The sequence below is a fragment of the Alnus glutinosa genome, chromosome 4, assembly GCF_958979055.1.
Source record: "Alnus glutinosa chromosome 4, dhAlnGlut1.1, whole genome shotgun sequence".
NCBI lineage: Eukaryota > Viridiplantae > Streptophyta > Magnoliopsida > Fagales > Betulaceae > Alnus > Alnus glutinosa.
This window is the reverse complement of record NC_084889.1, coordinates 3,296,519-3,367,547: the sequence shown is the minus strand read 5'-3', so window position 1 is coordinate 3,367,547 and position 71,029 is coordinate 3,296,519. Positions and strand designations below refer to the sequence as shown.

The window sequence follows — 71,029 nt, the reverse complement described above, 5'->3', positions numbered from 1 at the left end:
GCAGACTATTTTCAAAAAATGAAAGAATTTGCCGATACCTTGGTTACTATTAATAAACCACTCATTGATTGTGAAGTGGCTTTTTACATTTTGGCTGGACTAATTAAGTTCGTATAATGAATCATTTGTCACCATTGTGACCACACGCCTCGATCCCATATTACTTGATGAACTTTGTGGTCAACTTTGTCGCGCTTGGAACAGCACACTCCAGCTGTTGACATTGTCTTCCCTTCTGCAAATTTTATCACAAAGACAAACATCAACCGCGGCTTAGGATCCTCCAACTCCATCTCTGGTAGAGGAAATTCCTATTCTTCGATCACGCTCCAAAGGCAAGGGGTGTGGCCGTGGATCTCCCCAAAATCAGCAACCTTACTCCTCAAATACAGGCTTTATGTGTTAAATATGTGGCAGAAATGGACACATTGCTCTGAAGTGGTATCGTAGGTTTGATCACTCATTTCAAGGGGATGAATCTTCATTTATGGCTGCTTACATGTTGGCAGTCAACCCGATCTATCTCTCTTGGTACCCTGATACCGCTGCCACAAATCACATGACTGCTGATCTCAACAATCTGAACCTACAAGCCGATGAATACATAGGCAAACAGCAAGTTCAATTAAGTTAGTAATGGGCACGGTTTGAAAATCGCACATTATGGTGCATCTAATATACTTTCTAAACACCATATTCGTTTACCCAATATGCTTCATGTCCATTCCCTCACAAAAAAATTATTATTTGTTCGTAAACTTGCCCATGACATGCAATAATGCTATTGTGGAAGCCAAATTAAGTGTTGTGGTATAATTTGTTTCTTTATGTTATGAGAGCATAGGTACGGTCATTATAGCAAAATGGATAAAAACACCTTATATTTTGAAGTATTTTTTGGAGGAGTAAAATAGCTTATAATAGCTAAATAAAACTATTATGAGCTATTTGAAAAACCCGTTGGAGATGCTCTAATAAAGGTGTAATTGATTGCTTTTTGTTGATTTGTGAGTTAATGGATTTTTTTTTTTTTTTTTTTTTGTGGGGTTGGTATTTGATGCATAGAAATAGAGGTTTGATGTCAAGGACTCAATGGAGCATGAAAAGCGATTCAAAATGGAATGATGCACAAGACGGTCTTTGATTTTTCTTTTTTCATTTCTTTGCATGTATGTTGTTAGGGATCCCCTAGGCAAATGAGCCTATATCCGAACTAGGGCCCAGTTGATCTTGCTGGCCCAACTTAACCCGCTCAGTCACTAGGATTTAACGGAATCTTATAACACATTGAAGGTTATATTTGGAACACATGGGATAAGATACATGATTCAAATATCCTATGAAGAGTAACTCTCCCACTCTCCCACTCAACCTCTATCTCATCCAACTATGGGTGCCACTCAGCCATGACATAAAGGTGGAACAATGTGGTTGATAATATGTGCCTATAAATAGGTTGCTACCCCAGGTACAAAAGACATTCTGAATATAGACTGAAAATATATTAAACTCTCGACTCTCAATGCTCTCTAAAATGGCTCACTTACTTAGGCATCGGATAGGGGATGTCGGGAGACCCCCCCTCTGACGCATTGTTTGTTCTTCTTTACAAATTACGAAGAACTAGACAAAAAACCATTCTAACTTATGTTAACTTTCAAGCAATAAATTGAAGTTTTGACACACATTATAGAGGTATGCGCGCGCCTTAAGCTTATAGCATTCCTAATGGTATATATGTTGAAAATGAATTTGTTTGAAAGAGAGAGGCATGCGCCTTATAGCATGACATATATCCATTTAATGAAGCATTAACTGTGAGCTGTATATGTTGAAAATGGATCAACATACGACCTACCAAAATCAAAAAGACAAAACGAATCCCCTTGATCAATCGAGATTCCATCGGTCGTACGAGAATCTTTTTCCCAATTTTTTTGCCATATAATTCAAAGGAAATAATACATGCACTATAAGTGCATAACAAATATACAACTCCAAAGCACATTGGAGTGGGTCTCACACATGTAGATCTCCTCAGTCCCCTCACACATGCCTTAGAGTTGTACACTTGTTGTAATTCTATCGATGATTATTGAATTATATATGGCAAAATAAAAACCACAAAATTATCAATTGGGGTTTAATGTTTATGGTTTTGAACGTCCGTAGATCTCCTCCAATTCCCTCTTGACTTAAGGAGAGCCATTGTTTTGGACTTTTCAGCACATTGAATCGGAATCCTCCCATCTGAAACTAAGGCAGAGTCCCATCACATTTACGTTGAAAAACTGGCTATACATTCTGCAGTTGCGGTTTGACTAATTCACCTTCTTCCCCATTTAGGCCTTCTGCATGCTGGCTGCATCTGTTCTTCATGCCTAAAATGACTACTTTGTCACACCCAGCTAACACCTTTCATATTGGGCTCAGTATATTTGTTCTCTACTTGTTAATACCTTCTCTCTCTTTTGTTCTTTATACCAAAAATGTCAGGCCGGACATTAATAAACAATTTTTAACTCCACAAAAAAAAAAAAAAATTCTTATGACTTGTTTGAGTGTGCGATTTTTTGAAAAATTATTTTTTCAACCAAAATACAATAAATACCTTTATATTTTTCTATTTTATATATTTACCAACTTTTTCCGAACTACTTACATATATCCGACTCTCGTTTAGTTGTTCACTTCTACTATTCCATTTAGTAATTATTTTTCAATGATTTTAATATTATTTTTTTATTTTTTATTGAGATGCGAGAGAATGATAGAGATTAAAAAAATACTTTATTTTTACATTTGGTGAGTATTTGTAAGCATATTAGCAGGTCAACAAATGTTTTTTCCAAATTGATGAGTCAAATACAGTTCAGTCTACTCTCATGTTAGCATGTCGGCTAGCCAAATGAGAATGTTCTTAGATTTAAGAAATGGTCCGTTCTTTCTTTTCTCGCCCTAAAATGTACGTGTATCAATAATGTACAGAAGATATCTTATTTCGAAACAGGTATGTCAAATTTAATCTTTTACATTTTACTTAAAATAAAAATGATTTACTAACATCCTGTTTGGTACCATGGACCTGATAAATAAATTTCGAACCACTTTAAAAATGTTTTATATATGTTTCATTATTTGGTTACCTTATTTTGTGCAAACATTTCTAAAAGAGAAATACTAAATGCATTTTCAAGCTATGACGTTGATTATGTAAAGAATTTAACATGGGTAGGCACATCAAAACAACCTACAGGGAACAGAGGCAACGTCAGAAATGGACAGGTCGGTCCATCGTCGTATCCTACAAAAACGGGTCTAAATTCTCTCGCGTTCACACCACTTGCGTTGAAAGCGACAATAAACAGAGAATCTGGGACTGTGTGTCTGATTTCTACGGGTAGTTGTTGCGGGAGGCTTGACTCTGGAGCCCCGCGTGACCGGGCTAATTCCGAGTAGGACCCGTCGTAGTTGGCCACGTGGTTATCTGGTCAAACTTTCAGAACTGGGACCCCACTTCTCTGTGTACTGATAGCCATGTCAGCTCAGTCAGATCCATGAGTAGGACAAGTCTGTGGGCCGTGGGGGGCATGCAGAATGACGGATTGTGGACTCGGCACTCTTGACACACCAATAAGCTTTTAAAAACGATATTAAGAGCATTTTCAGCAGTTTTTTAACCCTTTTTTTTTAAATATAAGAAATAAAATTATTTTTTACTTTTTTATAAAAAAAAAAAAGAAAAAAAGAAAAAGAAAACTTCATAGTAGCTTTTTTTTTTTTTTTCTTATATCATTAAAATATTATTTTTATATTTTTACTTTAATTAAAAAAAATAAAATATGAGAGATAATATATTTTTAAAATAAACAAATGAATAGGAAGTTAGAAAGTACTATTCACTTCATATGAAATGAAAATTTTAAGAAATATGTTGTGAAAGAGTTTTTAAACTTTCTTGTAATTTTCTTTAAAGTTTAGAGAACAAATTCTCTTTAGAAAAATTGCTGTAAATGCTCTTAATAACTGTTTGAGGGCATTCACATTCGTTTTAACATATTTTTTATTTTTTATTTTTAATGTAAGTACATTTTATTTCAGGTAAATATATAATAAATTTTTGAGCCAGAGAAAGATTTAAAAATGATCTCTCAGTTTTTATTTTTTAATATTGACTCTTTAACTTTTTCGTGTTTTTGATTTGAACTTTCAGTCACTTTTTCCTCCAATTTTACAAGAAAAATGTTAGATTTACAACTCTGTTATTTGTCACTGTCCCTTTTTGCCGCATCATCTTGCAATATTATTTTTTAAAATTTTATTTAAAAAAAAATTACAAAAGAAAAGGAGGTTGGGCTGGCCATCCCCTTGGGAGGGAGGTGGCTAGCAGCCCACCCCATGACGCCGGAGATGCAGGAAACTGCATACTCTCAGTTGAATGTGGAGACAAGATTCCCCTGCAACATGGAAGGACCTTAATCATCAAGTCCCTCATTCGCAGATGTAGATGGAATCAGAACCTCATGTTCCTATGTTGAAATCAACACTGTCATCCATCGGACACTCATGCAACAGCTAGCGCCTAGTCCAGACCAGACACTAGCTAGTAGTACTGTTGTTTCGACATTTTCTAATCTTGAATTTCCTCAATGTGAACACTTCCCTTCTTTTGAAATTTGCAAGGGCTTCCAAGATTCCCCTGCTTTCAGTGAAGATCGTCGAGTGATTTGAGGGCAAAATCCACACAAGTTGTGGAAAACCAAAACCAGGAATCCGACAATTGTGGTCGACCTGTAACGGCTGAGCTTGGAAGGAAAGTGCTTCAGGTGGATTCTGATTGCAGGGATGACAGCCGAGCGATTCCGAGCAAAAGTTTTGATACTGTAATATGGTTGGAAAAGAAATAGGGTTGCAATTGAGGAAATTGACCAAGGGGGATATTTGGGATTTAGCGGCTTCTTATAACACACACTGTGGGGATTTAGGGCAGAGGAGTTGGCACAAAACCAATTGAAAAATCGCACAAGGATGAAGATTGAAGGGTAGCCACACTAGGAGGAAGATAAACCTCAGTCATGTTGCAGGGGAATTTTGGCTCCATATTCAACTCAGAGTATGCACTTTCCTGCATCTCCGGCGTCATGGGGTGGGCTGCTAGCCACCCCCAACCCCATTTTCTTTTTTTAAAAAAAAAAAAATTAAATGAGATTATTAAAAAATAATATTTTAAGTTGATGTGACGAAAATAAACATGTGTCACTAATTGAATTTTCTTTTTTTATTTTATTTTAACTATATATTTTTATTATTTACTTTAAAGACTTTTTTATTATTTAATGATAGAATTTTTTATTTATTTACAATAGGTAACTGTACAATACTGATCGAGCCAGTAAGCATTGTGGCAGTTGGATGTAATCATGTAAATGATGTTTCGTTTGTTAAAATAGCTTGTTGGATGGAGATAATTTTTCATTTAAATTTACATTCCTATCGGTTAAAATAACCTTTGGTTAATTAGCTAAGTGTGAATGCTTTTTAATAGGAAGAATAATCTACGGTTTAGATGTGGTGCATGCAATACAAAAATTTCGGTCAAATTAAATTAGACAAAAATAAGATAGAATACCTTAGTTATTTGTTAAAATTTTTGTTTTTATTTGTAAAATAAATATATTAACAAATAATTTGAAGCACAAATTACTCATACATGAATACTTTTTACCATTACTTATATATTTCAAAATATATTAACAACCATACTCCAATATTTCCTATTAGATAATTCTTTTTAAAAAAAAAAACATTTAGAAGAGCATGCATGGAGCAGAGAGCTCAATCAAAGGAGCAGAGATCACGGCAGCCGAGAAATCCGGCACAGGCAACTCGAGAGAGAGAGAGAGAGAGAGATGGTGGAATCTTTGATGCAGAGGAGATGTTGGCCACTGAGGCATAGAAGCAGCAGGCAAATCCAATTATTGCTTCCCACGCTGCCCAACATCCATGATGTTGTCGGCCCTCTTCTACCCAAATTCACAACTGAACCTATCGTCCATGTTTGCCGACTCAAGAGAAGGTTACTAAAACATTTCACCTTCTTTTTCTTATTTTTTATTTTCAGTACATGAAATCATGAAATTCATTGCATCCATTCCACCTCCTTTCAAACCATCCATCTCCATCAATTTGCTTTTTTAGACTTTTTCTCAATTTTTTTCTCCGTTTAAGAAACCAAACCAATTTTTATTTTATTTTTAGATGTAATATACAATATCTTTCTTTATCATTTTTTTTATATTATTTAAATACTCTTTTAATTAAATACAATGAGAAAGAAAAAAAAATCATTTTAGAAAATTAAACTCAGAGCATTTACATTGGGCTACCCAAAATAGTCAAAAACTCAATCGGTTGAATACTACGCCTCATGTAACGAAGGTTACTAATTTGAAACCCCCATCCCCCTCTTGTGTTGACATGTCAAAAAAAAAATACATAAATTAAATTAATAATTAATAGAAAAATCAATCCTCTATCCTCTTTATGAATAGTAAGAATATATAAAGATTACTTTTTTGAATAAAATAATAAAAGTAGATAGTTAAAATATTAAGCCGAATGTAAGTTCTTAAAAAAAAATGGTTATTAAAATTTATATATATATATATATATATATTTGTAGAACTAAATGTGAATAACTCTTATGAAGTTTATCTACTCAAACAGGTATGTGGACTTCTCAAAATGAGTATTGCTAGAAGTTCATTTTGTGTTATTTAAAAAATAAGGTGACTTTTAAAATTATCATTGAAAGTAATTATAAAAGTTCGTCTTGTGTTGCTCTTGTGTACATCCAAAAATGAGGTGGCTTTTAAAATTACTACTGGGCGTGTGATTTGATCACTATTAAATTTTGATTAAATAGCAATTTTAAAGCCATCTAATTTTTTAAGGGACACAAAAGTGACACATGATGGACATTTAGAATTACTCTTGTGATTGATTACTATTAATTTTTAATCAAATTGTGATTTTAAAAGCCAACTCATTTTTTAAGGAACACAAAAATAATATATGAGAACTTCTAGAATTACTATCTCAAATATGTTCAGACAAATTAATAAACCCCATAAAAATTACAAAACAACAAGAAAAATGCTAGAGCATCTTTTGATATTTTTCTAAAATGGCATGGATGTAATTTTTTTAATTACATCTATGTCATTTTGGATGGCATAGATGTAATTTTTTTGATTAAAAAATTACATTTATACCATTTCAAGAGAACGCCAAAAAATACTCTAACATTCCTGAAACAACAATTCGAAATAAGAAAATTAAAGTGCATTATCTGTCACGCATTTTAAGCTTCCATTGCGGAGGGGATGTAGAATAATGACTTGAAAAGGTTATCTTATTTAACTTGTTTGACTAAAATAATGACTTTCATTATCTAGGTAAAAGACATTTTAGTCTTTAATGATAATGAGTCCATGTTTGATAGTTAATTATGATATCTACAACTTATTTTTAAAACTTTTACTAAAATATCATATTGAACCCATTAGCGTGTATTGGTCATCATTCATTCACACTTACTAGGGAGCCTGTTTATGTGCGATTGGGTTTATATATTCAACTTATATAGGTTGTTATAGGCAGCGGTCGAACCACACCTTGAGCTACTAAGAGTGGCTCATCCGCTCTCAATGACCAATTTGGTGGCTCGTAGATCTCTCTTAATTTGCAAATTACTTTTTTTTTATTATTATTATTATTTTTTTGTATTGTGATTTGGCCGTACGCACATGTCTTATAGTATATATAAAAGAGTATAGACATGGGTCTTTCAATTTTTTTTATTTATTTATTTTTTGTTTAATAATAATAATAGGACTATAGGAGTGCTTGTTACTGATCTAAAAATTCTGGAGGCATAAACATCAAAACATGTGTGGAATGTTTTATCTTAGACGAGAAGACTCTAGTAGTCCAAAGCATCAGTAGGACACTGTATGACATGGGTCCGGCTGCTGAGAATTGTTGAGGTTGTTTTGTGTTTTATTTATTTTTATTTTTGTGTTTTTAGTTGTTTAGTCTTGCAGTTGTTTTTTAATATTTTTATTTAAAGAAAAAAAAAATTAACAAACGGAATAAACATTTTTTCCTAATACATATCCAATACAAAATTCATCATAGGATTGCGGAACATAGATGCATAGCACAAACTCGGCAACATCGCCTTTCTCATGTTAGAACATCCATGGTAGCTTATGCATTTTGAATTTATATGTAAAATCGCAAACGAAATTCTTAAGAAAGCATGATTTTGTGTTTGGTTCGAATAATATTTTATTTTTTAAAAAAATAAATTATATTTTATTTAATTTTTTTAAATTTTATCTTACACAGTTAAATTTCGTAATTCGTACAATAAATTCAAATAATATTCAGATTGAACACCCAAACGGACCATACATTTAGTTTTCTAAATCAAATGTATTTTACATTTTACCTATAATGCTTACTCAAATGTAAAAAAAGTAATGTAAATGAATGTATGGGTTTTTTTTTTTTTTTTTATGATTCTCTATTTCTCTTTCATCAGAGAACAAGCATAAGTTTGAAAAATAAAATATAAAAAATAATAACGAATAAATATTAAAAAAAAAAAAAAACATTAGAAACTTGGTAGCCAAGTATTAAAGTGTCTATCTAATAAATCAAAAGAAAATGATTATCCATCTTATCTTTAAATTCATTGACTTACATTGAGTGTATAAAAAAAATCTAATAAATTTAATGATAAATTTAAAAATTATTGTATGTCGATGAGTCTGTACAGCCACAGAAGCCACGTCTTGTCAGTTGTGACCGTCCGAGCCATGGGTCGGAGCGTTTGAAGACTGCACAGGATTTTCTCAAAAAATTCACACGCTGTTGGCCTCAGCAGCCTGTAACCCGCACGTATAACCCTCTCTTCACGTTTTAAGACTTAGCACATACGCTGTCTGTGCGGATATAAAACCCCACCCACTACTTCCAACACATCTCCTCGCCATTTGTTTGTGCTCTCTCAGTCTAGACTCTAGAGTCTTCTATCTCTACCCACCCTTTGTCTTATTCTTCAACATTCTTCGCAATTCCTTTACCAATCCCCAGAGAACAACACGCCCAGACATGCCTACGGAGACCGCGGAGGGCAAGGCTGTGAGGGTGCAGCAGAGCTTGGGCCACCCTCATCCGCAGCAGACCCAGCCACTCCCTTGCCCGCGCTGCGACTCCACCTCCACCAAGTTCTGCTACTACAACAACTACAATCTCTCCCAGCCACGCCACTTCTGCAAGTCCTGCCGCCGCTACTGGACCCAGGGTGGCACCCTCCGCAACGTGCCCTTCGGCGGCGGCACCCGCAAGAACGCGACCGCCAAGCGCACTCGCGGTACCACGTCTTCGTCTTCCTCGTCCTCTTCTTCTTCCTCCACCGTTACCAACGAGGCCGCACCCACCGACCCCTTTCCGGTTTTTCCTCCCGGGGTCAAGCCCGAGTTGGTCTCGCATGATGTGGGTCTGAATGAGAATGTCGGGGGCTTCAACTTCATGCTGAGCTCGCAGCCGCACGGTCAGGGGTTCTTGGGGCTGAGCGGGTACGGATTGGGGACCATACCCGGGTTCGACGAGATGGGCGGGTTTGGGTTGGGCAGGGGGGTCTGGACATTCCCTGAAGTCGGTGACTTTGCCGGTGGGAGTGCCGGCAATGGTGGTGCTCCGGTGCCTTCTTCAGGGTACGACACGTGGCAGCTGAGCGGTGCTGATGGTGGTGGGGATTCCTTTGCTTCCACGGACCTTGCAATTTCAACCCCTGCTCAGGGTTTGGAGTGATGATGGTTTTGGTTACTCTCTGTTATGGTTTTGGTTGTTGGTGGTTTTTGGAAGTTCTGTGTCAAAGTTGCCTTCTTTTGTGGGTCAGTGTTGGGTGGGGTATAAACTGGTATAGGTTACATAGACATGACTAGGTTGAAAGCGAACCTCAGGTAGGGTGCTTTTCTTTGATGGCCCTGTAAATCTTTACTTCTGTCTTGGACAAATCGTTTGAACAAAAAACATGGACAAGGACATCATCTTTTTGGGGGATTCTTAGTACTACATAGTATCTAGTTTGATAAATAAAAACAAATCCTTTGGTCGGTTTTTTCCATTGGTAAAATTGCATCCTTTCGAACAATTCAGTCCACAGAACAGTTTTGGTAATAATGCATGAAATCTGAGCATCCAGTCTCAAAAAAAAAAAAAAAAAAAAAAAAATGTCATGGTTCTGAATGCAATATATCAAACATTTGGAGAACAATTTGCGGAATATGAATCTGAGAGAATGTGTCGGATTATGTATAATTTGTTCACTGATTAATCAATTAGACAGTTCAAAAATAAGCCCCGCCTGCAGATCGATTTCACCGAGTAATGCAATACATCACTCCATCCCCCAAGTCTCCCAACATATAACCAGATGTTCGTCGAGGTGAACAGTTGTCCAGCGTGTAATTAACAAAGGTAATTAGCAACAAAGTAATAATGCAATTTTGTCGTAGAAATGTGCTCGGAATGGTGCGCGAAGTTTCTTAAAAAAAGGTTCGTTGTGGTCAAGTCTTCGTTGACAACATTAGTTGTTGTCACGAAGAAAAAGGTGATCATGGCTGACAGGCCACCGACCATGAGACAGTTTGATGGATCGTGCTGTGCTAATTATACAATTACTATGCATAATGCATGCATGTTCATGGATGTTAAGTTACCGCCTGCTTTATCCTCAACTTCTCAATTAAAGACAAAAGAGGGTGTCGGCTGCTCAACGAAATACTAACAATAATAATTAACCAGAAAACAAGAATTACAAAAGGTATTTTTAATTAACTCTATTAAATTGACATTTATTTTTAGAGTGTGTTCATTAAAACGGCAAATAAGAATTACATATTCTAAAAAAAAAGTGACAATTTAATAAATTATTTTTTTTTCCAATATAGTTTTGCTAAATCGCTCTATTTATCAAGAGTTATGAGCTACTGTGCTGTGGATGATATTTTGGAATGCGAATATTGACTAATCTTATGTCTCATTGTTTAGAGAAGTTACACATCAAATGACACGTGTTAACAAAAACGTCGGTTCTTTTTCAATCATTCTTTCTTCAACGTTTAAATTTTTTTTTAACCTTTTTACTGGAGTTAAGACAAAACTCCTGAGATGAAGTCGTCATCATTTATGAAGGGATGTTGGTCCCCCCCACCCCCCCCCATGCCACCAAACACGCACTTATTCCAAAAGAGGATGATTTCCACGAAGCATCCATTATCACTGCAGCCCCAGCTTATTCAAATTTATTACATACAGAGTTGAATGTACTGCTTATTTTTCAGCCCCAGCTAAATTTTTGTCAAAGCCTACTTTTCTAGAAAGGATGGATTTGATAAGTGCAAGGGGATTGATCTTGGGCAATAAGAAAGTGTACAATTTGTGCACGACTACTTACATAGGTCCACTAATGTGAGTGGAAGGACCATTTATACAGATCATTGGTAATGTGAGTGGTTGTGCACAAATTGTGCACAATTTTGTTATGTAGAAAGCTTTTCCCCAAGCGTTGGGAGTGATTTTTCTACTACTCTTTTTACACAACCAAAATACATTGGTGGGACTTATACGTGTAGGTCTCACTAATGTGTCTTGGCTGTGTGAAAATTATGCAAAAGAGTTGGGAAATAATCATTTTTCTAATTGCAAACCCCACTCTTGTACAGTAGTTAAAAGGATTATGACACAGAACTGTGACTAGGTTGTCCAAATTGTAGTTTCAACCCAAGTGCTTGCAAAGACAAAAGCTACCTTTGGAAGACAGTTTTTAAGGGTGTGTTTTTTGTCCAAAAAGGTGTTCTGAAAATTGTTTGTTAAAGCAAAATGCTTTCTCAAAAAGTAGTCCATAAGCCGGTGGAGCTCAATGTGATATATACATGATTCTTTTTAAACATATTGAAAGCCTCACCACTACCTTAGAGTTGGAGTCGTCACTCCACATATCGATTTCTTCATTATTTTATAATGGATATTGGGCCAAGCCAGCAGAGAAAGGAACCAGATTGAGCACCAAGACTAATATTATATGGGAAGATTGAGACTTAAGAAAGAATTCAACATGACACCAGTTTACTACTATATATAAGCCACAGGGAAGAGGTTCTTACATGACAGTTACTGTATATAAAACAACATAATATGATTCCAACATTAACTCTGCAGAAATCCAAAGCCCCATTAAGCTTTCTTTGCCTAAATCTCAGTTAGGCTTGAAGAATTTCAACTTAAGTCCATCGTTAACCATGCTCCAGATACCTCCAATGGAAAAGGCCAAGCTAAAAGCAATCCCTAACCAGCCAAGGATCCAATTGAAGTACCAATTGAAGCTGTATTTTGTAGGCTTCTTTATGAGAACCCACATGAAGCAAGGGTAAGCAAATGTGACTGGAAGAGTGAGTCCTCCTAACAGACCAGCAAGACTGGAGAGGAAAGGGAGGGCCACCCCTATGAAGAAGTTGACAAATCCGTAAAATACACGAAAACCAGACCTGACCCAAATCGAGCAGGGGCGGTTGGTTCGGCTTGTGTAGCTGGCTTCAAAGCTGTCAAAAACAGGCATGGAGTATATCTGGAAACTGCTCAAACAGTTGAACACAACTAGCAGAAAAGTCATTGCAAGAAGTCCTCTTGGAATGTCGTGACTGTGAAATGCATACAAGGCATTAAGCATCCCTCCTGAAGGCATCTGCAACAAAAAACAGAGTGTTAATGTCTGCTTGATGCAATGACATCCATATAAATGATTCTGAACAATGTTACACAAAATAAAGGCCTGGTGAATTTGGTGGGAAGGGACAAGATCACAACTCTGCAATTATATGGTGAAGTTTATAGAAAGCCATAGCCTTGATCCAGTATCAAATTGACAAGGAACATCTAATGAAAACCAAAGTCCATGAAAGCAATGACTTGGCTACAAGAGGGACGAACACCAACCGCTAACCGTACGAGAATTTTGGAATAAGAGAAAATTCACCTTCTGAGATCAGGTTCTTCTCTACTTACGAATAATGATTTTTTTTTTAAAAAAAAAAAAAGAAAAAATAAATAAAGAGAAGAAGCTATCAGAAAATCTATCTTTTAAACTTACACAAATTGCTTAAAAGCTGTTTTCCTTTAGCATGTCACTCACCAGATTGGTTCCTTTACGAGCTTTCGCCTAAAATAAACTACCACTTGTTCCAAAAGCCAAAATTGATGAAAAAGTTAACAATTTAATTATTTAATTATTATTCAAAATTCCCCCTCATGTCTGGACCAAAACTCCTCAATGAGTGACGTCCAACATATAGAATTTTTAATTTTCAATCACACAGGTATAAAGTAAAGGCATGGTTCAAACTCATGCCCCCTATTCTACTACTATGATAAATCATCACATATCCGAAAATCTTAAGTTGATAGCAAAATGATGAATTTAATCATTATCTAGAACATCTGATGACACACTAGAATCTTCTTTTAAATGGAGTTTTTCCATGGACCTGCACTGTATGCATAGTTTTGAAGATATTTGCTTACGACACCTGTAAATCATCATGATTTTATGAATGGATGAGAACCAAGAGTAGTGCCAGTTAGTACACTTACAAGATTTCCGTAAGCCCAATAGCCTCCAATGGCAACAGGGAACAGGCACATGGCAATAAAGAAGTAGGCAACTTTGGCTCCTCTCCACATAGGAACATGAGCTGGGTGCTTAAATGTCGATGGCATAGTTGCCTGAAAAGAGGCCAAATGAACTCCATTAGAATATTAGATGACCAAAGTGACACAACTTCAGCTAATGATTAGGGATGTTGCCCCTACAGTAAGAGTAAACTTTTATCGCTTCCGAACTCCCAATGTGCATACCTGGATCTCTAAAACCAAATTGTGTCCTCTAAATGCAAAGGCTACAATTCCAAGCGCGTTCAAGACTGAAAAGACAGAAGCGTTGAAGGATGGCATTGAACGGGGTTCGTAAGATATTGTTGATGGCCTTTGTTGGCTTACGGAGAGGACCCACACCATGGTGGAGTAAGTGATGGCCGTTACAGCCCCTATGAGAGAAAGTCCAGCAATTGAATTGAGGTTTGGGAGCTGAGATAGAACAATGCATAGAGAGGTAAACACCAGGTACCACTCTACAGTTGTAAGGGGATTCGATGAACAGAGGGGCCCGCAAACTATCTGGAAAAATAGTTTCATGGTCTCCCCTCCTATAAGAATCAAAGCTGTTGCCGTTCCAGCTGATAAATAAACAGTCGGGAAGAGAGCAAGCCAGACGCCCAACCTTTCCCCTGCAAAAGGAAGAATAACAGCAATAGATGTCATGTAAGGAAAGAACTGGTAAACGTCTTGTATACTAATTACCATTCTCATATTCACTACTAAAAATTAGCTGCATTAAGAAATATAGTAAGATCATGGTTCCAAATAATTTGAAAGTTACAATCCTCATCAACTCCTCTTGTAATTTAGTTTCTGACGCACTCAAAGGGGTACAACATAGAAGCAATGAACAGTGGTTCAGAAGCAGACAGCTAGAACCAACAGTATGAGTGCATTAGGGTTTGTTTGACAGAATAATACAGAGTAGTGGGTTGTTAGTTTTGAAATTAGTAAAAGTAATGATGTGATATAAAGTAAAAAGAATTTGTATAGAAAAGTAAAAAAAATTTGTATTGTAGTGAATTTTTTTATTTAAATAATAAAAAAAAAATTTATTGATGTGATATAAAAAGTGAAAAAAGTGAGAATATTTTGATGTGAATTGTTATTGAAAAATGTGAAAAAAAAAATAATGGGAATAGTGTTCTCCACTACCGTGTAATGTTTTGTTGTTTAATTATTGCAAATGCCAAATTTGAGAAAACAAAAGATGGGATGACCAACATATTTTTCACATGAGAGTGTATTATGCACTTCAGCCATTTATCATATATGCAACGAGTTAATTCAGCAGTACTCATCTCACTATCCCGGAAAATTCAATGAGTTCAAGGGTTAATTCAGCAGTTCATGGAGTTAGACATTAAGGTTTTTTAACTAAAAAAAAAATGTCATGTTGGAATGCATCCTCACCAAATGCTGCTTCTGCCAGCTCCACATATCTGTTGTACCGCTTTCCTGGAACTGCCTCGTGTAGCTGAACTAGAACCCACAGAGTATAGAGTTGCCAACAGTAGGCTATGGTTAAAGAAAGTATTCCCCAACTCCTATGGAAATAGTAAAGAAAACAATCCAAGTCAAATCGAGATATATTTCTTCCTTTGAGCACCGTGATAAACACTTAATTTAATGTTCATAAATTTTTCAAGAAAGCACACCAGATACATAACAGCAAGCTATCTGCAAATTTTACCCGAACAGATATTTCTTTTTTTCACTTAGTAGTCTTCCCCTTTCCCCACTATCAAAAGACTTATAAATAAGACTTATAAACGAGTACAGCTTTTCAGCTAGATTGGCCTCACCAATCTATAGAGGCTCAATAACCATACAGAATTAGTAGAAAATCAGGCATACCAGTAAAGGCTGCACAATATACCTAAGCAAAGTGATATACTTTACTGTTTGCAGTGATTTGAAATGGATATTATGAAAAAGAAAAAGCAATAATCAAGTATAAAGGGCCCTCTGTCATAATCACAAAAGGAGTAACACAATTATGAGTGGCCCCGCTAGGAGAGGTGGCTTTTTCTCTCTAGAATAATTTCACAAGTGAAAAAGCAAAAGATAAAGGACCTAGAAATGACTTGCCTCAAGGATGTTTCATTCTTCTTCTTCTGTGGAAACCAAATCTATCAGGAACTTTAAAAAAAAAAAAGAAAAAAAAAGAAAAAAAAAAAAGCTTACCCAGTACCTTTAGTCAAATTCATGTGACTAAAGGAATAACACATTTGACTATTTGGGAATGAAACTTGTATATACGGTACAAATCCAATGTAAAGCGTAAGAAACCGAAAGAGACCCCCTTTTTGGAAATTAAATGCATGAAGTAGATTCATAGAAGATAGAGAAAATAGCATTAGTAAAGGAACTGAGAATTCATAAATGCGTATCTCAGTGAGACGTGCAATGGCAGGCACTTCAGAAATCAGAATGATAAACGCAAGCTAAATAACAGTAACCATTAAACCGAGGGTCTAACTAAGCACGATTAAGCATACCAGCCGAGGAAAGCAAAGGCAACGGGCAAAACCAGGGCCTGGAAGCCAACCCCGGCATTGAGGTTGTGAAACGCAGCGTAGTGAGCGTTCCCGTTGCGGGACTCTGTAATGGGAAGCCAAGCGTCCTGAGGGTTGAGCTTCGTGAGATGACCCATCTCCTCCAAGTAACCCTTCATGTTGATCAGCACCCTCTTCATCGGCGTCCCAATGGGACTCAGAAACCGAGGAGATATAAACGACGTCGGAGTCCACGCCGTAGAGGCCTTCCCCTCCCGGTTCGACGCCGGCCTCGGCGACCTCTGCCCCGTCGGCGTCTGTATCTCCGGCGTCGACGCTCTCGGCGTCGCCGGTATCGATATCAACTCCGTCTCTGGCCTCTCCTCCATTCTCCACTCTACTTCTCAGCTTCCAAAACCCACCAAAGCCTCTGTGCCTCTGCTGGTGAACCCAAACTCCGTTTATAAATATCTCCAATCTCTACCTCTTGCTCTGCTACTTCACTCTGTTACAAAGTGTGAAGTGTCTGAAAAAAGATTGAGTACGAGAAGTAATAATGCAGATTTTTTTTTGTTTTTTTGTTTTCTAAATTCACTGTATTTATTTTGATGCTTTTCAGCGTGTCGGAAGAAGTGTCAGTTACGAATCAGAGCGTGGGGTCTTACTGGGTAGTGGAAAGAGAAAACTGGAACCATGAAAGTTTGCACATTTATGATTTTGACCCTTTATTTTATGCATGAGGTGGACCCTTCATTTGGACGGTGGTGATCGGTTCTATTTGGAATAAAGATCTCTATATATCAATTAACTTTCTCAATTAGGGAGTAATTTCTGAAAATTTTAATATCAAACCATCTATTTAAAAAAAAAAAAAAAATTAAATCAATTATCCGATTACTTATTCGAATAGATAGATTTCATATAATCTCTCTTGAATGTCTTGACTCAACAATTTGAATGATTAATTACCCGCGAATCTTATCATGTTACTTGGACGCCAACACAGCTTGTCAAACAGTAAACTGGGCACCAAATGAACAATGCTATGGGTTGGTCTAAGTTAGTGATATTAAAATCGTAAGATTTAAAAATAAAACTTGAAAAGTAATTTTTAAAAATATAGTTAAGTGTGTAGTAAAAAATTACAGTTTAACTTTTATAATTACAAGTTAACCTTTAAAATTATACGTTTTAAAAAAAAATACTAAATTGCCTACGATTTGAAAAAAATTAATTTTTACGTTTTCAAATCGCAATTTTTAAAAAGGATAATTATATCATTGATCCTTGGAGTTGGAGTTGGAGTTGGAGTTGGCCTAAATTACAAATTACTCCATGTTGTACAAAAAGTTCGTGGAGGGTATCTGTGGTAAATTATAATTATGAATCACTTCCTTAACCTGTTTTCGTCCACCAAGTTAATAGATTCTGTTAGTTTGTCATGTCATATCCAAAAAGAAATCGACACGTGTCCATTACAAAAAGAATATATATATATAAACTTAAATTTTATTTTATTTAAAAAAAAATAGAAAAAAGCAAAGAGGTGGTTGTCGGGGGTGGACCGGCCACGTCTGGGGGGTAACGCACTGCCTCCCCCAGGCCTGGGGTAGCCACGTGTTGATTTCATGTTATGTATAATGTCACAAACTAACGAAATCTGTTAACTTGATAGACGGAAAACAAATTTATGGAGTGATTCGTAATTATAGTTCATCACGGAAATCATCCATTAACTTTTTTGTACTACATAGAGTGATTTGTAATTTAGATCAACTTCAAATATTAATAATGCAATTTTTCCTTTTTAAAAACGTAATTTTTAAACAATTCAGTTTCTATAATTTAATTGAAAATCTCTTTCTTTTTTTTTTTTTTACGAAATCTCAAATTCAAAAGAAACCCAATATATCATACTATTATTTATTCAGTATCTCAATGTGTTGAAATCCTACTGTCAATCACTTTAACAATTATTTTTTTTATAAAAAATATATATATATATATATAAAAAAAAAAATTTTTAAAAAAAAAAAAAAAAAAGAAAAAAAAAAAAAAGCATGTATTTGGTAATGTCATGCAGGATAGTGACATAGTACTGAAAAGACGACGTGATGTTTGACTGTGTTTGATTTTGATTGATGGAGCAGAAAGGGTGGTGATCCAATGCGTCCATTCACGTAGATCGAATTTGATAACCACAGAGGAAATTCTTTAAACTCGTATTCGAGGAAAATCTTTGTGATAACTAATAGGATTTTAGTATGAGGTGTGCTCTTGATTTTCGTTTGATTATCGCTTAATTAATTGAAATCGTAAGGCAGACAATCCATCTCTTCTCTCGGATTGATGTTAATCCATCATCAAGATCAGTGGTCGTTAATTGTCATGACCTATCGGGAGCTAATGGGTGGCTCAAATGAGGCACACACTCTTTAAATTTGATTGTTCGATTATTTATTTGAATAAATAAATTCTATCAAACCCTCTTTTATGAGGTGTTCACAATTCGCATTACATGCAATATAGTAAATGCATTGTACCCAATTTATATAATGCGGGCAATTCATTGCACATTTGTAATCCGATTGGGTCAAATCGAGTATCAAGCATTCAAAATTCAAGTTTTTTTTTTTTTTTTATTAGAACATGAGTCAAGTTCGAACTTATTATCAAACTAGATAATATGTACAAACTTAGTTTATTTATTTTTCAAACAAACTCGAGCTTGTTTACTGGTTACTCAATTAACATATTTTAATGCTATATTTCACAACCATTTATCAAACTGATGTCACACCGATAGACATGATTCGTTTTAAATTGCTTAAACTTTTGTTTTTTAAGTGGTTGACATTGTAAGCCACTTAAAACAAGTCATGTCGACCGGTGTAATAAATAAGTGTGAATAATAATATTGTGCATTAACTTATTTATTGCATATATAAAGTAAATGACATGATTTTTATTTTTATTTTTCGTAAATTCATACTAATTATTGTTAAGATATTATTATTTGAGTTTATTAGATAAATTAATTTGAATCTTGGGCAATTTACTCTCAAATCTATATGTTTGTCCCACAATATGTATATATACATACACACAAACCTACTTATATATACACATACACATATTTATATCAAAATTTACGATTATAATAATTCAAATTATACTTGCTATATTATGAAAAGATTTTCATTTTATTTTTTTAAAATACTTTAGATATTATCCCCCTAAAAATAATGTCATGCCACTTTGGAGGAATCAATCCAAATTTATAATAAGAGTTTGGCTCGATCCCAAACCAACGGCTCTCTTTATTTACAACCCTAAACAATATCTAAATTCCAATGGTACAATGCCCATGTATTTCGAACGAAATTATCTACCTTGATTTTTTTTTTAAAAAAATTTTTAATGTGTATATATAAAATTTATCCTTGATTGATGGGATTTTACTTGGTAGGGTTGGAAGAAGGAGTGGTTGTGTACGGAAGGGAACATCAGTGGTTACGGTGGGGGATGGACAAGCGTGACGTGGTGGATAAAAGAGTCAATCAATCAGAACGTATGACAGTGTATTTTGATGAACGATCATTTCGTGTTGGGACCCGCTCCGGACCCGGAGTTTCCGTTTTGTCTGAGGGAGCGTGGGAAAGAGAGGCACGCTGCACGCGCGTCATGATGGGCGCGTCTGGATGAAAATAATTCCGTGTTTTTTATCTCGTGCTATGTTCGCCGTTGGCGTGCAAATCAATTTTTGGGTTTCACACTTCGAACCGAATCAAACGTACCCAAAGCACGACCATTGACTGTAATTCTCAACCACCCACTCACAGTTAAAAACTTTAAATATCAAGTAAATCATAGGCTCTGATTAATATTTGTCTTTTTTAATCATGGGTTCAATAGTATCCAAATTTTTATATTCAGAAAAGTTCCCTAATTTCATTAAATTTACTATGCAATTATGAAAAGCAAATTGGACAAAATTTTCTATGATTCGATTTGTTAAATTGATATATTTGTTTATAATATGTAATTTTTATATCATTTTAAAAAATATATACCAGAATCACATGCGGCATTAATATTATATATATCCTACCCTCTCCCTTCTATTTTAATTTTTTCTTTTCTTTGTACGTATTCTCCTACCAGATCATAAATTTTGGCATCTCCGCAATGCATCCGTTCATCTACCTCTATGCTGTGCCATTCATCTTATCTCTGGCCACTGCTGCAGTTTGTTGGTTGTGTTTTTACTTTGAATAAGAGTTTTATTTTCTTTATATCTACCATCATTGACGATCTACGGAATAAATGTTAGTCAGGTGTGAGAGATTATCTCTCACGACCTGGATAGTTTGGTATGAGCAGTTATCTCTCACGGCCGGTTTAAATACATTTTTCTACAATATTTGACTACCCTTGTCTTAGATCTAGTCTACTGGAGCAAATCTGTTCTTTAACTATTTTTGTACATGGGTTAGCGGAAAATAAAAGCCATGTATAGCAGTTTATTCTAAAAAATTTATTCGTACCTCATAGCATATGGCTATGATTTTGCATAGTTTTATACTTTGTGATATAAGAGCTCTATGCACGTGATCTTTGATCAATAAAATACTCAGATCTTTCGTTCAAACAAAATGAATTAAAAGAATTTATTTCAATTTAACTTAATATGGACAAAGTTTTTCTCAAATTCAATTTATTAAACATGTGTCCTTAAAACATGAAATTTTTACATGTATTTTTAAAAATACATCGTGTCAAAAAAAAAAAAAAAAAAACATAACATGTGAGAATCACATGATATGTCAATCTTAATAAAAATGCATCTTAAAATTACATGTTTAAATAATACATATGAGTTTAATAAACTGTATTATATAATTTTTTTTTCCAAACGCAATTTAAAAGGAAAGTTTATCCTTAATAGTATATTTTGGATCTCTTGAACTTATCTCATAATTGCTAGTATTTTTTTTATGTATTATTTTCCTCTTTCGGTTACATAGCCCAAATTTATATTCAGAAAAATTCTATTAATGCCACTAAAATATACACTATGCAATTATGAAAAGCATTCTGGTACAATATATTTATGTATACCTTTGGAACTTTTCTCATAATTGCGAAGTATTTTAATATTACTTTTCCTTTTTCGGTTACATGTTTTACTTTTCTTTTCTGACGAAGTAATGCTGCATTTCTTAAACATATGTAGATGAAGGAAAGAAAGGCGAGAATTGTTTTATTCTTTTTAAGCCCAAAAGAAAGCAGGTTAAGCCTTACAAAAATAATAATAAAAATAAAGATTCTTTTTTTTTGGGTGGGGGGAAGAAAAATAAAATGAGATTAAGGATGCGTTTGAGATTGTTATTTCGTGAACAAAAAGTATGTTATGAACTAAATCGTATAAAATAAACTGTTTGAAAATTGCGATTTGAAAATATAAAAAAATATTTTTTCAAATTGCATGTAATGGGGTGCTTTTTTTAAAGACACAATTTTACCAAACGTTTAACTATATTTTTTAAAAAATATTTTTTCACATTGTACATTTTTAAATTACATTTTTTAAAATCTCAAATCCAAACATACCCTAACTGTTTCCAAATAGACAAATCTTAAAAACTTTGATCCTAAAATGATGAAAGCGATTTTATATGTAAATTGTTTTGATATAGAATTTGAGAGAAACACCGGGTGGGCCTACTTTTGAAAAAGGTAAGAATTTTGAATTGATTTGGTGGGGTTTCAAGAACTTGAAAGGAGTGTTGTATTATGTATGTGATGTGGGGTCATAAAAGTGAAATTATGAATTTATTTTTTTAAAAAAACAAAATACTAAATAGATTGAAAGAGATTGTAAAAGAAAATCTGCCCCAATTTTTGTGGTGGTGCTTTGGGGGCTGCACTGTGGACCCCATATATTTCAAGCGGCCATAAAGTAGGTGTAAAATTAATTGTGTATATACGAGCGGATATTAATCCTCTTCATAAGTGTTATTATTCGTTATCCGCATATGCAGAAGTGAATAGTAATTTTTTTTTTTGAAACAATACCTTATTCATTACTGAAAATGATCCCAAAGGAGTTACACTTGACCAAAAGGCCAATACAAATACAAAGCACATAAGCAAACAATAAAGCCCGAAGGTGAAACAACACTGCTCGAAGGCAAAGAACATTGCCCGAAGGCCGTCGTAGTGACTAGAGATAAAGAAACTCTACTCATTACGCTAGAAAAAACCCAACTTGAAGCAACTACCAATCGGTAGACTGTGACCTAAGACAATAATATACTGCTAAATACAAACATAAAACCCTCGGAAAAAAAAAAGCACTAGAAAAACCGCTACTGGAGCCAGCGCTTGTATAGCACGCACCTTCTCCGGGAACTTCCCTTACGTCAGACGACCTTCAGGAGTCCATATAGTCACCATCCGATACCGGAGAAACAAACGATGACCCACACGTGCAAAACTAGGAAAAGAAAACCCTCGACGCGTGCTGGTCACGCGCCGAACAGGAGCAAACCACAAAGACATGTCGAGTAACAACCATGACCGAAGAAGGCCGGCAACAGCAACAAGAAGGTCCTTGTCAATGAAATTACAGCCGAGTCTTGTAGATCTGGCTTTGATAACATCTCCCCCGAAAACCACCAACACTCACCGTTCTCCACGGACCTGAATCAGAAAATCTCCCATTTGCACCAACACATAACAACAAAACAAAGAAAAACCCAACAACCTCCACTGGATCTAGCTCCGGGAGGACCAAAAGCTCTACAGCCTAAATGGCTGGGAGAGAAAATAGCTACCACTGGACACAAGCCAGGGGGAACAAAAGCAACCCTAGCCAGTGATTTTAAAGCATGCATTTGCAAACCCTTTATATATAATATATATTTATATATAAGCTATGTTTACATTAGTCTGGTTGATTGTGTTGCTTTCTCGTGTAATACGGACAAAAATGCAAAAGTAATGTGAAATCAATATATTTTCAAAAGATCAAGGTTTAAAAAAAATTAAAACAAGCCAAAAATACTAAAAATCAGCCTAAATTATTATGGCGGCATCACCCCAATATTTTTTTTTCCCCATTTTAATTTGCTATACTTGTAATCAGAATTCCTATATCTAAAAAATGTACATGAACAACTTTCTCCCTTGAAAATATAATATTTCTTTAAAAAAAATTGTGTTTTATTTTTTTAAACAGTGTTTTGTAGTCTTTTAAAATAGTTTTGTAGTTTATTTTGAAAAATGTGTTAGTAGTGTGGGTCACATTTGAAAATCTATTTGGTTAATAAATAGTTGAAAAAAATAATTTTTAACGTTTAAAAATGAAAAATAGATTTTTTAAATTTTTTTACCAAATTAGCCCTCGACATTTGGCCAAATCGCTTTATAAGGTTTAAAACGCATCATTTTCTTCTTTTAGGTATGCACTATTATTAAATCACTAATTCCGTGAAATTTTCCAACTTTGAACAATAACACATAGGTTGATCGCCATCTTTAATGACTTATGAGATGATTCGGCCACCTTCCTAAGTCAAGGTAAGGGTGGTTAAAGCCATCCGTTTTAGCCACTATAATGGTCAAATCTACCTTCGGTAACTGTTAGGGAAGGTTTGGACACCTCGAAAGGCAAAGTGATGGAACTTTTAACCCTTGAAAGTAGTTTGAACATTCCAAATAAACTATTAAAAATAACATATAAAATGTACATGCAACTAAAAAAATAGATACTTCTTATATTAAAAAAAAAAAAAAAAAAAATCATGTCAGTATTGAAAATTAACTTATAAGAAATTTTCTACCCATCAATTTGTAAAAAAATTTTGTATCCAAATACTAACGTTAGAGCACTAATAGCAGTTACCCTATAATGGTTCCCTTCCCTATATATAAGGAAAATTTCAGAAAAAACCACAAAATAGCTCCCACAACAGGTACCCTAAATATACATGAGAGCCTTGGGAAGCTACAGTAATTCCCTATGTATTGGGTAGCACTGTAGCTACCCAATAGATTATTATAATCCTAAAAATTCATTCTCTCTCCTCTCGCGTCTCTCAATACACGCAGATCGCAATTCCTATCTCCTCCTCCTTTTCTTCTTCGTTCAAGCATCTCCCCTCCTCACTGGTTCAAGCACCATCGCCTCACCTCTTCACACAAATTCTCTATTTTTCACACAAAAATCTCATTCTCTCTTTGTCTCCATCGATCTCTCTCTGGGTTACCTCATTCTCGCCTCGATCTCTCTCCACGTCATCTCCCGCGAACCCAAAGGAGCCGATCGTGGGTGGGTCGCCACCGGTGAACCCAAGTGAGGCGATTTTCGGCGAAGTAGAGGGTGATTTCCGGTGGGTCTTCAGTTGATCGACCGGTGGGTGGTATTAGATTTAATAATTGTGAGGATTTGGCTGGTTTTTGTTTTGCTTCTACTCTGTTTGTGGGTTTTGGGAATTTGTTGGCATTCTTCTGCAAGTGGAACCAGATTTGTTGGTTTTCATTTCGTTTTCATCCAGGATTAGCCGGAGAAGACGAGAGCAAGAGAGTCTAGAGAGAGAAGACGAGTGGGAGAAGAAAAGAAAGTGATAAAAAAATAAAAGTTGGAAAGAGAAAAAATAATAAAATAAGAGTAAAAAATAATATTTAATTGATATAAGGAAAATTAAGAAAATCTATTGTGGGATTTTTTTTTTAGGGAAACAAAAAATGGTTTTGTTCCCTAAATATAAAGAAAATGGTTGAAAAGCTGCTGCTAGTGCTCTTAGAGGTGATCCAACCTTCCACATCATTCAATTTCCACCGTTTAATTTTTTACAAAAGATTTTCAATGATTTTTTTTTTTTTTTTTTACTGCTGTAAAGCCAAACTTATTTATTCTAAAAATTAAGATGACGCATGCGTGACAAGTCCGGCAGTTGGTCCCACCGTTATCGATTTCCACGCGGCGGTTACTTTGAAAAAGTTATATTATTATAAGATACAAAGGAGAAAATGTCAGTGTTTTCCGACACAACCACGTGCGCTCGTTTCGCATGGGTTGCCACCTGCGACAGTGCGATTATTGGGTAAAGCTGGCTACCCATGCTCCCCACTGAAAAATGCCAAATTGCTGCAAGTCTCGTCGTACGGTGGCGATGACGGTAAAATCTGGTTAAGATTTTATTATATACATATTTATTAGCATTTTTAGGTATATTAGAATTCTTAAAGCTGAGTTTTATCATAGAATTAATTAAATACTGTATAAAAATTCCTAATAATTTAATTTAAACTTGATAAGTGAAATTTAAAAAAATCTATATGATAGAATACTTTAAAGATTATTAAGAGTCCTGGTTAATTAAAATTGATCCTCCTTATTACTATAATGTGTTGGAAATTTTTGCTGTGTGAGAAATTGAGGATTAGCATCCATGTCTACACGGAAATTACTATATTATAAAATCTAATTATTTTCATAGAGTCAAAAAATTTCATTTAAATGAAGTAAAGAGTGAGAAGATTTTTGTTGTGAAGGACAACTGGACAAGTGGCATGAATCACGGAAGCAAAACCCATGTTGTAGTGGGTCGGTCTAATATGGGCCGTAGATGCTAGTCGTTATTGGGTTACGGATGGCCCATGTTGAGACTGATGAGAAGTCCACAACCGCGGGCCCCATTTTGAACTTATTATGTTCCGACGTTGATGCCGACGCGGAAAATAAAACTTGTGGATGGAATTTATTAAAGCCAATTATGTTCATGTGTTCAGATTAATTCTAGTAGGAGAAATTTTATTAATTTAGTCTATTAAATTATTATATGTTTAAAATTTATGTAAAATAAAGAGTAATGCTAAAAATTACATCTTTATTTTACTATGCTGATGTAACAATGCCAATCAAAATACGTTTTAGACACGTGTGATCAAGTTAATGGATTAAGTAATGAGATTAGTAAGATCAAGTTAATGGATTAAGTAATGAGATTAGTAAGTGTAATTTCAAGGTCACTTCAAAAGGACTGCTAAACTAAGTAGCTAAATGTATTAGTCATAAACTATTATACTCACTATCTCCTTAGCAATGTGGGATTTTTGTCTATCGGAATCAAATGTCTAGAGAAGTAATTTGAAGAAAAAGGAGTAAGGATAATTTATAATGTAAGTGTGCTATATAACTTAAAGTTGGATCGGGATACTCTATAATATCTAGGATATTGTGTTGTGTATAAAATCCCTTAAACCCTTAACATTGTCTTCAAATTAATAATTAGGATTGTTTTTTCAAATTAACATTTATCACTTTTACCAACCCAACATTTAATTACCACCTAATGTTTATCACATTAATTATACCATATTTTGGGAGCTAATTAAGAGTACTCTTCCTCAATGTTGGAGGGTGCTTATAGACCTCATCTACGTACAGCTCTTTATTATTATTTTTTTTCCTTGATTCATTGTATTTAATTCCTTTGGTATGCTAATGTGGTAAAATCTGTAAAACTAATGATTAAAATTTTAACCTAAAAAATCTAAAGGATATTCCTCATCCTCACATTTGCTTAGCATGCTTACCAACCCAATACGTACGCTTGGAATTTTTCATCAAAATAAAAGGTGGAAGTCTGCATTGCTTAGGCGGAATATTGTTATAATTAAGTACTTTCACTAGATCGATCGAAAGCCATTTACAAAATGACGTGGGTGTTTATAATTGGTGAAATCATAAATTATTTCACTAATTATAGACTTATATTAATTTGTAAATAATTTTTTTTAATAAAAGTTGTAGAACCCCAAACTTTTTTTATTTTTTATTTTCCGGTAAATAATCAAAAAGTCATGTCAAAATAAGTTTTCTTTTGAAAATTCCTCTTTTCAGTGCTTCCCTAAATAATATTTTTGACAAAAGCCCTTTAATTACTTACAATGAAATAATAAGAGCGGTGTAATTCAATATCATTTGTTGATTTTGCATTCTCCCACATGAATCCCTAAAGAGATTTAAATAGAAAAGTATATCGAAATTGGACCTAAATTTACAATAAACCTGTTTATAACTTTGTAGCTAGGCGCTTACAAATTAGTCTTTAAAAATAACATATATTATTTAGAGAAATGATAAAGCTTATTCTAGTGTTCTTTTAGATTTTTTTTTTTATGCCGACACGAGGCTTTATTTTTTTTAATAAAAACAGGAAAAAAAAATTAAACTGTAATTTTTTTTTTAAAAAAATAAAAATAGAATGGAAGACTCAAAAACACACTAGAAACTTAGAAAGAGTTCTATTTTAAGCTATTTAATATATATTCACATGTTAAGAATACGTCACTTGCAAAGGCTGGCTGTTCCTACAAGTCAGCTGGTAGAAAATTTGTGTCCACCCGAATTATAGCAGTTCAAGTTCAACGTTTTCGCGGCATGTGACTTAATTGGCATAATCTACAACTATAGAAATCCAGAGTGCATGGAATCTGGGGAAACAACTCAAAGATTTTTTTGTCATTAATGGCTTTGAGACCTACTCCCCATTACAAAAGCAAACATACATGACAGAGTAGATTCGTCAAGTGAAGCATAAAATATCAAACGAAGGAAAAGGTGCATATATGGAAAACGCTCTAGTGCTGATCGTAGGAGCTGGGCCTTCTGGGCTGGCAATGGCAGGATGCCTAACTCAACACTCCATTCCCTACGTGATTCTCGAAAGAGAAGATTGTTATGCTTCTCTTTGGAAGAAAAGAACTTACGATCGATTGGGTCTCCATTTAGCAAAAGAGTTTTGTTTTTTACCGCACAGGACTCTCCCTCCCGACGCACCAACCTTCATGCCCAAAGACTATTTTCTTCGGTACGTCGATGGGTATGTCTCAGAGTTTAAGATAAACCCTCGTTACCATCGATCTGTTCAATCCGCATTTTTCGATGAAGTTGGAAAGAAATGGCGGATTGAAGCTAAGAACACCTTAGAAGGAAGTATGGAAGTTTACAGTGCAGACTTCTTAGTGGTGGCTACTGGTGAGAACAGTGAGGGTTTTATTCCTTCTCTGCATGGGTTGGATGGTTTTCCAGGAGATATTCTCCATTCCAACCATTACAAATCGGGTTCAAAATATAAGTCAAAGGATGTTTTGGTAGTTGGGTGTGGTAATTCTGGTATGGAGATTGCCTATGACCTCTTTGACCATGGAGCTCGCACTTCAATCGTCATTAGAAGTCCGGTAATATTATTCTCCCTCTTTCTCTTTCTCTTTCGCTTTTTCTCTCCCTTTTTATTTTCTTATCTGCCTATCTCATGATTTCTTGGAGTCAAAGGTCTCGGGACGAATTGCAAGCCTGCCCGATTTTCTGTTGAGAGCTAGAGAGGGTTTTATTGGGACTTATCTGCCCCGAGACAGTTCAAAACTTATTCGGGCAATAAACTGCTAGAATAAACATATTCGGATAAATTGACTACAATTGGAACAATGATCACTTACAAGAAATCCGGATCGTGTGGTCAAAACCATTAGTTTGTTTAACTTAATATATATTTGTAAAGAGCAATACTAATAGCCTCATTTAGGAAGTAGAGATCTAATTAATTAACATGATTAAAACGAAATGATTCATTCATCGTGACATGCATGCATGGAAAAGCTGTTTGAAATTGATATTTACCTGTTTTTTAATATGTAGTTATCTAACTATTGATCATATATGCGCATGTGGGTGTGATTGTATGTAGTTTCATGTGCTGACCAAAGAATTGGTTCACCGGGGGATGTGTTTGTTGAAATATCTGCCGTTTTGCATGGTGGATGCTATAATCACAATGCTTGCAAGACTCGAATATGGCGATCTTACCAAGTATGGGATTCGTAGACCAAGGAGAGGCCCATTCGCTCACAAAACAGCAACCGGAAGATCTCCTGTTATTGATGTTGGAACCATAAAAAAGATCCAAGACGGAGAGATTGAGGCATAAATCTTCACAACTAAAATTATGTTTTTCTTTTCTTTTCTTTTCTTTTTTTCTTCACGCAATATCTAACGTGCAAGTTTCCTCTTGCTCTCTTTCGTACTATTGATCATAGGTTGTCTCCGACATTTTCAGCATCAACAAGAACAATGTAGTGTTCAAAAATGGCACTGAGAAAAAGTTTGATGCAATTGTTTTTGCAACTGGTTATAGAAGCGCTGCTAATAAATGGCTGAAGGTATATATATATATATTCTTGCTCTAATTTCTTTTTTTCTTCTTTTTGGGTTTCCTTTTTCTTTTTGGATATATATATATATATATATATCTCATTTCCATTGGGAGACAAAGCTAAGCTTAGTCTTGTGCATGCAGGACTACAAGTATGGTCTTAATGGAGAAGGAATGCCAAAAAACAGTTTCCCGGGTCATTGGAAGGGAGAAAAGGGCTTATATTGTGCTGGATTGTCAAGAAGAGGACTGCTCGGGGTATCAATGGACGCACAGGCCATAGCCAATGACATTAACAAGGTCATAAATGGCAAAAAGTAGAGCTTCTTTTTTTTCTTTTATTATTATTATTATTATTTTAATCCTTCTCCCCTTTTCATTTTCCTAAGAGGAAGGGAGCGCTCTTTAATATTGTCTGTGTTTCCTTTTGCGTTTTCTCTTTTCCATTTATTTTTTGTTTAATTGCTGCACCCAGCAAATAAAAAAGGTGGCCGAAAATAAAAGATCCGCTTGTAATGGCCCGATGATCATTGATTTGTTGATGTTGTTATTTTCAATTTATTTTTCATTTTAATTAAAATAGCTATTTATAATTAAAATAGTAATTAAATAATTAAATTTATTTTTTTATTAGTTTAAATTTTTGAAATGAACGACAATTAAATATGGTATGAATACAAAAGTCATTGGTTGAAACTTTTACTTTACAATTTGAGTATTAAAATATTAATTAAAATGATTAAATTTATTATTAAGTTTTTTTTTTAAAGATAAATAGTGAATTAAGATAACGAAGTGTATTTTTCTTTCTTTCCTTTTCATTTTAGCGGCAGGGGATAATTGGGCCTTGGGGTTCTTCGATGCCCAAAATTCAGCACAATTCCGAAATATACAATAAAGTTTTCAAAGATATAAAGGTGAGAAATTATTTTTTTACATTTATTGTACATCTTTCATGCATCTTTTTTTTTAAATTAACCGTTGGATTTTTAGAATCCACAAAGACTCACATATAAGTCCTACAAATCCAATAATTGATTAAAAAAAAATGTACAAAAAATGTATGTGTAATATGTCTCAAAAGATGTATTGTTCAAATTTAAAATTTGGTATCCAAACATGTATATAATGTTAATATTGACATTTTTTTAAAAAAAAATTAAAAAAAATACTTGTATAAAAACCTGAAAACGATCATTGTATTAAAAAAAAAAAAAAAAAAAAAAAAAAAAAACTATTAAATACATCTTTTTTTTTAATTATTTTTTATTTTTAAAAGGCCGGTCTCTCTTAAGCATTTTCCTTCTTAACTTTAGGTTTTTATTCAAATGAGAGCAATTCATTAAATTATAACTTTTTTTTGAACACAAGAGAAAGAACCTTTCATTACTGAAAAGAGCCTCAAAGGAGAATACACTTGGCCAAAAGTCATACTTATATAGGCACAGAAGATTAATACAATGCCCGAATGCGAAATCTCATATACCTGAAGGCCATCACAGTGACTAGAGATTAGGAATCTCCACCCACTCAATTAAGGAAATCTTGATTTAAAAGCAACTACCAACGGGAGACTGTGATAAGGATCACGAATATACAAAAACAACAGCTACCCATATCATAAACAAACATCACAAAGAGCACACAACAGATCCCCATAATGTCTGAAAATTACAAAGGTGCACTGTTTAAAAACATAAGCAGAAACACAACTTCGAACCGGCAAAGACGGAAAAAACCACCCCGGCACCGGCGTGTGTAAAACATGCGCCGCCTCGGGAGTCCCCTTCTATAGCCGAAACTCCAGCCGATCCGAAAACACCCACAACCCGGCCAGAAAAATTGGATCATGGGCCTCACACATAGCCCCAACCAAGACGCATGCAAGCCACGCTTCGAGCATTGAGGTCCAATACCATTGATAGTTGAGGCGGTGGAATCAGAGGCTGGCGACGAGCAACAAAATGGGGGACGTGTCGCAATATTTCCGGTGTATCAGTTCAAATCTACTAAAAAAATGGCCGAAGAAAAAAAGAAAACGCTTTCAAAAACACATATCAGGTTTCTCTCTTGAACTTCTTTTCTCTCTCATCCAGAAACTCTCCAGAAAGTGTGTGTGGTCGCCATGAGGGGAGGCTCTCCCGGCGTTGGTTTTCCGCCTAGTCTTTATGGGCTAATGTGGCTTTTGTTCACCTCACTGGTTCCAGTGGTAGGTGTTGTTTGTTCTCCCAACCTCTGGGTTATGGAGTTTTTGGTCCTCCCGATTAGATCCAGTGAAAGTTGATGGTCTCGTAATATTTTAGGGCTATGAAATTTGGTTATTTGCTTTGTATTTGTGTTTTGTTGCGGAACATATCTTTCATTAAATTATAACTATTAAGTTCGTCATTGGATTCATAATTAGCACATTATTATATTGCTTCTTCGCCTGTTTGACATCCTTTCGTTCAAAGTACAATTACGTTTTTATTTTTAAGATAAAGTATAATTATGTTGATGTGGCTGATGCATGCACTTCCGTCATTAAATGCGTCAATAGCAACTTCTCATTCTTTCTTCAGTTTTGGCCAACAAGCAGGCATGCGTTGGACCTGGATTGTCCATCATTATTTGTTGAAATTTCAGATATGATTATGAAAAATTATTTGTAAAATTTATCTGACTAAATAAAACTGAGGTACTTAATTATTTAATCAGTTAAATGAGTTTTATAAATAATATCTCATAATTATCTATCGAAATTATCTATAATTCATGTAAATAATTATAGACGTTATTAATCTTCTTATACACGATAGATAATTACTTTCAAATTTGACGAAAAAGTGAATTAAAAATCTGTTTGATAACGTTTAGAAATTAAAAGGGTAAATCGATAAAATTTAAACTCTAAAAGAAGTAATTTGATATGGAATTAGGACTCCCACGTATCCTGAATTTGCGTTGAAGATCATAATTAACGCATTATTATATTGTTACAGCTTAATTAGCATTCTTGACGGTTGACATCCTTTTTTTTTTTTTTATTCAAAAATAAATATATGTGGCTGATGTGTGCACTTCCGTCATTGAATGCGTCTACAGCAAAATTGTCACTCTTTTAATCTTTTTTAGTTTTGGTAAACAAGCAGTCGTCTCTTGCACGTCACCTCTAAATCTTGGTTATTTATGGTCCGTTTTATTTTAAGTATTAAAAATAGTAATTTAAAAATATACAGTTTGAAAATTAATTTTTTAAAATACATTAAAGGGTTTGATAAAAATATAGTTTTATTTTTATAAATTATACATTTTTAAAAACACTCAATTTTTCAGCGATTTGAAAATATAAAAAATTCTATATTTGCAAACCACATAAATATATATATTTTAAAAAAAAATACATTTTTGACTTACACAACCGCAAAGCAAAACGAACTTTAAATCCATTTGAGTAATTCAGTCGTCAAGTCATTGGAACAATTAGTGAATAATTAGAACCTGGTTTTTAATATAAAAGTCTGTCAAGATTTATGAGAAAATTAAGTAAAGGTTTTTTTTTTTTAAAAAAAAAATCTTCTTCATTTGTTACGTTTATATATATATATTGTAAATTTCATGATATGTTTGTATTTTTATGTAGTAATATGTAGAAGGGCATAAATTTATTATAAATCGGTTTGTAGGAAATTTCATACAACCCACATATAAGATTGACATATGTCTTTTGCCATGTAAGAAGCGCATGTTATTTTAATAACATGTGCTTCTCACATGTTTTTTTAATAATATTAAAAAAAAATGTGCTTCTTATATTTAAAAGAAACAAACAAATAAATAGCATTGAAATCAATTTTCATAGACAAAAAGTCCAATATATAGTATATCCATATATATTTTCTAATACACCCTTAATTAAATCAAAATGTCAAAAAAATTATAAATTAATGGAAGACGTATAAGGTTTTTATTTATTTAATGTTTACCGGCCTGCTTCTTGAATGCGTCAAAATTTTTTACCATGCATGCACTAAGAGTTACCCCGACGTCATACCTTATTAATTAAGAAAATAAAAACAAATAAGGGTAAAGTTTTTCACCAAACTGATTTGAAAAAAATTTCTTCAACTAAATACACGTATCAATTTAATAGGCTTAATTGGAAGAATTTTCTTTTGCTCAAATTTTTCCTCCTTTTATTTTATTTTATTTTTTTTATTTGTTTAATGACACGGAATCCTCTTTCCCGCAAACTCCTGTTAAAAGTGGGAACATGATCATAAAATCAAGTCATATTTTGACCATGTGCTTCTTAATAATACAAATGTGGACAACAGCCAGGAAACTTACAAGGATATGGAGCATCTTACAAGGAGGGTCTCAACTATTAAAACATAATCGATATACTATAATTTTTAATTTTTTTAATGAGATATTAGTGATTTGTTAATCAATTTTTTTAAAAAATAAAATAAAATAAAAGGGAGAAGAACAATTTTTTTCCAAACAAAGCCAATATTAAAACTTTGGCAAAAAAGAAAGAAAGAAGCCAAACAAATAAAGAGGGAATAGAAATATAATATTAATTGCATCATCCTAATTGGCTATGCCATTGTTGTCATCGCCCGACGCCCGGTTCATGTATTTGAAGTTTATGCAATGTGAATTAGGGTTATTCTCGTCTTTCTGTCTGCCTCGATTTTTCCACGTTCGTTGGGAGAGTACTGAGTAGGAAAGTTCCAGGAAGGTAGCGTCTAAAAGCAAAAGGCGTTCTTGGTCAAAGTCAACCAAACGAATGGAGAGGACAGGGTGCTATACATTACCCTCGGTCTTGCAGCAAATTACCGTTCGTTGACTGATTTTTATTTTTTATTTTTTTTAATGCTCCTATATAGGAAAGAAATGCTCTGCGAGTTGCCTAAGCATTTACGGAAGGTCAAAGGTGGAAACAAAATAGTGTGGATATGGCTAATTAATCAATGATATTAGAGTAGTGTTGAATTTGGAAGGTGTCTCTGTCTCACATCAAAAGAAAAGTGAATGATGTAGCTCACGGGCTACCAAATTAAACGATGCCCTTTTGCCCTTTTTCTTATGAATGACTAATGAGACGATTCACGTGAAGGAAAGGTCCTCTTAAATATTAATGACATTAATTGTACTAGTCTGTTTCTCTTCGATTATGTTTGAAGAGCAGCAAATTATGCGGCTTATAGCCTTGTTCAGATATCGGTAAAATAAATTATTGATAAAATATGAATCGAAAAAAATACCTTAAGAGTGTTTGTAATATTGTAATTTTAGAGTATTTTACTATTGCTTTATATAGAGATTTAGTCTTTTTGTTTTGGTTATAGAGGTTTCACTCTATTCTTTTCCCTATTGGGTGGAATAGAGATCAAATTTTGTTAAAAAAAAAATCCCAAGAAGACTACGATGGAGAGAAAATAAAGGAAAGTGACATAAATTTAAGGATAAAAATTTTCTACAAATCGGTTTGTAATAAATTTCATATAATCTACATGTAATAGTGACGTGTGTAATTTAAACATGTGAGAAGCACATATTTCTTTATTAATGCTATTAAAAAAATATTATTAATGCTATTAAAAAAATATGTGAGAAGCACATGCTATTAAAATATGTATTTTTTATATATAAAGGGACATATGTCAATCTTATATATGGGTTGTATAAAATTTTCTACACACCGATTTATAGAAAATTTCTGTCCTAAATTTAATTAAATATGGTATCTCCCACCAAACTCCTTCAAATCACATATTTATTGATAAACCCAAAACTAAAACAATGATATTTTGTTCCTTATTTTCACTATCCTCCTCAATAAACCAAGCAGGCAATCATTATTATTATTATTTTTTTTTTAAAAAAAAAAAAAAAAAAAAAAACCACTAGGATACCCGTAAAATATGGCTTTGTTAGACCAAGCACTATAACAACATTCAGGCTCAACAAATTTTTTTTATGAATTTTAGTTAAAAAATTATCATCTTCTTTATTTATTTACTAACTTTTCTAAAGTACATGCATCACACTATCTATTTTAATTATTTTTACTTTCATTATTTTTTTTTAAATATTATTTTTCTTCATTATTTATTGTGAAAGAGATAATATTTTTCTCTAAATTACCGAGCTAAATGCAATTTATTTTGGTCCCCATTTGAAGCATGGCAGCTAATCCAATCAAAATCCTATTGCCATGTGCCCTACTGCCCTGTAGGCAAACAAAGTCACAATGGTAAATATACGCAACAGCGAGTCCAGTTTCGTTATTGGAACATAGCCGCCGTCTATTAAAACCCAAGCTCTTCCCTAACTTTTACGTTGCTGAATTTTCATCGCGTCCAGCTCAGTAGCGATCGGCTCCTGAGTTTCGCTCAGGTCCATCAAGCCCTCTGCCCTCCAATATCTCACAGCGAAACCCTAGAACAATTCGACTGCCCCAATTTCCCAATCGCGTCCTAATTCCTTTCCCATTTGTAGCCTTCACTTTCAATTCCACCCTCGCGTCTCCGATTTACTGCAATCTTCTGCGGAAATGGCTTTTCTAGGATTGTAGGGTTTCCCACATCGACTTTGCTAGTTAACGAAACCACACTGTACCAGTTCTTCACCAAGCTAATCAAAATCGCTGATATGGCTATCAGGGTTACCTTTAGCTTCTCCGGATATGTCGCCCAAAACATCGCCTCCTCGGCCGGCCTTCGGGCCGGCCATTGCCGGAATTTCCAGGAGTGCTGGATTCGGTCCCGGATCTTCGGCCCGAACCAGAAGTCCGAGGTGGATCCATCCACCACGGTGCGCAACTACCACTCCGATATCCGGCGGCCGAAACCGAAACCGGGATCGAGCCACTGGGCCGAGGGCTCGGCCTCTCTTTACGCGACTCTCGCCGGGGAGATACTCGGCGATAGTTGCAAGAGCCCGATCGTCTTGGGCCTGATCTCGATGATGAAGTCGACGGTGTGCGCGTCGGGATCGTCGGCCACGGCGATAAGCGTTTTAGGCATCGCGCAGTTCAAGGCCTCGTCAATCGTGCCTTTCTTTCAGGGGTCAAAGTGGCTTCCTTCCAACAACGAGTCTGCGAGTGGGGTTGTGGATAAAGGTGGAACAGCGCAGTGTTGTGAGATTGCGGAGAGCGAGAGTGATAGCTCATTCGAACGCAAGGCGTTGGAGAAGAGCGGTTGGTTGTCCAAGATATTGAATTTCTGTTCGGAGGACGCTAAGGCTATGTTCACTGCAGTGACTGTGACCTTGCTGTTCCGGTCGTTCTTGGCGGAGCCAAGGTCGATTCCGTCGTCTTCTATGTGTCCTACTCTGGATGTTGGTGACCGAGTTTTGGCCGAGAAGGTAGGTGTAGCTCAAGGTCTCTAATTTGACGGTGAATATTTGGGTATGGAATTGTTAATTGTTAATTGTTTACGGGTTAGAATCTTTTTGGGGTATAATCATGAGAAATAAGTCTAATTTGGTGATTGTATAATCATGCGATCGGAATTGTTTGTTGAGCTTATTTGATTTAACTGAAACCGATTAGGAAAAGTTCGTTTCTTGCGAAGATTATTGTGTTTCCTTCATAGATTTTGAGACTGGTATTCGAAGTGCGCATGGGATTAGCATAGTGTCAAATAATGTTTCTTGAATGACTTAACAATTTCCATTCTACTATGGGACAAAGATGCAATAGTTTTGTTTCGAGTTTACTGTTTCATCGTACATTGTATTCTTCTTAGTTTGTTAGATGGCATCTAGAGATGATATTTTGTAGAGAAAGCTGTTTGAATTGGTCGTGGATGCACAGGCTAATTGATAAGATATATGAAATGTTATGTTTCAGATAGATAGGCGTTGCTTTGTTTTGTTGGACGGTGGGCTGAATTTATTGCTTCTGTTTTGTGTTACCACAGGTATCATATTTTTTCAGGAAGCCAGAGGTTTCAGATATAGTAATTTTTAAGGCACCTCCAATCTTGCAGGTATGATGTGGAATTTACTTTCATGTGCTTTACTTCGAGAAATGTTCTCTCTAAATTGAGTGGGGATTGCTGAATTTGTGAATCCTCTGCATTTTGCAGGAAATTGGTTATGGTTCAGGTGATGTGTTCATTAAAAGAGTGGTAGCAAAGGCTGGAGACTATGTCGAAGTAAGAGTTCATATATATATATATAATCAAGCACATTTATGTCTTGAGATCTTAGTTCTTCCCTTCCCCTTTTTCATTTTTTATATGCAAGAAGAATTTTTTTAAATTTTATATCCTCTTTTCATTTTCATATGTAAAACAAAATTTCATTACTTTTATTTCTAACATCTTGGATCTTCCTCGCTTTTCATGTGATAGGTTCGTGATGGGAAATTATATGTGAATGGTGTTGTTCAGGATGAAGATTTCGTTCTAGAGCCACTTGCTTATGAAATGGATCGAATGGTATTGCCTTGTGTTCATCATGAATTTCGTTTCCTTGTGTTGATTTGTTATCATATCCCTAAAATGTTTGAAGTATTTTGCTGGATTTGTTAACGAAGTCTTGTGCACTCTTCTGGTTGATTTTGCAGCTTGTGCCTGAAGGTTATGTCTTTGTGATGGGAGACAATCGCAATAACAGTTTTGACTCTCATAACTGGTAAGTCTCTATCTTTCATTTCTGAGGATTTTTTTGGTTTGAGAATATGTTGAATTAGTAGATGGGAAAGAAACATTTTCAGCAAGTGGCTTCTACAGATACTCCAAACATGATTGTGTTAACTTCTACTCTATCAGAAATTAATATTGGGAATATGTGAGGATTAACATAATTTCAATTAACATTGGTCCATTGCCATGCGTTTCAATTTTGAATATATTTCCTGACATGTCGTTTTGTTTTCCTTGTTGTCAGGGGTCCACTTCCAATCAAAAACATTTTAGGTAGATCAGTGTTTCGATATTGGCCTCCATCCAAAGTATCAGACACCATATATGAACCTCATGTGGGGATGAATGCTGTAGCAATCTCGTGATACATTGCCCTCCGCTTGCAGGGGGGGAGGATCTTTGCTGACATCTATTTCATCTAGATGGTGATTCTTTAATCTATTTTTCACTCATTTGGCTCGCTATTGAGCAGTTGTGAATATCCAACACTTCCCCATCATGGAACCTGCTTATCCTGGATTGGTTCTTGGTGTGGCGTATCCTGTCTATCTCTGCTTTGACGGCCTTAACTGTGGCCGGTGATGTATTTTTTAATGTAATGACATGTTTGACTTTTAACATGACAGTGGGAAGAAAGGAGAGAAAAAAAGAAAGGGAGATAGTTTCTTTTTCTGATTCATAAATTTATATTTTTATGATGGGTTGGGAAGGTGACATGCACTTTTACTGGTCGAGGAGCTGAGGCTTTGGAGGGCTCAAATAGCTGAGGGGTGATTGCTTATCTGGAAGTCTGGTACTGCTATCGAGTTGATTGTAGTTCGAGACTCCTGATTCTCTTTGATTGTTATTAGAGCTCCCCTGATGATGAATTGATGAAGGTCTGAAGGCAGCCAGGTACTTTACACTCGTGCTGGAAGCCCATCAATTTATTCATACAGCCTCACCTCTGGTTGAGCAGCTAACCACCTAAAGGAGATAGAATCTTATCTTCTTGGCAAGTGGAGTGGTTCTCAGTGGTTGAGATTTTCCCTTGTTATGTGAGGCTGTGGTTTAATCAATTGTAATGGTTCTTGTTCGTGGCTTGTCTTCTTGTTAACTGCATAGAAGAAGAAGCCATTACACCTAAGTTTATTGGTTGTTTGTCTCGGATTTTGTGCGGTAATCAGCCTTATCCTTTTGCTGGTGTAGGCTTCCTGCTGCGGTGTGCCTTTGTCGGCCAAAAGGATAAGAGGAAGGCTTCCTCACTTGGACTCGTATCTTGTTTTGCTTCAACTTTCACTATTTTCTTTTGTGGGTTCTTTCGAGCAACTTTCACCTTGGTTGCAGCCTGTTCTTTCTATCTTTTCTGTAGAAAGAGTGGTCGTAATAACTTATTTTCATAAAACAAAAGAGTTATCCTACATACTACACCATCAACATAATGTTGATGTTGTATTACCAATCCATCTTAGATCAACCATTGCCCATTGTTAAAAGGAAAAAAAAATGGAGAATTGCTGCACCAGTACAGTAGAATAGTCGTGTGATAGCATTACTTAAAACAAAATGATATATATATATATCTAAAAAAATAATAATAACTTTGTTCTAAAACGAATTTCGTACAGATGTAGAAGTAATAAGATACATGTTGCTTAGGCACTCTTGAGATTAAGGGCACATTTGGTATGACTAATGGAATATAATAATTATTCCTATAGAATAACATTGAATAGATATTCTCGCACGAAGATGAATACCTATTTTTTTTAAAAAGTCTGATTCCAAAAAACTCATTATTGTTATTATTATTATTATTATTTTGTAAACCTAATTTTTTTTTTTCTAAAAAAAAATAGAAAAATACAAAGCCTTCTATGAGTAGTCGGCCACATAGCGAGAATCATGAGAGTGGTCTTACCACCTCTCGTGCCATTGGGGTGGCCTTTAAATTTTAAATTAATATCATTTTTAATAAAGAATAATAACAAAAGAAAGATTTTTTTTTTCATCTCAATTTAGCTAATGCCACGTTATTGTAAAAAAAAAAAATAATAAAAAAAATCATATAGTTTTTGTCGTGATTGTCACATTAGCATTGTGAGATAAAAATGTAATATTTGGCATTTCTTTTATTTTTATAATAATAAAAATGCTAAAAACTACATTTTTTTTTACTTTGCTGATGTAAAACTGTCAATGTCTTTGTTATAATTAAAGTGGAATAAAATATGGTGATTGTCACAAAATCAGTCACTGTGGTCGGCGTAAGTTACAAATCACTCATTGTTGTTTCAAAGTGATTTCAGAGATTCTTGTGGTATGCTAAAAAAATAATTTAGTCCTTAGAGTCAGGTTCCATTAAAACATTTGATGGATTTTGTTAGATATCTCGTGAGCACCAATTAAAATGACGACGCGTGTCATTCATAATAAAAAAATATAAGTATATCAAACTTAAAAAAATTATTATTGTTTTAAAAAGAAAAGATAATAAAAAAAAAAAGAGAATAAAGTAATGGAGTGGATGCGGCCTGCATGCTCATATATTTTTTTTGTTTTTGTTTTTTTTTTTAAAAAAAAAAATTATTTATTATTAAGAATGACATGTATCTTCATTTTATTGGTGCTGATATATCACTTAACGGAATTTCATTGTAGGGATTAAATTATTTTTTTGACATGCCTAGACAAACTAGACTTTTAAATTTACTTTGATATAGTGATTTGTATTTTAAACTAGCCATATACACTAATTTTACATTTATCCATTTTTTTTTTAAAGAAATTTCTTACAAATTGATTCGTAAGAAATCATATATATATATATAATAGGAGAATCAATAAGAGGAATGCATAATATTAAAACAAGTGGCATTTTATTATTCAGACAAGTGTCAATCATAATATTATAATAGAGGCATCCTATGAAGATTGCATAACATTCTGACAAGTGGCATCTTAAAATGCTTCTAAGTGTTCATTTTAAGTTAAAGGGTGAGTTTAAGTTTGTGTTAAAATGCGATAGTGAACTCAATCCCTATTTGCATAGTAAATAAAAATTGAATTCCTATTTTTTCTCTCAAAAAAGAAAAAAGAAAAATAAACCCTATTTTGGTGGTAAACATGCGATAGTCAACTCAATATGCATTAGTTATTTTTATGAAGTGCAAAGTTCTTGGAGAATTCACTCACTTCTTTGAAAAAAAAAAAAAAAAAACGTTTGAACTTTTTATACTGTCAAATGTGCGTCCAAACTTCAAATGAAACTATACAAATAAAAAATATTTACCGCACTCTTAGCCCTTTACCTTAAAGCACAACGATTATAATTGTGTTTCTCGAAAAAAAAAATATATATTATGATTGTGTGATCATTTCTTTTTACCTTTACAAAATCATTCTATACAAAAAATACAATAATTTTTTTTTTGTTTCAATGGAAACAAACACTACTTGAGAATTTAGTTTGACTCATCGCCTCTGACACCATTTTATAGGAAATGAATCCCTCTCAAATTCCAGCAAAAACTCAGGCACTGTATTATTATTAATTTATTATTATCATTCTCATTATTCAAAAGCCAGAAGCGAGAGGCTTACAGGATTCTTCAAATTTTTACTCTATCGTATTAAACATAAGGATTCATTTTTAGATTTTATTTTCTTTGTAAAAAAACAGAGGTAAATGAATGCCTTTATGCAATATATGATTAGTATTTTCTATTTTTTTTTTCTATGATTTTTTTCTTCCTTTCCTTTTTTTTTTTTTTCCTTCTAATTTATATATTATTTTTTCTTTCGTAAATGTTACAGTAAATTTAGTAAAATTATGGTGAGCGATAAGATTCACATCATTGTGTTTTGCACAATGTATGACGATTTTTTAGTTTACACTGTTATTTATTAATTTTTTAAATCCTTTTTTTCTGGAACGTGTAATACACATTGTTTACGTACTTTATTGATGAACAACATTGCTTTCAAGGTTTCATTAGAATGGGAAAAATTATACATAAAATACAGTTATTTTTTGTTATATTAGTATGTTTGATTCTTTGTTTTTTGTCTTTATTTTTTGTCAAAATAAATAATGCTCTTACTTTCTTATTCTCTCATATAAGTGGTTTTTGATTTAGCCTATAGCAAAAATTTGGGGTACACATATACTCCATAATTTTTGTTTGCTTTCTTAGAATTGGGAAAATATACAACAAATAATTTTTTTTCCATTATTTGAGTAATTTCTCTCTTTTTTTTGTCCTTTTTTTTTTTGTCTTTATTTTTTATGGTCATGTTAGTTTGTTATCGTTTATTATTTTTTATTTTTGTTATAATTTATATATTATTTTTATTTATGTTCTAAAAGTAGTTTATAGATATTCTTACTTTTATATTTATTTTTTTAACATTATATATGCAAATGATGATCGTAAGAAAAATTTCTATTTGACATAACTTATCCCTATAGGTATGAATTTCATTGGAACCTTTTTTTTTTTTTTTTTTTTTCCAATTATGAGTATATTTCATTTGTCATTGGTCGTCCGTTTTCATTTTTTTCTTCCTTATTTGATGTTGTAATTTATATACAAAAAATACAGCTATTTTATATTATATAAGTATTTTTCCAATTTCTATTTATTGTCTATTTTCATATTTTGCCCTTATTTTCTGTTCTAATTTATATATTAATTTTATTTCTATTCTAAAAGTAGTTTTTTTTTTTTTTTTTTTTTTTTTTTTTTTTTTTTTTTTTAACGTTATATATGCAAATGATCGTCAGGAAAAAGAATCTCTGTTAGACATAACTTCTTCCTATACTTATGAAGCTATGAATTTATTATAATTGGAGAAAATATACAATAAAAGAAAATAAATTTATTTTTATACTATATGAGTATTTTCATTTTTTTCGTTTGTCATATGTTTTCATTTTTTGTCCTTATTTTATGTTCTAATTTATATATTATTGCTTATTTTATGCTAAAAGTATTTTCTTTTATGATATATATGTGAAGGATGGTGGTCGGAAGAATATATATATATATATATATATATATATATATATATATATATATATCATTTTGTTGGAACTTCTTCCTATATCTATTAGTTTCATTGAAACCAAGAAAAATATACAAAAAATACAAATCTTACGTTTCAATTTTTTGTCTTTATTTTTTGTTCTAAATGTAGTTTCTTTTACGTAATACATGCAATATATATATACACCTCTAGAACGTTGTATGAGTTACACTTCATTTCATATTACCCTTAATTTTAAAGGTAATAAGAAAACAATATTTATAAAAATGACAATATAATATTTGGCTTCATGTTCGATGGTTTATAAATTGTTAATTATTTATTATTTGATTATGGTGAAAGTGCGATTTCTTTAGTTTAAATATGTTAATTGTTCTCGATAGAAAGCATCGGACGAAAAGAGAGAGAGAACGCCTGCGTATATGGGTCGCCGAAGGAGGGAGGTTCCAAGCCTCCCTCCTCCCGAATTTTGTTTTCCTCTCTTAGCCATTTTAGGGCTAGAGAGGTTTTTGTTCCTTCCTGGGTTATTCTAGTGGAGGCTAGAGTTTCTCAGCCACTAGGGCTGTGGAGTTTTGAGTCCCCTTGGACTTGTTCCAATGGTGGTTTTAGTCCTCCTAGTCCTTTTGGACTATGGAGTGTGGTTTGGATTTTTTTTAGTTTTTTAGGTTTCCTTGGTTCTTGGCAGGAAAATACTCCATAAAGGTTCCGGAGGGGGGAGAGACCGTCGTACGTGTCGCCGACGGAACGATTTTGGGTGCTTCAGTTTTGATCATTCTTTAAGGCTAGATCTGCTCTGTTCCACCGACCTCTAGTCGACACGAGCCCCCCAGCCTTGCTCGCCGTCGTCCTCCAGTTCTACCGCTGTTTGCTACAGCTGGAAAGCTCACCGGTGACCGGCGCGTGGTCATCACGAGCCAGGGTGTTCGTCACTCCTTGGGCCGCGCGTGATGACCACGTTCTGTCTCTGTTGCCGTGTTTGGTGGCGTTCGGGGGTTTATGGTGTTCGGTTGCTGCAGGAGATATACATGCGTCGTCTCCAGTGGTGCTTTCTTTCGACGAAAGCTCCTGTTTTTGGGTGTTTTCTTGTACTTGAATACATATTGTATTTGATAGTTTGCTCTGTGTTAGATTTAGCCTGGTCTTTGCTTCTTAGCATAGATTGTTTGTGATCGACTCCATAGTGCAAGTAGAGGTTCATATGTTAACGCAGATGCACCTTTATGTTGACTAGGTTTATTTGTAGCAACTATCGGTATGATCTGAATTATGGGGTAACTATAATGAGATTTTTGTATTGTTCTGAGTCCCTGTAATGGTCTGAGCTTGACTCAGTCTGGTTGTAACTACGTTACCCTTTGGGTGTATTAATGAAATGATTACATTTTCAATTAAAAAAAAAATGTTAATTGTTAACAAAAATTTTTTTTGGGTTTCTTTTGTAAATATTGAATATAAGTTATAGAAATGATGTGAGTACACTATTTTGTTATTTGTTCTTGTGAATTCCTATATTATGCAAAAGGTCTATTGAATTAACGTCTATAAAAATTGAATAATATGATTACTTATAAAAAAAAATTGAATACATGTGATTTATTTTGATTCCTTACAAGATAATTTACAATATGCATTTATGTATTTTCAATCTTATTCCTAAATTTTTATTTTGTTTTTTAAATTAAATGTAACATTTTAATTTGTTATGCAGTTTTAATTAGTAAAAATCCGCGCATGACGCAGGTTATATGCTAGTTTCTTATAGAGAATAACTTCAATTCGGATGTGGCATAAATCCACTTATTTACAGCCTCCAATAACAGCTGGACACGTCAGCTTGAAACACAGAAGAGAATATACACAACAATACAGGATTAGCCCACTCATAATTCATAGATGCCCGCTGCCCATTCCACAAACTCCCTCTCTCGTCAATGGCAGAGTACGAACCATACCAGCAATGGCAACACTTACACCACCCAGCAATTTCTCTCTCTCTGTCTCTCTCTCTCTCTCAACCAAAAGCCATGTCTCTTGGTTCCTCTCTTCATAGATACCCACGTACACAATCATTTGTGCACCTCATTGCTAAACCTTGTGATTTTGGTGTTTGGCGTTCATTCTGCCTCCTCTCTCACTCCTCTGACCTCCATCTGAACTCAAGGGCTTACCACTTTGACCATCACAGAAGGCTGATTCCAGCTCCACTTCGAGAAGACCTTGGAGAAGAAGCGCTCCATAGACCTCCAAAACAAGGAGCTCCACAAGCTCTTCTAGCTCTTCTACGTCTTCGTGGGCCAAACCCTCCGGTGCATCAACGGGTTCAAGTACCAGAGGCGTAGCCACCAAGATCTGCCTCCTCCCCCAAACACTGCCGTTGAAATCAGCCAAAGGACATCGGCCCGCCTCCTCTTAAAGCCTCCCGATCAAGATTTTTCTAAGAAGCCATGATTTTCTCAGCAACCAAACAGATTGTAGAGATAGAGAGTGAAAATGATTCCTTTTTGTGTTCTCTAGTGACTGGTGTAGTGGGCGTTTTCCAACGAGTTGTTGAGTTGTTGGAGATGAAGGTTTTCGTTTGGCTGAAAGATATGGTGTTTTGATTATATTATTTTGTATAGTGTTTTTATGATGTGTTAAATTTTTAGTGGAGGCTGTAAAACACTAGTTTTACAGCCCATCCTTATAGTTGGGGCTCTCTTCTTATAACCTATATATAATATTGACATGTGTTCTTTAATATATGAAAAGCATATGTTATTAAATAACATATGCTTCTTATATTTTTTTTAATAATATTAATAAAAAAAATATATATTTTTCATATGTTAATAGACACATATTTTTTTTATATTTAAAAAATTTCCACGAACTTATCCGAAAACTATTACATCCTGCCGGCACACGAATCCCAATATCCCATCCTCCACACGGTGGGTATTATTGTCAATTCTAACACCTGCCACTCAAAACATTTTTAATTTTTTTTATTTTTTATATCACATCAATAATTTTTTATTATTATTTAAATAAAAAAATTCATTATAATACAAATTTTTTTTATTTTTTTATATAAAATTTTTTTACTTTATATCACATCAATAATTTTTCACTACTAACATAAAAAAAAAAATTATCCCAAAAGAGCGAGGGAGGGGGATTACTAAACGGGGAAGGGTCGGAAGTGGAAGCCTCCTGGAGCGAGTCTGTTGACGACACAACCATGACATTGATGACAAGCCGTGGTCCTGTACCCCTGTCCCTTCTCCTCCTCCTCCTCGTCCTACACCTCCACCTTCCAACACCAATTCTATCTTTCTCTCCTTTAAACGCCTCGACCTCAGACTACCGCCGCCTACAGGTACGTCCCCGTCCCTCGGATCTCGTTTTATTCTTCTTCTCGAAACTCTCTGTCTCACAGTATTTGATTTTGTGAAAATTCAGGATGTTGTGAAGAGAATAACGGTGGCGCAGAGGTGGGATTCGAGGGAAGTCAGGGTGTCGAGATTGGATCTGAGAAACGTCCGGGTTGGGAGTGCTCCACGGTACGAGGTTCGGGTCGGGTCGGGCAGGACCCAGTTGCTGGTCAAGTTCTCCGACGAGGTGGGTTCCTGGAAGAAGTTCAGAAATGGGAAAAGCGATTTTGGGTCTTTGGTGAGTGAGGTTGGTGCTTTGGGTTTACTTGATACGTTCAAATTGGAGGGTCCGTTTGAGTTGCGGGTCGGTGGTGATGACAAGCTTTCGCTGTTGTTGCCGGTATGGAATTTTATACAGTTTTCAGCGTGAAAGTTGCTTTTTATATGTATATATTATTAGCTCTGATATATTAGTAATGGGCCCAAATCTGAATGTCTAAGATTGGATTATGATCAAATTGTTTGTTTATACGGGTGTGGTTTATGCCACACATAATGGCTGTATTTGTACATAGGTTTATAGTTATTACCTGTTCTTGTTGATTCTTAAATGTAGTATCCCATCGGTGTTCAATTAGTTCTTTTTGATGTTACGTCAGCAATTAGTTTTAAAACAGAAAATATATGGATATTTTAGTTTTCGTGCTCTTTCTTGTAAATATTGTCGTTTTATCTTCTGTTGGGATTTGTCAGTGACTTCCATCCAATAAAATTGCTTTTGTGTAAATTGTGCTGTCGAAGCAGCATTCTTACGTTTTCAGGATTTGTGGCAAGAAGTTATTTGGCAAAAGTGTTATAAATGCAGCTATAGATCAGTCAGCCATTGAAGTGTATCAGCACAAGAAGAAAGGTGGTTGTGCCTGATAAACTTTAAATGCTAGCTGTTAGGCAGCTGCATGTAGTTAAGATTTTGATGAAGATTATGATTGTTCTGAGGCCAGGAAGGACTCTAAGCTCCCTATGTGAACCTTCTTTTTCTTCCGAATTGTATTTTGTTGGTCGCTTTTTTACCTGTCAGTCCAACATGCTGTGGTTTGTTAACCAAATCTGTGCTTCTTTATATCTGATAACTTACCATTTTTTTAGCTCTCTCTCTCTCTCTCTCTCCGCGTGCGTAATTACTATGTGATACTGATCTATTTGGGGCTTTGAATTTTGGGTTCTGATTTCTATTCTTGTTTGTTTGTTGGTGGCTAGACACTTTGATCAAGCACTAAAATTTTGATGATCCAATTAAAAATGGGCACATCTTTTTTGGTGTTTGGGGGGTGAGAAGTTGAAAGATTTATAGTCAAGGTGGCTAGAGCATTTTGCTTTGTTCTAGATTGTGAGAATCACTCCTGAGATACATATATCACCTTTAACTACTTTTTTTTTCCTCTCATAAAACATCTCCATGTCCTCATGTTCTGTTAAGCTTGTGGGTTGTTGTGATACAAATCTGATTGAAAAGGAAAAAAGAAAAAAGGACTACAAATTCCAGAAAGTGTCTTGTAGAGGCCATTTGAAATCGCCTTGGTGGCAGTATGATGAAACAGATAACCTCAACAGACGAAGGCTTTTATTTATCTATTTTGCTGACTAGATTTGTTTGATAATATCCAGCTATATTCATGGATTGACATTCAATCGTTGATGTGTCCGTTGCTCTACTTTTTCTTTTTCAACTGGTAGTTTTATTAATAGCTATGATTATTTGTCTGTATACAAGTCTGATTCTTTAGTGCTACTACTGACAGTCTGGCAGTTTTTACCTTTATCTCCAGATGAACACTTCACATAATGGTTTGACTCGAATACTTGTTGGTGAAGGCATCACAGTGGAAGTGAGAAGAGCTCAAGAAGTCTCTCTGTTTCACCCATCCGGTCTTGGTTTATCAGTGAATAGAAGTCTTGTGATTGACAAGGAGAAAAGTGAATTTTGGCCCTTTTGGCATTCTATGTGCATCCCATTACTTCCTATACAAGTTTTAGGGGCTGTATCACTGGTTGCTTATAGGACTCGAAATGCTGATGCCCACATTGAAACTACATTAATTCCCAAGGACACGATTGAGTTGCTGCCGGAAAAGTGTTACAATAGTCATGTCTACAAGAAGTGGACTTGCCCCATTGATTCTTTAAGCTCAAGAATCGCTGTCCTGGAAAGGGTTTTGAGCAAATTTCTTGGCGATAGAATTCATCAAAATGGGTCAGGATTCCTCAAAACTAAGATTAAGGCTTCTGCTATCATTCGCTTCCGGCTAGAACTGGAAAGAGGTGTCAGAAACAACGACACTCTCCATGGTAAGTTGGCGGAGTGGAGAACAAGGCCAAGTGTTGAACGAATATGGTTTGAGGCCCTGGCAAGAGTCGACGGAGAGAGGCTGAAGCCCCTTTTGGTTAAGAAGGTGAATCCTTTCATTGTAGTAGATTCAGTTTCATGGAGTAATTTAATGTCCAATTTATCTTTTACACAGTTGCAATCTATCCTTGTCCCTCCCAACGCGCTAACACTGGATGTGAAGTGGTAGGATGAGGGGTTGTATCAGATACGTGTATAAAGAGCACTGTATAGTGATTTTGTACAGAGGTTCAAATTTTTAACAGGAAAACGATACAGTGAAATAATTAATGTGCTTTCGTTTGATTGTTTCTGAGTTTTCTTGAAATTTTTGCAGTGAAGCTTGGACTTGCGCTTGTATGCATATATTGGGTGACTAATAATTTCATAGTGAAGAGTTCACTATAGACCGATAAAACACACTAAGACAACCTTAAGAAAAGAGTAATTCTATTTAGTAGACTGCTATATAATTGTCGTACGGTGGGATGATCTAAGGATTGATTTTTACTGTCATGTCATTCCAGTCTTATGACAATCACATAATAGTCTACTAAATAGCATTATCTTAACATCTCTAAACTCTGGACATTTCAACCTTTCCCTCAGCATCATCTTGCTTCATTTCCACCACCTTGTATCTATACCAAGATGCACATACCAAATAGGCCCCAAAGTTCACCACACTCAACCCTGACAAGAACCAGTAGAAGTAGTTCAGCTTATCTCTGTTCAGATTATTGTTGGCCAACCACCCACCACTCACCTTGTTTACCACCTCCACCACCACTGTGCTCAGGAAGTACCCAAAAGCCACTGAACACCATGAAATGGCTGTGCTGAGTGACTTCATACCAGCTGAACTCTCTGCATAGAAAAACTCTAGCAGCCCAACGAGGGTAAACATATCTGCGGCTCCAAATACAGCATATTGGAAACCCAGCCAAAATAGACTCATTGGCAAAGGGTCAGCACTATCGACCATGTTATGTTGGATAGCCACAGACTTGCGGCGGGTCTCCACGACTCCGGCAATTGCCATGGAAATAGCCGAGAGCACTAGCCCAATTCCAATTCGCTGGAGGTGTCGAATTCCGGTGGGAACTCCTGTGATTCTTCTGGCCAGTGGGACAAAAACCCGGTCGTAAAATGGAATAAGAGCGAACATGAACAGTAGGGGGATTACTGGGAGTGAGGGGCCGGGCACTTTAAAGCCCAGGATATAGGGGTTCATGGTTGTGCTTTGTTGGATTGAGAATGTCTGAAGTTGAGCCAAACATGTGTTCATGAATACGGTGCTAACTATAATTGGTAGCATGCGAATTAGAATCTTTGTCTCTTCAACTTGTGTCACTGTGCACAGGCTCCAGGGTCCTTGCTTGGTTGCGGTTGATGCATCATTGGTGCTCCTAATGATGGCTGCCCGGTCCAAAAATCTGTGAAATAAAGTGGTGTGTTTATATATTTTATAAGCTTCACTTAGAAGTACTTACAAAAATTACTGTTAGGTAGCCTTGAAAATTTGGGATAAGGATTTATTGTAATTGGCGGTCCAAATCAGATAGTTCTACAGAAAGGGTCTGCGAGGCTTACTTGCTTCGGCAGCCAAGTGGGTCTTGAAGAAATTCTGATCTGAAAATTTGATAACATACCTAAATTGTTCTGTTCTCTGCAGAATTTCATCATGTATGCTTGTTCCTTTGCCATGAACCTCAAGTAATTCCTCTGCATTTTCTGGAATGGGAAGTTTTCGGTTTCGGATGGCAGCCACAAACACCTGAGAATTAAGGACAAAAGAGTATTAATTAATATTTCCCGAAAATTGTAATAAAAGCTTTCGGTTCTGGTCTCCCATGGACCTGGAAAGGAACAATCTGGTGTAGTACTAGGTAGATACCTGCAGAATGCGAAGTAGTGGGCTTCCCATGGGCACATTATTCCGGTATAATGACTTGCCCATGCACAAAACAACCAATGCACATAGGACCGATACAGCGCATATACCGAAGCCCCAGTCCCATCCCTGGTTGGAGGTTATCCATACGATAAGAGTGACGCCGATTATAGCTCCAATGGTGAGGCTAAACAAGAACCAGTTGAAGAAGCTTGACAGTTGAGCTGCCTCCTTGGGGTCTTTTTCGCCGAATTGGTCGGCTCCCAAGGCTGGCAACGCCGCCTTAACCCCGCTGGTTCCAAGGGCAACCATGTATAGGCCAGCAAAAAGGAATGCCGTTTGGCTTGTATCGGCGGCCTCGCATGTGTTTTTTAGGTTTGAGGCAACATCGTTGCATGGGAAGGGCCTTAGTTGGTGGAAATGTGCTTGCACCGTTAGTAGGCCATATCCCTGCATAAGCATAAATCATATGAGTCCAACTCAGATAGATGACTAAAAATTTAGAATCCCGATCCTGTGTAATAAGGCTGTTTCATGTAAGAAATCTTACATGGACGAGACAAGTTCCATATATTCGGACAGGTATTCGGACAGTTTGAACTTCACCTGTTTGGAGGACTTGACCATTTGGCCAAACAAGTAGAATTAACCCACCTCAGCTCTCACATGAAATTGCACTATTGTAGTTTGGGCAGATGTGCAGGGCAGTTTAGACCCCACTTGTTCGGACTTCCCAAGCAGGTAAGGCTTGCCTCAACTATTACATGGGGCTGCCTTATTGCAATAGGGCAGCTTTGTAAAATTTAGGTCATTTGTAATTGGTGAGATTTTGTTTTCTGTTGAATTACTTTGATTGCAAAGCTTTTGTTTATGTATTTGTTTATGGACACAAATTTTTTACAAACTAGATTGTACGTAAAAAATTCATACAAACCAGCTTCTAAAAGTGACATATGCATTTTAAGTAATTAAAAAAGCATGTTAAAAGTACATACAATTTAAAAAATATGTACTTCTCATATGTCAAGAACACATGCTTAATAGTTAGAAATATCTATGATAAAGGACACTAATAGAAGTAGAAAACTTTCTACAATATCATTATTTGTATATTAAAGATGCACACGATTTTTATGAACATATCCTTTTAGAAAAGAGAGAATGATAATTTGAAAAAGTATCAAAGTGTCTTCACTTTTGGAAAGTAATGATTTATTCTAAGGCATCGTAAAAAAGAAAACAAGAGATTTAACTTGAGATATGTAGAATGACTGATTTTTAAAGTGGGAACGATCGACTTGTAACCCTTTTTCTCGATCAATTAGAAAGAAAAAAAAGAAGAAGAAAGGATTAATTGAATTTGAAAATTTGGAAGTTTGTTAAGCCAATATTACAATGACTAGCCACAAAACGACATCCACCGATCGAACCTACTACCCGGCCGGTGGGTCTATAAATTATGACTACTCAACATGTTGTGTTTGGATGATATTAAACTAAGAATTTATAATCTTTTGTCTGTTGTTGACTCAATTATTATGCCGTTCAAAATGATTTTAGGCTATGGGGCAATCCAAATCCGTAGGTAGATAGCCAGTGTCAGCCTAGCTCGCCAATTAAATTAAGATTTTGATCTTCTAAAATTTGTTGTTTAGATGGTTAGTCATTTGGACAATTGAATAACAAATTTGAAAATTCTTACAAGGCCACTTACCCACACATGAGGAAGCAAGTGAGTCTTATAGGGCTCTCTCATATTTGCCGTTAAAATTATTAATAATCCGAGTAACAAAATTATTGAAAATTTCTATTCTACCAATGAAGGGTCAGAGCCTGGGAAAAATAAGTTGTACATGTAAGGTTTATATTCCTGTTTTGCTTTCTAATTCTCCTTTTGGTCTCACGGTTCGAACTGAGGGCGTTGGTTTTAATATCAAGTTAAATTAACATTTATACATTCTATAATTAAGCTTAAGCTTTTAAATAAGAGGTGATTTAACCTGTTTTGTTCTTATTTGTTTTTATCCTAATTAAGGCAGTACTTATTGTACTTAATTACCACTGTGAGAAGAAGGCTATAGCTAGAATATATATGAAAGAAAGAACGTACATACCAAAAATTCTATGAGTCCAAACAGCACGCAAGTCTTAAATCTTGACAAGTAGGTGTCACAGATGAATCCCCCAACGAGTGTAAGTAAAAAAGCAGTCCCCATGAAGTTTGTGAGCGTGGCGGCGGATTTTGTTAAGCTGAAGTTCATATACCCGTAAAAGTAAGTTACAAGGCTCACTGCATTGGTGATGAACGCCATGTTCTCGAGTCCCTCGGTAGCTGCATCGATCAATTAATTCACTGTTAAAAAAGCCCAACCAACCGACCATAAGTCAAAGATAAAAACATTTACCGTATACGAAAAGCACAGCTCGATTTCCTCCTAGCATTGTTTCTTGCCCATGAGGCTTGGTTTTAACATCTCTACAGATGCCCTGTCGAATGATCAAGAAGAGACATTAACAAAGCAATGGAGAGAGCTTAAGAGAAAATCTGCAGGCATGCATGGATTTAAGAACAGTGAAGAGAATCCTGCATGGCCATGTGTTAGAGAACTCAAGAAAAGCTTAAGAGGATATATACCATTGTGTTGGGAAGCTATGTATCTTCTTTGACCCAAGAGAAAAAAAGGAAACTTTTGCTTCTGATCACTCAATGGTGCATTTTAGATTGAATACCTTCAACTATTTATAGAGAGGATGTCCTATTAATCCTGCATAATTGGCAACAGTAGTGCATGCGTCAAATGGCATCTTCCCTCACTCATTTTCTTTTTCAATGAGACCCCGCTCTGTCGATCACCCCAGGAAAAGATCATTTTTAATGTAGGAAATGTTGACTTCATGTGTTTACTTAATTATATGCTAACCAGCGGAATGGATCTGAATACTGCCAACTGCTACATAGCAAATGACTAAACGAGATAGGCAGGCACCTTGTATAGTTGTGAATCTTAACCTCTCTTTTGCAATTAAAGTGACAATTTTATTTGAGCGTGACCATAATAGTTCTTATCCACTTGAAACCAATAACATAAGGAGGATTAGACGATAAGAAACAGCAGGCGCTTGCTCTAACTGGTTGAGCTATAGCTTAACCTAGCAACACTAGATAGCAACATCCAAGCTGATGGTATAAAAATAATTTCACGCGCTTAAAACTTTTCACCCACCAAATCGTTAGGAATTAGCCCAAATACGTACCACTAGACCACCACCGTACGTCCTGGTGCAGTTTAACTTAATTAATATGCTTTATCTGCTGACACTTGTTGTACGTTCGCATTTCCTTTGGAGAGACATAAATTGAGGAATAAGAAGCGAGTGATTCTATATATGGGGCGCCCAAGAGAGGAGTTGAGCTGTATGGATGCACTCCCGGCAGTCGTAGTTGCAGAAGAGTCCCACAATTTTCAGGTAAACACGTGTTGGTTGTGCTGTAAAATAGCTTAATTCAAACTATATATAATAGGATTTTGATAACTATTTGTTCTATATATATAGACTGTTCGTGGCTCCAATATTGTTGATGAACAGACATCTTTCGCCGGTATTGAATCTCGTTTCAGCAGTACTAAGTTCATGGTGGTCAAATTTGAAGTGGAAGTTTGAACGAACTATTAGAAAATCAGCCTGGCCTATATATTTAAGACACTATTATCCTAAATATTAAATAGGAGAAAAGAGGATCAGAGGTTTTTATTTTTTTATTTTTTTTAACTAATAAAATAAGGAAAGTTTATTATTATTTTTTACAAAACAGTTTACTGTATTCTAAAAATCACGACTCTCTCAAAATAGCCATGCACATATCTTTTCCTATATTTTGTACTATTTGATTCTCCTAATTTTTAGAGTAATAAATAAGAATTCATGAATCTAAATTTGTTTCTATTCCTATAAATTGTCTTGTATTGCCAATTATCTTCTTCTTCTTCATTTTTTTTTTTTTTTTTTTTTCATATATTGTTATGAAAGTAGAATTCTACACTAGAAGATGTTGACATGACTCACAAACACATTCTATAAAACTCTTGCAGTTATCTTTGTTGTATCTTATCTTAGAGTAGTCGTAGTTTAATTAAATAAAGATATTTATAGTTACCCTTCTAAGTCAGAGTCTTTTAATTACTTGCAGCACTACGGTGCATAAGTTATTTAATAGTAGATTTCCATTGTACGTTCTTTATTGGTGTTTATCTTCAAGTCTTTTAGTTTGATTCATGTAGTCTTCTATTTAAAGAGTGATCAATTAATAAAGTGTAATAATTAATCCAAAATTTTGTGTTTAAAAATGTCTAAATTTTTTTAAACTTATCAAATTATCTAGTTGCGTGTTTACAAAATCATTTATGTAACATATATGTTATCTTTTATCAAGTGAATTTTCAATGTTAAGTTGCATTTCTACCATGTTTCTTCTCCTCGATCCTCTACTTTTAGAGGCTAGCTGTCACTACAGCTGATTTGAGTTTATTTTTATTTTTTTTCCTACGTAGCCATTACGGTTTGTAATCATCAGCATGGATGATACATGCATATATGGTCATCATTAATTTGATTAAAATGAGACATGCATGTTTTCTTCCCCTACTCTATGGCCTAATTAAATTAATGTATGATTAAGAATAATATATATTACATGTCTTCCCTCTTCCAGATTATAAACATATATATATATATATTTGTGTGTGATTAAGAATAATACTACATGCATGTCGTCACTTTCACAGATTATAAACACATATATTTGTTGAATCACATGTCTCGCTTGATTACGTACCGAAACGTCCCCTATTTGAGCGGATGGAATTAAGAACTTAATTTTGAAGGTGTCGATCGGAGCGGGGGCCATCATTAACAATTTTTTTTTTTTTTAAAAAAAAACCTAAAATATATTTTTAAAAAATTTAGAAGCTAAATTATTTTTAACATTCTGAATTTCATATTTTCGTACCTGAAAAAAAAAAAAAAAAATCCCAATATGCTGGCTTGGAGTTCCTGGCACCTAGCTAGTGGGTCCTAATTTGTGTAAGATTAAGACTTACTTCCTTTTTTATTTTATTTTATTATGTTTCATTAGGTAAATGGCCCCTACATAATTAAATATAGGTCAACTTGCAAATTCGTAGTTTAATTTAAAGATAACAGAAAAAAAATAAAAAAAATAAAAAATCGTAGTTTAAAGGAGTGACATTATTTAGAATACTTTAATAGTAATGGGAATCGTGATGATGGTATGGCCAGCAACATTACGTTGACAATAGCAGTGTTATCAAAACCCGACGGCATATAATTATAGTTTAAACAATTTGAAATAATTGAACACAGGATTCATGTCTTATCACATTTTAATTCTTTTTTTTTTTTTTCATTGGAAGGTACATCTACTCTCCTCTAATTATCGCAATTTGCAATGTCTTTCCCGACTTTCAATTTGTGCAATTCTCTCTCAAACTACCAATGAAATTGCAAGGTCCCATTTTGCCCAAAAAAATAACAAAAAGACACTTGATAAAAAATTTAGAAAAAGAAAAGGAAAATCTTTTTTTCTGAATTTTAGTCTCTTTTATTTTTTTTTTTTTTTATTATTATTATTTTAGAAAAGCCGTCACTTACCACCCCTTATCGATATATATTTTATTATTTTTATAATTATACTCTTAAACTTTAAAAAGTGTCAATGTAAGATCATTATTTTTCAATTTTTTGGCAATGTCAACCATTTTGTCTAAATTCAAAGTTAAATCAAACAGTTGACAAGTAAAATGTCCCTTATGCTTCAAATTTATTTTTGTTTTTTTATCAAGAGTAATTTTGTCATTTTTTACAAAAAGAGGACATTGTAACCCCAATGGTAATTTTGGAAAGAGGAGGGGAAAGAGATATTGCACAAATTGAAAGTAGGAAAAGACCTTAGAAATTGCTTGTTAGTTAGAATAATTAAATATATATACTCCTCCCCTCCAGTCAGTCTCATTCCTAGCTTTCTGATCATAAGATATTCCCCTCACATGTTCTAAAATGTTTTGATTTATTAAATAATTTCTTTATTCATATCTACTTTCAATTTTATTAATATTAAAATAATAATTAAATAATTAAACCAACAATTTCTTATTAATTGAAGCTAATTAAATGTTTTGGGAAGATGGGAAATGCCTGTAATTAAGTAATTAAGGTGTGGACAATTAGCTGATTAGGTTATTAATTAATTTTGAGGCACACGCAACAAGACAAGTTGGAAAATTATCTCCCTATAATGGAGTTAATTGTCTCCAAGAAGTAGCTCAATCGGTTAGAGACCATGCCTCATGAAGCGGAGGTTACTAGTTCGAATCTCTCATCCCCTCTTATGTGGACATGTCAAAAAAAAAAAAAGAAAAAAAAGAAAGAAAGAATGGAAGCTAATTAAGATCCTAAAACTAATTAATACAAAATTAAGTGTCTTAATAAATATTTTTTGGTCATAGGAAAACGACTATTTACAAGTTGAAATTGAAGTAGACGACAGTTGGGTGAGTAATATAAATTATAAATATATGTGGGTTTGTTAAAAGGGAGGCATCCAGCTCCCCATTGCCTTCCATGCATGGAAATTAAGATTTTTGGCATATTATCATTGTCCTTTGTAGCAAACTTATAAAGAAATGTATATGAAGTAAATATTGGGTGCCCACACTTGGCCGCCCAAGAGAGCAACGCACAAGCACTTGCATATTAATAATAATAATAATAAAAAAAATAAATAAAAGAAAAAGAAAAAAATACGACACACTAATGATAATTAACGTACTAATGAATATAACGTTTGAACTTTATAGTGTGCAATGGTGAGAGTTAGAACATCTCTCTTTGTCTCGTTTTTGTAGGCGTGTATAATAGCATATATTCTCAATAGACACTTTGTAAGTGGTTCTGTTCTGTATATTTAGGGAAAAAAATTTAAGAAAGTCACAAAAAATCACCCCATTATAGATACCCTAAATTTTTGTAGGCATCGGTCTAGTAACGTGTTTCACTGTCGAGAGAAGAAAATGCTGAAAACTTAGAAGGTAAGACGGTTGGAACGTACAATATTATCATATTATGTTTCCTTACGAAAGAGGTATCAAATTCTTTATAACAAGTAGAGAGAGAAGGTGTTGAATTGTCCATAACAAGTCTCATAGTCTATATATATATATATATATATATGAGAAATGGTTGGCAGCCACCCTCACATACCACTCCTCGCCACCTCCCTTAAGTGGCATGTGTTTTTTATTATTTTTTGAGAAATCATCCTTAAGGGAGGTGGTAACTGGTGAGGAGTGGTACGTGGGTGTGGCTGCCAATCATCTCTCTCTCTCTCTCTCTCTCTCTCTCTCTCTATATATATATATATATATATATATGTAAAGTCTTATATTCTATATTTATTTACATCAGTCAAGTGGAATGAGAGTTGAATGAAAGTTAAGCATGTAACATTACTTTATTTCGTAATATAAATTAGACAAATAATGTAGATCGCCTGGATGATCACATGATTTTTCGCAAACGAATAAAGTCAAAATAAAAGTAGTTGATTTTAGTTGTGAGTGTTTTTGGGGCAAGCTTCTAGATCTCCTGCAATACTTACCGTGCCCACGAGATAATATATGGAGGGATTGATTGGATTATATTGAAAATCCGACAATAATTTCTGATATATGGTTGATTAGATAATATATATTTGATTTGTAATCAAATTTTCTAATAAGAATTGAAACTCCCAATCACGGTTGAATTCATCTTGATTGTAAGATTGATTAGTGATAGTTTCCATATTGAACACAAATTTATCATTAATGGTGATTAATCTTTCTTTTTGTGAGCTGCAAGAGTTTTAACCGTTCTAATATATATATATATATATAGGAGTTTGTCACGGATTAAAACACATATATACTTCTGAATAAAATTTGGAACTTCTAACTTTTTCACTTCCACTACAACAAATTAACAATGGACCTACGATAGATTTTTTTATTATTTTTATTATTATTTATTTTAATTGAGGACAAAAATTTTCAACAAATTGACTTGTAAAAAATTTCATACAACCCCCCCACGTATAATCATTTAGGAAGAATTGGCATTTTCGTCAATCGTCTCCATCAATTATTGCATCAAGTTATTGGTGGCTTTCCTCTCATCATCTTTAACTTCTTCCTATATTCGTTGTGCTAAAAAAAAAAAAAAAATTGTACAGAGCGCTAATTAATTCAGATCTCCGTGAACTTCCTCTTCTTTTTTTCTTTCTTTCTTTCTTTTTTCTTTTTTTTTTTTTTTAAAAAAAAAGTACAACATTCAATCAACAAAAGCAGGGTAACGTTTCAATTAAGATAATTAAGAGATGTGAGTACCCCAACAATAAACTTAAAACTAAGAAAAATAGTGCCAAAACTCGCTACACCAGTCAGGAAATGGATGTGTTTTTAACTACAAAGGAATCAAAAAAATTTCGGTCCTCTTTACCTTAGACAAAGCCAAGTATTGGTCCGCATAAGGCGAATAAAACACCAAAACAGTGAAGAGCATGTGTATGAAACCTGCATGGACACTCAATTGAGACATGTGCAATATTATTCAATCTGCCCAAAGCTTAGAAAGACTTTCGAATTTTCTTGATGATTCAGCACCCAGAAAGAAGCTGCCATGGATATGGGAACATTCGTTCAGGGCAAATTCATACATTTATGCAGTCTCTTTCTGAAATTAGTGCTTAGCAGGCATGCATATATGTTGTAAAATGTTTTCCTTCGTCTGTAGACTGTACCAAATACTATAATTGAATATTGCATCGTGTAACTTTTATGGATCCAACCTACCATGTGGAGTTTTTGAGATGAATTTAGAAAAATGTTTCATTTGATGAATATCTAGACTTGTATCGTGGTTGGGAAAAAGAAACAACATATTTTCTTGGTTCGCAACCAATTAAGGATGAATTAGTGAGAGCAGTAGTCACGGACTGATTCTACAAAGGAATTGCTGTAATTAATGAATTGAACAAAGGAAAGGATCGAGGGAAATTTGAAAGAATTTCTAGATCAAAGCTTCTTTAAATGATTCTCAGATACCCATAATTTTTTTTTATCAACAGATCGATACCCATAATTGGAGCTGAGTATAAATGTTACGTGAATACTTAGACTTCAAATTTTAAGAGAATTTAGACCTTTTAAATTCTGAGGGAACCGATATTTTCAAATATAAGGTTTGTGGATTAAATTTGCATATCTTTTATTATTACATTCAACTCTTTAAATAAAAAGAATTACACGACTCGAAGAAGATAACTTACAAACTAGGTGATCAATAACATCTCCTACAAGAACAACAATACTTTGGAAGATATTGATCCACATAGCCCTTCTCCTAGTCAATTTAAATGACAACATCAATTGAAAGACTACCACTATGCACAATTGAAATATTATTATCAGTTTGAGAAATGTTTCTTGCACATACTTTACACACACTTTGTTTTTTGCTTTTTTTTTTTAAAAAAAAACTAAATACGACGTAGGACTTTGCCTACAAAGTGTAGAGAAACATTTCTCTACTACTGCATGCGCGAAATGCCATTCCATGTGATCTCATTACATTAAAGCTATGAACGTACATAACAATTGCCGATCCATGCACCTTTTGTAAAAATGGGAAAAACGAAGAAATCTATGAATGTTTTAGTCGAATAAGGATTGTTTTAGTCGGTGGTTTGGTTTTCCCTTTCCCATTCAAAATAAGGAGTGCTATTCTATATAAGTAATTCTTCTTCCCCAGTTTGTGATTCTCATCAACTCGATCAGTGGACAATAAATTCTAGAGAAATTTCGGTAGGAACTACGTACAGAGCTTTCTGGAGGTTGCTTCAAAGTTGCAGGAGGCGTCAAATTTTTGGTGTCAGAGCAAAACGAGATCCAATCTCCTTGCCACATGCAGTTCAAGCACCATGAGCACTAGGAGCGGGCGACAGTATGAGTCCGATAGACGGGTTACTATTGACCTCCGAGGATTGAACGGCGGCCAATCCGACTTCGCTCTGGGGATGGCCAAGCGGCTACTGCAGGGCGAAGAAGGCAAACACTCGAACCTGGTGTTCTCGCCGCTGTCGATCCAAGCGTTGCTGAGCCTGGTCGCGGCGGGGGCCAAGGGCAGCACCCTGGACCAGCTGCTCTCGTTCCTCGGGGCTGAGTCCAGTGGACAGCTCAAAGTCTTCGCTTCCGAGCCCGTACCATTTGTTTTGATCGACGGCAGTCCCAGCGGGGGGCCTCGCTTGTCCTTCGCCAATGGGTTTGGCTCGAGAGGTCCTTGTCACTCAGGCCCTTTTTCAAACAGGCCGTGGACACTGTTTACAAGGCCTCTCTGGCTCGTGTGGATTTTCAGACCAAGGTCAGCGCAACTAAACTAAACTCTTTCTTAAGGTTAATTATTAATGTTATTCAGGCCTGGAGTTGTTTGTGAAAAGTGGTTTTTGGTAGGTTTGGCAATTTGGGTTACCGTGCCAATTAGTTGGGTTAACGTGTCAATTCGTTTGACTAATTTAGTAAAAAATGTGTCATTAATGCGTCATAAATATGTCATAAACAGGTTGATGGGTCATAAACGAGTCATAAACAGGTTAACGGGTCATAAAAATGTCATAAACGGGTTATAAACTAAACAAAAACCCTATATTTTCCTGTAATGTTCGTGTCAAATTCACGGATCGTGTCAAAATTGCCGAGCCTAATTTTTCTTTCTTCATTATTTTGTCATATTGACCGGTTGTGCGTCCTATGTTTATTATTAACAATGGGGTATTTAACTTCAAAAAAAAGAAAAGAAAAGAAAAAGAAAAGTGGTATTTAAATAAGGAAACCGAATTAGCTTTTTCTTTTTGAAAAAATATTTATTTTTATGTTTGACTTTTCTCTTGACATTATTGTCATCAGTAAGATAGGGTGAGGTAAATTTTTTTGTACTTAAAAGTGCTCACGATGTTTTACTTTTCTTTCAATTAAGTTTCCGTTTGTATTTGTAATTTGAAAAAGTATGGTTTTAAAATATGTGATTTGAAATAAATAATTTTTAAAAATTCAGTTAAGTGATTGATAAAATCGCAGTTTAGCCTTTAATATGCTCATATTAACTTTTAAAATTTTACATTTTCAAAAAAAAATCTCATTGACTGTGATTTGAAAAAGCAGTTTTCTACATTTTTAAATCGTAATTTTTTTAAAAACGTAATTCTTAAGCAATTCATTTTCTGTGATTTGATTTAAAATTGTACTTTTTTATCTATGAAATCGCAACCCTTAACGTAGTCTAACTTATTTTGCATACAGTACTCCGTTTGATTTAGGGATTACAAAATTTGTGATTTGAAAAATAACAATTACAAAACACAGTTAATGAAAACGTTATTTAGAAAAACACAAATGAGCGTTTGATAAAATTGTACGTAGTTCGTACTTTGAAATCGTACGTAACGCATCCTAATGTTTCAAAAAAATCACTTAATTGTAAACATGATATTTTTCACATTTCATTTTTAACTCACAAAATCGCATGCTAAACGGCCCCTCAATTTTCAAGCAGTCGTAATTAAGTTAGGACGTGTGATATGCTAACAGTATTATTTTTCATTATTATGAATCTATGATGGTGGCATGGTGTTGAAGGCTGAGGAAGTGACAAGTGAAGTCAATTCATGGGTTGAAAAGAAAACTAATGGTAATGGGCTTATCAAAGAGGCTAGGTTCTTCCTCGAGGGTCTGTTGACAGCAAAACCTTGCTCATCCTTGCAAATGCACTCAGCTTCAAAGGAGCTTGGAAGGAGAAGTTTGACGCATCAGAAACGGGAGAAGATGATTTCCACCTTCTTAATGGGAGCTTGATTCAAGTGCCATTCATGACTAGCGAGGAGAAGCAGCTTGTTAGTGCCTCCGATGGCTTCGAAGTACGTCCTTAGACTCCCTTACAGGCGAGGTGAGGGTAAGAGTTGCTTTTCTATGTACTTGTATCTTCCAGATTCAAAAGATGGGTTGCCAGCTCTGGTAGAGAGAGTGAGTTCTGATCAATCTGGGTTCTTGGATCGCCACCCCCCTTACCAAATGAAGAAAGTGGCGGGTGTCTTGAAGATCCCAAAGTTTAAGATATCTTTTGGGTTCGAAGCTTCAAATGTTTTGAAAGAAGAAGGATTGGCGTTGCCTTTCTGTACTGAAGCAGATCTAACAGAAATGGAAGGTCAGGACATCTATGTTTCAAACATATTCCATAAATCCTTCCTTGAAGTTAATGAACAAGGCACAGAATCTGCAGCGTCTCTGGTCACACTAAGCTTTCGTTACTGCCGACCTTCCATTAAAGAAGATAAGATAGACTTTGTTAGGGAATATTTGTCCCCTTTCCAAGGTGGGGCCAGATTTGCCCTTCAATTAGTCCTCGGACCCCGGACTACGGATTGAATCTTGAGGCTTGATCTATGGTCACTAGCAACATTCAGTATTTATTAGACTAGTCAAATGAAGTCAAAGATGATATCAGACGTCTACGTGGAGTCTTGTGGTTGACAAGGGCAAAATAGACATACAACATACAGGGGTATAAAAGGGGGTATTAGAATCTATTTTAGATGGACCGACTTTTCTCCAGCTCTCTCTCTCCCTCCTTCTTTAGACACCTGACTGACTTGACCGTTGGAGGAGGCTTCGTCGGTCAACTCCAGCGGGTCTTTACTATTTTACAGGCCAAGACGCGGGCGTAAGAACGTCTCTGATGATGCCACGTCACTGGACAAAAATTGGTATCAACAGACTTTGTGGCTGACCACCCATTTTTGTTCATGATCGTCAGAGAAGATCTCACTCGAGCGGTGCTGTTGATTGGACATGTGCTTAATCCTCTTGAAAGCTGAATGAATACTTATGTGTGAGTGATGTAAAGTTTTCTTGGGAGTTAATAATTAAGGAGATTAATAAAGAATAATTCTCCATTTATTTTGTAGTATAGTCAGGAATAGATCTTTAATTCAGAGTATTTTCTTATTAGAGTTATCCTAGTCTTAGAAGTGAAGACCTAACTAATAAATTATAGGTCCTTGTTCATAAACCACTTCCATTTTCCAATTTCATATGAAATATAATGAAGTTGAAAGGAACTTCCAATAGGTTAGGTGTTTGAAGCTCCTACAATTTAATATTTCTTTTTGCACATAAGTCGATGGGACTATTATTTTTTTTTTTTGAAGAAAAGATCAATTTTCATTAATCAAAGAGAATGGTACAAATTCAGTCACCATAAAGGTGTACATAAGAACCACTATAGAGGTGTACATAAGCCACCACCATAAAGGTGTATACCCAAGCTGAGCCAAACAACCGACTCAAATTATTACAGACAGAATGCTACAAATAAAACTTAGCCAACCAAAACGATGCCTCTGCGGTGACATAAAAACTGCTAGAGAACAAGGAGTCGGTCACACATTTTGGCCTAAAAGCAAAGACTAAGTTAATAAGCACAAAGCAAACTGCCTACACAGACACATAATTACAGGAAAAACCCAAGACAGAAACTGCCTTCCAGGAGTGGCCGCCGGAGGCGGCGCGTGGGGCACACGCGCCACCGCAAAAAGACCCCCACAGCGAACGTCCACCAAAAACCTCCGGATCTCCACCATACATGGCAAAACAAGCTTAGACTTCGTTTCACAACGTTTTTTTTTTTTAATGCGCCTGTTTTGTTTTTTTAGCAAATTAAAAAAGTAAAACCATTAATAAAAAAAATTTAAACACATTAAAATATTTTTTAATCAAAAAGTAAGATGTATGTTCTAAAATATATTTGGTGCTACAATAAATAGCAAAAGATTGTTATTTACTGTAGCACACTAAATCATTTCTTCAATATTTTCTCTTCCTTCTTTCTTTTATCTCCCGCCTCGATCTCCAAGAGTTCACACTTTCAAGAATATAATAAAAAAAAAAGAATAAAAATAATTTTCCTTAAAACATAAATAATTTGTTCAAGTTTTTATTAAAAAAAGAGTAAATTTAATAAAGAATAATGCTTTTTAATTAGATATTTTACATCTTAAGAGATTAAGGCATTAAGCCTAGCTAGCATGTAATTAATAGGTTAACATAAGCAAATAAAGGACGTACGTGGTCAATATTCCGGCTCTATAACGTACTCTTGTTTGTTTAGTATGTGTTCAAATATTAATTAAAATAAAATCCTTATTATATTCCCACTTTGCCAACTTCCGTATAAATAATTGAAGTTGGTAAATGGTAATCGTTTTGGGGCTGTGGTTGCCATACACATATTCTACATAAATTGCCTTCTATTCGTACTTGTACTATACGTCCGATGATCTTTTCGTTAGTTAAAATTAATATAACGCAGTACAAGTGTACGTGACATATTGATTTAAAAAAAGAAAAAGAAAAAGTGTGAGATGTGAAATAAAATAGAGTACAAATATGGTAAATTTAATATAATGATTAGGGTGCAGAACCTGAACCAGTTGCGGTAGCAGTTATTAGTTCATAACCACAATTACAATCGGGGTCCTCGGTTATGACTATTTTAATAACCACAACCGTAACTGGGTTATTGATTGCGATTTTTACCAACCGTCGGTTATTAACCGGATAATCGGTTTTCATATATATATATTAAATTTTTCAAATTTTTTTTTTTTTAAAAAGAAGAAAACAAAAAATCAAATATTTGAATTCAATTACATCATTTTCTATCCTGAACCTTTGAAACACAAGCAAAATTTTTTGCAATCAAACAGACAATGTGCAAAAGCTAATTTCTATTACGGAAATTAGAATGCCGATTCATAGGGAAAAAAATAGAATGCCGATCGATAAACAAAACAAAACGCATAATTTACAGATACAATCCAATAGCTGTAGTTTATCATATCTAAACTCCTCTCCAAAAATCACTGGCTCGCTCTGCATGTGTCCTCGGACAAGAAAGGTGACTCGGAGACGAAGTCCAAGCTGTCATGACACGATTTCCTCCTCCTCCTCTTCGTCCACGTCAGCGTGGGCACTAGGCTTCGTGGGCATGAATCAGATAAGAGGTTTTTCAGAAGAGAAGAAGAAGAAAGAGGGAAAGAAGAAGGGGCTTGCGGCTTGCTTGTGTGGGGTGGCGAGATGGGATTGAAGAAGAAAGAAGAAGAGAAGAGAATTGGCAGAGATGGAGAACGGCTGGGCGGCGTGGGACTTAAGAGTGAAAGAAGCGTTTAGGTTTAGGGTTGAGAAGTGTCTGGTTATTTTACATATATATATATATAAAACCGGTTGCGAATATACTGGTTATTAACTGGTTTTTCAAATGTAATAACTGGTAACTGCAATCGGGTACTTGGTTACCCGGTTATCCGATTGCGGTTATTTTTTGTTTCTCGGTTTCTCCAATTAGCGGTTATTAACAGTTATCGGTTATTTCGAGTTAATAACCGCCCCTCTTGTACGCCCCTAATACTGACATAGAAATTATCTTTCATTTTCATTACAAATGTAATTTTAATAATTCCCTTATAAAATTCATTTGTAAGTGAAGTTTTCATTCTTTTTTTTTTAAAAAAAAAAAACAGAGTAAAAAACAAAAACTAGCTAATTTGTTTATTATTTCTTAATGCCTGTTTTAATTAATGCTGGAATTACATATTGCAATAAAATTCTTATCATTTTTTTTAGGGCTAAATGCGTTTAACCCCATGTGGTTTAACGCCTTTATTTTTTGTCCTATGTAGTTCATTTCGTATTGTAGATGGTACCTCGTTTATGATTAAATGCGGATATGGTACTTCCATCTAAAAATTGACAAAAATTCACGTCAACACCACTCAAAAGTTGACACATGTCCTATGCATTAAAAAAAATAAAATAAAATAAAACTTAAAAATAAAATAAAAGCATTAAAAAAATAATAATAAATAATAGAGGAGGCCGGGGTGGCTAACCCACCCCCATGGCCAATCCCAAGCCCTTGGAGGTGGTTTAGCCACCCCCAAAGAGAAAATGGGGGTGGCAGAAACCACCCCCAAAAGCTTCAACGGTGGCTTGGCCACCCTCATTTGGCATGGGGTGGGTTCGGCCATCCCACAAAGTCAAAGTGGAAAAAAAAAAAAAAAGAAAAAAAAAAGAAAACAAAAGGGTAGGGTTTGGCCATTGGGGCTGGCTGATCACAGCCTCATTTTCTCTTTGGGGCTAGTTTGGCCACCCCCGGCCTTTGACCAAAATCTGGGTGGTCGGCCATCCCTATTTTGCTCAAAGGACCCCTCAGTTTTTTATTTTTATTTTTATTTTTTAAAAAAATTAATGTTATTTTTAATTTTTTTTAATATATAGGACACGTGTCAGCTTCTGAGAGGTGTTGATCACTTAGACTTCCGTTAATTTTTGGACGAAAGTTTGGATGGAAGTATCATCTTCATCTTTAGCCATAAATGAAATACTATCTACGATACGAAATGAATTACCACATAGGACAAAAAATAAAAGCATTAAACTATAAGGGCAAAAACGTAAGTATTCAAATTTGAATGCTAGGCATATATTTGATATGTGCTATTCACTTGGTTGAGTGGCAATTAAGTTAAGTAGCACGCAAGCAACAATATTTAGGTTAGGAAAATTCTCGTACGTCATGATATATATAGTCGATGCACATGTCGTTGCTAGCAGATCATTAAACCTAAAACGTGGTACTTGGGGTTTGCTTAAAGAACATGCTCTAAAGCATGATTGTTGGAGTAGGGAATTGAAAAACTTGAAAATAAAGACAATCATTTATTGAAGAACAAATACATTGATAATTTGATATAATACACGCAAGATATATTACTCACCAAAACCAACACACACAAAAAGCTTAGTTCTCACACCCCACATGGTTACAAAGTTCCACTCAACTGAAAAGGCAATCTGAAATGGGAAAGATCTGGAGATCGGGGAGGGGACTGACTAAGAAAGACTGCCTGACCAATTGCTGTGGCAGCAACCTTCAGGATTCACACTTAATCTGATTTATTTAAGAAATGCACTCTGAAACAAGCACCATTAATGCTTAACTGATCTAAAGAAGTGAAAATCCCATGCATTAATTCAACAGCCGGAGTCTTTTAAACATCATTCCCAGTTTCATTTTCCCCTTCGATCAGCCGGTAGTACAGTACTGGTTATTTTACATCCAGAAAATGAGATTATATATTATAATGCCATATAAATAAACCATATGGTAAATTATTTATGAAGAATGAGGTTGGAGGCGAACCAAAAGGCCTTGGGCTGGTATAGGATTCATACTGCAGCCTATAATCTTCTCATTAGGATTTATTAGCTCCCATTTGAATCTTTTCACGACATTATGGAGAAAGCATAGCATTTGCACCCGAGCATACTCCTTTCCAGGGCAGATTCGTGGACCGCTCCCAAATGGGATACTCAAGTAATTAGGCAGAGTGTTTTTTAACTCCAACCTTGAAGGATCAAACTCTTCTGGTGCACGAAAATTATCAGGGTCCTTATTTGTCGTGCTAACTGTCCAATAGATCTGCCAAAAACAAAATTTAATTGGTCAAGTTGTTATTAATATATGTTCTGTTGGATTTACATTAAGATATAGTTAAAGCTTCTATACCTTCCAGCCTTTGGGAATCATATAACCTTCATAAGTGAAGTCAGCTTTAACCTCTCTAAATGTTCCTTGAAGAGGTGGTTTTAATCTCATCACTTCAACTGCTACATTCCATGAATATTTCATCTTTTGTATATCGTCCCAATTAAGTGCCTCTCCAGATCGTTTGGGGCTTGCAATATTCTCTATTTGTTCTGATTTTCAAAATATGAATCGATCCCGGCAAAGATGATTAATATAAAGATTTTTTAAAGAAACAAAAAGGGATCCAAAGAATACTTTCCTTAATTGAGGATTAACATGCATGCATGGTTTATATACGTACACATATTCTTCAGTCCTAATTCATGGTTATATTCTCTACCAAACTAGCATGGTTTAAATATGTACTTAAGGTAATTAGCAAAAACTTATAAAATAGAAAAATCAATAACTAATTTTTTATTGTCATATTATCTTATTAGGGTGCGTTTGAGATTGCGATTTCGTAGACAATAAGTGCGATTTTAAACCAAATTGCAGAACATAAATCGTTAGGGAACTGCGTTTTTAAAAATTGCGATTTGAAAACGCAGAAAATCTGTTTTTTCAAATCGCAGGTAAGATGATGCTTTTTTGAAAACGCAGAATTTTAAAGGATAATTTGCGATTTTAAATGCTAAATTGCGATTTTGTCAAACGCTTAACTGCGTTTTCAAAAATTACTTTTTTCAAATTGCACTTTTTGAAATCGCAAATCCAAACGGACCCTTAGTCGCATAAAAGTCTACGGTGAGAAAAGACTTTTACCCGTTTGGACTTTTTCGTAAATGTCGGGCCTTTCTCCGAGATATTTCATGAGGAAAGTTGTAGCTATGGAAGGCGAGTTGAATGCTGCCGCCAGCAGACCCATTACTTTATCAGCAACTTCCTGCTCCGGCATAAACCGGCCAGTTGGGTCAGTGCTACAAATCATGTAGGACAGGAAATCATGCGTTTGCGCTCCGCTTGTTATAGCTTCTTTCTTCTCCTTAATCAACAGCCGAATCTCCTTTCTTATGGCATTGGCTGCTTTTGTTGCACGATAAAATGCGCTTCCCGGAAAGTTCAGGGCTGGAAAAGAATGAAGTCCTAAGCTCACGGTGTCCATCATTTTTGCAATCTTTGCAACACGACCCTGGTCTTGAAGACCCATGAACAACCGACAGGATAGAGCTAGCCACCGTGAGTAGCTGAACGAGGCTATAAACCTTAATTTTCTTCTCACCGTTCCAATACATATCCAAGTGTTCCTTTCGATAAAATATAAATTAAATCATTTTTATTAACTTAATAAATTCATAGAGCAAGTGCTGATTAAACATGATATCAAAACTAAAATCTTGAGTTCTAACTTCTAACTCTATTTCTAATTAAAGTGTTAAAATAAAAATTAAAGGATTAATACCTGTATCATAAAATCCATTTTTTCCACGTAGCGAACAAGAGCTTCGAGCCTGATAAAACCTGGCGCACGTGTGATATGCACCTCGAATTGTCGAGGCATGAGTGCTGAATCAACTTTTTGATAGGAAGAGCGGAATAGTTTCTGCATGGAACGTGGTCGCCATGACGCAAATTAAATAAGCTCGCCTCGTTGGAAGCAAGGAATTTGGTCCCGCAACGCCGCAAAGCACGACCGTTGGCTCACCGAATATCTTCGTCCTGAAGATTTTTGGAGAGTATTTTTTCATTCTCTCAGCCAGAAACTTTTCCGGCTCCTTATTCAGGAACTCGTAAGTTTCGCCAATGAAAGGCCATCCAAAACTACCCGGAGGAACGTTGGTTTTGTTGGTGGATTTAGGCTTAAAATTGTAAAAGATGATGGCAATAATTAAGATGGCCGGGAGAATCATTGATAAAGGAAGGAAGGAATGCTCCATGCTTCATGTATAGTAGCAGAGATCGGAGGAGATCGATGCTTCTTAGCTGAAAAGAATGGCGATGGAGCAGCACTAATATTAAATAGGGATTACACATCATGCCAATTTAGTTAGAGAACAAAAAAAAATATCAATTTCTCATGTTGTTATATAATATGACAAGTTAATGTGACAGTTCATCTCATTTAATAATTTCGGTATACAATATTAGACTCTTAAGGTATGTTTAGTACGTATGCAGAATAAACTATTGGAATGGAATATATCAAAAGAACACGAAGTCCCAACGCCCAAAAAAACACATGGAAATTCCAAGCTAAAAAATGCCGGGAGAAATTTATTAGCGTTGTTTTTGCAGGGTTGCCCAACTGCTTATCCGGTCAGGTGAATCTCATAAATACTTACTTACAATAACCTGCCCGAATTGTATCAAATTCGGGCAAAGAATTTGAAGGGATCCTGATCCTTCTAAACGTTGGGGATATAATAGATATATGGTGCATGTCGGAAGATGTCTGTCCTGGCACTTTGGCGTCGCATTGGGAAAGGTCTTCACAAGATTGGTGTTTGGCTGCTGGCGTTTCATTGACGCCGC

The 71,029-nt window shown here is 34.8% G+C and overlaps 6 protein-coding genes and 1 pseudogene across 6 annotated transcripts; 4 read left to right on the top strand and 3 right to left on the bottom strand.

Annotated features, from left to right (window-relative positions):
• The first annotated feature begins 8,975 nt into the window (after positions 1-8,975).
• LOC133866443 (dof zinc finger protein DOF3.4-like) lies at positions 8,976-10,207 on the top strand. Its single transcript, XM_062302974.1, has one exon. It carries the CDS (start codon positions 9,181-9,183, stop codon positions 9,880-9,882), a length of 702 nt encoding a protein of 233 aa, XP_062158958.1. The 5' UTR covers positions 8,976-9,180; the 3' UTR covers positions 9,883-10,207.
• Positions 10,208-12,181: 1,974 nt separating this feature from the next.
• LOC133866979 (lysine histidine transporter-like 8) lies at positions 12,182-16,826 on the bottom strand. Its single transcript, XM_062303650.1, has 5 exons — positions 16,287-16,826; positions 15,199-15,332; positions 13,987-14,414; positions 13,723-13,854; positions 12,182-12,817 (listed from the first exon to the last, which is right to left on the bottom strand). Exons 1-5 carry the CDS (start codon positions 16,670-16,672, stop codon positions 12,332-12,334), a joined length of 1,566 nt encoding a protein of 521 aa, XP_062159634.1. The 5' UTR covers positions 16,673-16,826; the 3' UTR covers positions 12,182-12,331.
• Positions 16,827-27,923: 11,097 nt separating this feature from the next.
• Positions 27,924-29,827, top strand: LOC133865601 (probable indole-3-pyruvate monooxygenase YUCCA10). The gene is made up of 4 exons (XM_062302019.1): positions 27,924-28,535; positions 29,042-29,275; positions 29,391-29,513; positions 29,651-29,827. The coding sequence occupies exons 1-4, from the start codon at positions 27,924-27,926 to the stop codon at positions 29,825-29,827; spliced, it is 1,146 nt and encodes a 381-aa protein (XP_062158003.1).
• A 5,994-nt stretch (positions 29,828-35,821) lies between these two features.
• LOC133865661 (uncharacterized) lies at positions 35,822-49,218 on the top strand. Its single transcript, XM_062302083.1, has 11 exons — positions 35,822-36,862; positions 37,420-37,488; positions 37,588-37,656; positions 37,855-37,941; positions 38,070-38,137; positions 38,393-38,509; positions 45,362-45,500; positions 45,645-45,743; positions 46,301-46,534; positions 46,618-46,929; positions 48,356-49,218. The coding sequence occupies exons 1-11, from the start codon at positions 36,149-36,151 to the stop codon at positions 49,100-49,102; spliced, it is 2,655 nt and encodes an 884-aa protein (XP_062158067.1). The 5' UTR covers positions 35,822-36,148; the 3' UTR covers positions 49,103-49,218.
• Positions 49,219-49,345: 127 nt separating this feature from the next.
• On the bottom strand, positions 49,346-53,599 carry LOC133865873 (protein NRT1/ PTR FAMILY 4.5-like). The gene is made up of 6 exons (XM_062302381.1): positions 53,442-53,599; positions 53,212-53,293; positions 52,921-53,138; positions 50,810-51,256; positions 50,565-50,689; positions 49,346-50,348 (listed from the first exon to the last, which is right to left on the bottom strand). The coding sequence occupies exons 1-6, from the start codon at positions 53,442-53,444 to the stop codon at positions 49,490-49,492; spliced, it is 1,734 nt and encodes a 577-aa protein (XP_062158365.1). The 5' UTR covers positions 53,445-53,599; the 3' UTR covers positions 49,346-49,489.
• A 6,977-nt stretch (positions 53,600-60,576) lies between these two features.
• Positions 60,577-63,785, top strand: LOC133867448 (serpin-ZX-like; annotated as a pseudogene).
• Positions 63,786-68,062: 4,277 nt separating this feature from the next.
• Positions 68,063-69,774, bottom strand: LOC133865521 (beta-amyrin 28-monooxygenase-like). The gene is made up of 3 exons (XM_062301947.1): positions 69,323-69,774; positions 68,537-68,727; positions 68,063-68,449 (listed from the first exon to the last, which is right to left on the bottom strand). The coding sequence occupies exons 1-3, from the start codon at positions 69,705-69,707 to the stop codon at positions 68,144-68,146; spliced, it is 882 nt and encodes a 293-aa protein (XP_062157931.1). The 5' UTR covers positions 69,708-69,774; the 3' UTR covers positions 68,063-68,143.
• Positions 69,775-71,029: the final 1,255 nt, after the last annotated feature.

What these genes read in the sequence shown, in the direction of transcription:
- LOC133866443 (XM_062302974.1), top strand. Translation starts at nt 9,181, where the DNA reads ATGCCTACGGAGACCGCGGAGGGCAAGGCTGTGAGGGTGCAGCAGAGC.
- LOC133866979 (XM_062303650.1), bottom strand. Translation starts at nt 16,672, where the DNA reads ATGGAGGAGAGGCCAGAGACGGAGTTGATATCGATACCGGCGACGCCG. An exon ending in GCCTTTGCTTTCCTCGGCTG is followed by an intron (nt 15,333 to 16,286) that starts GTATGCTTAATC and finishes CTATTTCCATAG; the next exon opens with GAGTTGGGGAATACTTTCTT. An exon ending in GCTGGCAGAAGCAGCATTTG is followed by an intron (nt 14,415 to 15,198) that starts GTGAGGATGCAT and finishes TTCCTTTTGCAG; the next exon opens with GGGAAAGGTTGGGCGTCTGG.
- LOC133865601 (XM_062302019.1), top strand. Translation starts at nt 27,924, where the DNA reads ATGGAAAACGCTCTAGTGCTGATCGTAGGAGCTGGGCCTTCTGGGCTG. An exon ending in CAATCGTCATTAGAAGTCCG is followed by an intron (nt 28,536 to 29,041) that starts GTAATATTATTC and finishes GATTGTATGTAG; the next exon opens with TTTCATGTGCTGACCAAAGA. An exon ending in CTGCTAATAAATGGCTGAAG is followed by an intron (nt 29,514 to 29,650) that starts GTATATATATAT and finishes TTGTGCATGCAG; the next exon opens with GACTACAAGTATGGTCTTAA.
- LOC133865661 (XM_062302083.1), top strand. Translation starts at nt 36,149, where the DNA reads ATGGCTATCAGGGTTACCTTTAGCTTCTCCGGATATGTCGCCCAAAAC. An exon ending in AGTTTTGACTCTCATAACTG is followed by an intron (nt 38,138 to 38,392) that starts GTAAGTCTCTAT and finishes CCTTGTTGTCAG; the next exon opens with GGGTCCACTTCCAATCAAAA. An exon ending in CGGTGCATCAACGGGTTCAA is followed by an intron (nt 45,501 to 45,644) that starts GTACCAGAGGCG and finishes GCAACCAAACAG; the next exon opens with ATTGTAGAGATAGAGAGTGA.
- LOC133865873 (XM_062302381.1), bottom strand. An exon ending in AGCTGTGCTTTTCGTATACG is followed by an intron (nt 53,139 to 53,211) that starts GTAAATGTTTTT and finishes TGATCGATGCAG; the next exon opens with CTACCGAGGGACTCGAGAAC. An exon ending in CAGAGAACAGAACAATTTAG is followed by an intron (nt 50,349 to 50,564) that starts GTATGTTATCAA and finishes TTTATTTCACAG; the next exon opens with ATTTTTGGACCGGGCAGCCA.
- LOC133865521 (XM_062301947.1), bottom strand. Translation starts at nt 69,707, where the DNA reads ATGGGTCTTCAAGACCAGGGTCGTGTTGCAAAGATTGCAAAAATGATG. An exon ending in TTACGAAAAAGTCCAAACGG is followed by an intron (nt 68,728 to 69,322) that starts GTAAAAGTCTTT and finishes TTTGAAAATCAG; the next exon opens with AACAAATAGAGAATATTGCA. An exon ending in TGATTCCCAAAGGCTGGAAG is followed by an intron (nt 68,450 to 68,536) that starts GTATAGAAGCTT and finishes TGTTTTTGGCAG; the next exon opens with ATCTATTGGACAGTTAGCAC.